The 72,089-nt window shown below is 43.5% G+C and overlaps 3 protein-coding genes and 1 pseudogene across 3 annotated transcripts; all 4 read right to left on the reverse strand.

Moving 5' to 3' along the window:
• Positions 1–11,503: 11,503 nt before the first annotated feature.
• LOC123167314 (putative disease resistance protein RGA1) lies at positions 11,504–17,737 on the reverse strand (annotated as a pseudogene).
• Positions 17,738–25,303: 7,566 nt separating this feature from the next.
• LOC123171475 (putative disease resistance protein RGA3) lies at positions 25,304–30,883 on the reverse strand. The gene is made up of 3 exons (XM_044588962.1): positions 30,599–30,883; positions 29,697–29,828; positions 25,304–29,503 (listed from the first exon to the last, which is right to left on the reverse strand). Exons 1-3 carry the CDS (start codon positions 30,881–30,883, stop codon positions 25,304–25,306), a joined length of 4,617 nt encoding a protein of 1,538 aa, XP_044444897.1.
• A 10,758-nt stretch (positions 30,884–41,641) lies between these two features.
• On the reverse strand, positions 41,642–43,081 carry LOC123166909 (BTB/POZ and MATH domain-containing protein 2-like). The gene is made up of 3 exons (XM_044584728.1): positions 42,854–43,081; positions 42,333–42,697; positions 41,642–42,248 (listed from the first exon to the last, which is right to left on the reverse strand). The coding sequence occupies exons 1-3, from the start codon at positions 43,079–43,081 to the stop codon at positions 41,642–41,644; spliced, it is 1,200 nt and encodes a 399-aa protein (XP_044440663.1).
• Positions 43,082–48,374: 5,293 nt separating this feature from the next.
• On the reverse strand, positions 48,375–49,802 carry LOC123165632 (BTB/POZ and MATH domain-containing protein 2). Its single transcript, XM_044583324.1, has 2 exons — positions 48,733–49,802; positions 48,375–48,573 (listed from the first exon to the last, which is right to left on the reverse strand). The coding sequence occupies exons 1-2, from the start codon at positions 49,800–49,802 to the stop codon at positions 48,375–48,377; spliced, it is 1,269 nt and encodes a 422-aa protein (XP_044439259.1).
• Between the last annotated feature and the right edge of the window lie 22,287 nt (positions 49,803–72,089).

Genomic DNA, 72,089 nt, shown 5'->3' on the forward strand with positions numbered 1-72,089 from the left:
TATTGATCGTTGCGCTAAGGAAATGTGGATGTTTTTCCAGGAAATAGTTTAGGCACTTCATTCCGTTTGTTGTGGTGGTGTCCGGGAAGTATCTGAAAGATGAACTAGGGCCTGGGGGTGAGGTAACGGTGATCGGTTGGAGGTGCATCCATCGGATTCTGGTTGAGAAGGAATGTAAGATCTCTGCCAATGGCTAGCAAGATGGAGGGGTTTTCGATCCGCGCTGTACGGTAACTGTCTTTTTGAAGGAAAAGTAGATCATGATAAAATATGTACTGATTCTTCTGAAATTTGAGCATAAGATGCAGGAAGATCTTTGCAAGCCTGGTGATGAAGATGATGAACTCTAAGTTGATGGGATACATGATTGACTGGCTAATGAAGGTAACAATGTCAGATCCATGCAGCTGATTTTGTTGGTATCTCATAAGTAATGTGTGTCATTATCAGTGACTTGGTATGGCATTGCAGTTCATGTTCCCAGTGCGTACCTTCATGGTGATGGACCCGGAGCACTGTTTTTGAGTCGCGCGACTAGTCTACAAGTCGCACTGCCAGGGTTGACTCAAAGCCCTCGACTAGTCGCGACTAGTCAATCGGCCAGGCTCGACTCGTCACGAGTCGCTACCCCAGAACAACTCATAGACTCATCGGCTAATCACAAATGACTCTGTTCCGATCCTGAGGTTCTTTTGGTTTGAAGAATAGCTAATCACAAATGACTCTGTCCCGATCCTGAGGTTCAGCCTTCAGACAGTGTTGTATGTTAGGCATTGTAACTTGGCAGAGGGTGAGCCGACAGGGACGAGTGTGGTGATGCATGTCGGTTCAAAATTCGAGCTGGCTGCACACATTCGAATTTTGAACCAGGATGGAGGGAACCCCATGCCGCAGCAGTATATACAGCATTGAGGCAGGGAGGAACAAGACATCAGAGTTGAAGGTCAAAGTTGCCGGTAAGAGATGGCACCGATAGCCACCATGGGAAAAAGCATCCGGTAAGAGGTGGCGGTTTATGCATCGGTTGCTCGATGACAGCTCTGAAAGGCTCAGGATGTTGTCTGGGTGCGAAGCGCCGTCGCGCATTAATATGGTCCGTCGGGATGGAGACGGCACCTACCAGTCATAAAGGCTGTGAGGAAGGGTTTCAATAATAGCTCAAATACGGTGGATATAGAGCCATCAATACAGCAGAGATCCCTGATCCCAACAAGTCTAGATGTTGGAGATATAGGGTGTAGACTAACATAGAGAGGAACTGTAGAAAGAAAATATTGAAGAAATGTAGCATACAACTGTAATGCTAAGACGGATACAGCGACACGCATACAGCAACACGGGATACGGAATTTTCCAAAAACAGCCAATCGGGGACACGGCAAGTATATATAAAAATATGGCATGTAATATAGAGTTAAAGACAAAAAGAAAAGAGAGAAAGAGATCAGAATACTGCCCCATTTGTTGTCCCCTTTTTCAAGTGCTTGATTGATCATCCAAACCAGACCCATGTCATTGCAAGTTTGCAACTTGCAAAACACATCAAATGATAGTCTAGTATTATTCTATTAGACGTAATAATCTGAAGTGGTACTTGAAAAACAGCAAAGAAGTTTGCTTACACATCAAGCGATAGTCTAGTATTAGTCTGCTGCAAACAAATTTGGTGTTTCCACCATGGCTACCGGTCGAAGCAGTAGGGGTCTAGGGGATGCAGTAGTAACTTTCTGAACATAAGCCAATCTCAGATGCCATGTTCCCTAACATCAAGCACCAATCAATAGTTCAACACAAGCAGGCAGCAGCAGCATGGGGAAGCAACAAGCAAGCAGCAGCAGCAAAGGCATGAGGAACAGGGGAAGCAAGCAGCGGCAGCTCAACAAAAAGATCAATTCAAATAGATGAAAGAGGTCGAAGTTACCTACTCCAGCGTGGTTGTCATCGGGAGGAGAGGCTGCTGCACTTGGGAGACGGCGGCGGTTGAGTCCAGGCGCCGGTGGCGACTCCATACATTCTGGATTCTGCTGTGCCCGTGCTTTTTAGATGTAATATACAGATCAAAATAAGTTAGACAGGAAACTGCGGTCTAATATAGTGTAAACAGCAAAACCAAATGAGAAGTGAAATCAGACGTTCAATTAAATAAGTAGCTACATATCCACTTGCAACTGACCTTTTATGTTTATTTACATAGGTTAGTCTATGCAATAAGAAAAATGAAAAGTGTCCTATTTCTTTCTGTAATTTACTACTTAAACCATAGCTGCTGAGTGTCTCATTGAACTGCATTGCGCAACTGAGGCAGTGTTACTTAAATTGACATAAATTTGCTCAACGGTGGTATTCTTTTGTGTCATTGGTCACCACAGAAAACTGAAACCACCTAAAATGCAACCATAATTGCAAAGGGAACGATGAGGAAGAGGAAGAATCACCTAACAAACTCACCTTGGATGAAGCACAGATTAAGAAGGCCTTCTAAACCACACCACTACCTCCAACAGCATCATGCCACCTCCTAAACCAAACCACTGAGTATCCCTAAACCAAAAGGTCAGGTGAAGCAAATGAACAGGTCAGGCTACGAAGAGTTTGATAAACAACAGAATGACACTGAGATTGACAAGGATGCAAGATATAAACTAATCTGAGAGCACCATAACAATCAGCATTTTCCGCATGTAAAAACATAGCAGTCAGGCAGGTATGGGTCAATAGTGACATGAAGAACAAATATAGTAGTCAGCCCGCAAGTAGCTGAAAATAAATCAATCACAACGGCCTGACCCAAACGGGGTAGGTAGCGCCGTGCACGTACTCTGCTTCCTGTCCTGTAGAGGTTCAGCGGTTGACGGCAACGGCATGACGAAGCACAGTGACAGTTGGAGAGGAGAGCCGTTGATCGTCACTTGCTGTCTTCAATCCTGGCCCTCCATTTCCCAGGCAAGAAACGCTTCGTCCTCGCTGTTCATTTCTTCAGTTAAGCTGTTCATTTCTTCAGAGGTTTGTGTTTGCACTGCAGGAAGAGTTTCCCAGCTTTTGTAAAATTCGAAAAGGAGCATAAAACTTTGTGGCAAGCTTCAATCCAGTTCTGATTCCGAAGGCAGCTAATCTGTACGGCTGCATTTTGAGATATACCATCTCTCCCTCTGTGAAATGCCTGTCAGTTCTGTTTGCATCAGCATATTTCTTCATGCGTTGTTGTGCTACTAGTAAGTTTTGTTTGAGTTGCTGTTGCATAATCTCTCTTTGTTGCAAAAAGGATTCTGCTTCAGAATCACCAGGTCCAGGGATGGAGACTTCTCCAATGAGTGGAGGAGGAAACCCATATAAGCACTGGAATGGAGTAAACTTAGTAGCTGTGTGATAGGAGGTACTGAACCACCACTCTGCCAGTGATAACCAAGAACACCACTTCTTAGGTTCTTGAAATGCCATCACTCTGAGATAAGCCTCTAGGCATTGATTGACCCTTTCAGTTTGGCCATCAGTTTGGGGATGATGTGCTGTGCTCATGTTGAGTTTTACTCCCAGTGATTTGAACAGGGCCTGCCAAAAGTTGCTTGTGAATATAGTATCTCTATCAGTGACCATAGATACTGGTATACCATGCAGTTTGAACACATTGTCAATGAATGCTTGCAGCACGTGAGAGACAGTGAATGGATGTGATAATGCAATGAAGTGGGAGTATTTAGTAAATCTGTCTACTACCACTAGTATCACATCTTTGCCCTGAGACTTTGGTAGTCCTTCTACAAAATCCATTGAAATGTGTCTCCAAGCCATATCTGGAATTGGCAATGGGTCCAACAATCCAGGATAATGACAGTGCTCTCCTTTTGCTCTCTGACAAACTGGACATTGCTGGATGAATTTCTCCACTTGTTGTTTTAAACTTGGCCAATAGAAAATCCTTTTGATTCTATGATAAGTTGCTCTTACTCCTGAGTGTCCTCCCATAGGAGAGGAGTGAAATGTGGAAAGCAACTGTTGTTGGAACTCAGGATCAGATCCTATGTAAATTCTGCTTTTGTATCTCAACACACCTGCCATGTAAGTATAGTGGGGCAGAGTATTTGTGCCAACTCTGAGTTGTTCTATAAGGTTTCAGCATTTATCATCTGCCTTATAGGAGTCCTCAATTTTCTCTGTCCAACTGGGAATTGCCATGGAGATAGAAATTACTTGAGGCCTTCTAGATAGAGCATCAGCAGCTTTGTTTTCTTTACCTCTCTTGTACTCAATTGTATAAGTGAATTCCAGCAGCTTCAGCATGAGTTTGTGCTGAATTCCCTCAGATATCCTCTGTTCAGTTATATATTTCAGGCTTTGGTGGTCTGTCTTAATAATCAGAGATGACCCAAGAAAGTAGTGTCTCCATTTCCTTAAAGATTCCAATATAGCTATTGCCTCTTTTTCATAAGTTGATAGTGCAGCTGCCCTAGGTCCCAAAGATTTGCTATAATAAGCAATTGGCCTGTGTTTCTGCATGAGCACAGCTCCAATACCTGCTCCAGAAGCATCACACTCTAGTTCAAAGGGAGTGGAGAAATCAGGTAATGCCAGGACAGGGGCATGAATTAAATTGTATTTTAGTTTGTTGAAAGCTTCTGTTTGAATTTCAGTCCAAAGGAATGAATCTTTCTTCAACAAATCATGAAGTGGCCTGCAAATCATCCCATAGTCTTTGATGAACCTTCTATAGTATCCAGCTAGGCCCAGAAAACTTCTTAATTCAGTGATATTGGCAGGCAAGGCCCATTGTTGCACAACAGTTATTTTCTCAGGATCAGTTGCAACACCTTGAGCAGATATGACATGACCCAGGTATTCCACTGTAGATGTACCAAAGGTACACTTGGATTTGTTGAGGAGCAAGTTATTTTCCTTTAAGATGTCCATAACAATCTTCAAATGTTTCTTATGTTCCTCTGGAGTTCTACTGAATATCAAAATATCATCAAAGAAAACCAAAACAAATTTCCTCAGATAAGGGCCAAAGAGTTTGTTCATAATTTCTTGAAAGGTTGCAGGTGCATTGGTCAACCCAAAGGGCATCACCAAGAATTCATAGTGCCCTGAGTAAGTTCTGAATGTTGTTTTATGCACATCTTCAGCTTTCATTCTGATCTGATGGTAACCAGATTTTAAGTCCAGCTTACTGAAAACTGCTGCTCCCTGAACAATTCCTCATACTGTCAATGACTGGTATAGGGAACTTGTTTTTGATTGTTTGTGCATTTAACTTTCTGTAATCTATACACAATCTCCAAGTTCCTCCTTTTTTTCTGACCAAAATTGCTGGTGATGCATAAGGGCTCAGGCTATGCTGAATTATATGCCTGGAGAGCAATAGCTTGATCTGCTGTTCCATTTCATCTTTTTGTAAATGACGCACTCTGTAAGGTCTCACATTTGGAGGTGTGGAATTCTCCTTGAGGGGTATGGAGTGATCACAATCTCTTGGAGGAGGTAAAACAGTGGGCTCTTTGAACAATTCCTCATACTGTTCCAGTACTTGTAGTATATCTTCTGGTGCTTGTTGTGCAGCAATGAAATCACTGCCTGCAGTTGACATGAACTGAAGACTCATAGTAAAACCCACTGCACCTTTAGAACACATATGTTCCAATTTCTCTGCTGATATAATTTTTGGGACAGCAGTAGTTGTATAGTCAGGGAATGTGACTGGTGTTAACTTGTCCTTATTCATAGTGACTGTCCTAGCTTCAAAGTCCATTGCTATGGGGTTATGTTACTTGAGCATGTCACAACCTAGCACCACATCATAACCTTGCAGTTCCAACACTGTGAAATCATTTGAAAATGTCTCATTGCAGATCTTGAAACTGGTGTTGGGAGCATAAGCACCTGAAGTCAATGATCCCCCACCTGCTACTGTCACTTTCTTTGTTGGTGTATTTATCATATGACAGTTAGTTTTGAGAGCAAACTTCAGGTCAATGATTGTGTTAGTACTGCCAGTATTCACAAGGGCTACACCTTGTCTTCCTCCCACAATTATATGCACTGCTAGAGTAGAAGGGGAAGTATTTCCTGATATTGCTTGGGCAAATATGTGCATACACTAATTATCAGATTCAGTCCATTGACCTTCAGCTCTGAGTACTGCAAGTTGGGCCTCTTCTTCAGGTGTAACTTCTTCAGCACTGCCAGGGCCAACTATAGCATGTACTGAAGGTGCTTGTTTGCACTTATGGCCTGGCACCCATGGTCCATTACATCTCCAACATATACCTGGCTTTTTGGTGGCTGGAGCTGCAGGTGGAACTTGTAAATTTGGAGTTGGTGGTATAGTGTGCTTTTGCTGGCTTGAGTGAGCATGTAATCTTTCTTGCTGGTTCATATATGATTGGTATTTTGCCTGTAGTCCACTTTAGTAATCCCTTGCTAACCAATAAGCCTGGCTAAGAGTTTTAGGTCTCTTTGGTCTTAAGTTGCATCTTATGCTGGGCTTTAATCCATTGACAAAACTGACAACATAGTATTGCTCCTGAAAATAGGGATGTTCAGCTTTACAATGGCCATGATTTCCTCAAACTTGTCAGTATAAGCAGCAACTGACAGTGTGTTTTGTTTGAGGCTATGGAACTTTTCCAGTATCTCATAAATGCTATGATCAGCAAATCTGTCACAAATCATTCTGTAAAAGTCATCCCAGGGTGTTTTTGCATTATCCAGTTGAGCACTCCTAACCCAATTGTCTGCTCTTCCTGTGAAGTAAGTAAGGGCCAGATCCACCTTACATTCGTCAGGAGTTTGAGCAAGTTAGAAGTATTTGGTGACCTGTCTGATCCAACCCAGAGGGTTTTCTCCATTGAAGCAGGGAAAATCCAATTTAGGCCCCTTGGATATACTCCTCATAAACTGGGTAGCACAGTCAGACTGATACTGTGTCATGTGGCTTGCCTGCAACTACACTGTTGGATTAGTACTGCTGTTCTGAATTGGTGGTTGCTGTAGACGTTGTTCAACTCGTGGCTCCCCTTGATCTTGCTGTTGCTGTTGATTTTGGTTCTACAGAGTTGTCACAGATGCTAAAACAGAGGACTCAGGGGTGGGTGGGTTGGGGTTTTCAGACCGCATGGTGCGCAAGATGGCGAAAATTTCTTGCTGAACTTCTGCGTTCTTCTCCACTAGTAACTCGACCTTTCCCAACTGCTTCTCCAGGGACTCGACAGAGAGCAACCTGGTGTTGACCTGATCGATCTGATCTTGGATCTGGTCTTGCTTGTGACTCAAAACGCCCACTTCCTCGCGAAGTGTGTCGATTTCTTCAGCAATCTCGTCCATGTGCTTAGTTCGGGTAGGCATGGTCTCACTCACGGCTCCGAAATTTTACAGCGGAACGAGTCCGAAACCCTCGCCGGTGACCTCGCCCTTCCGCCGAAGAATTCGCCTCCGAAGAACACCGCCGCCGCAATCGGCAATAGGCTGTGGAATTTTACCAAGCCGAAACCCAACCACAGCGTGTTCCGACCGAGCCACCTCTGAGGAACGCCTGGCTCTCTGATACCAATTGTCAAGACCAGATATCAATGAAACACACAAAATCACTCGAACTAGCCCCGATTCGATTAATACTCAGAACAAGTGACAAGATACAGGTACAGATCGAGGATCGATCCCGAATTCTACAAAGTAATTTAGGGTTCTAGAGCTACGCTAGGGAGTACAAGTTGTAGAATGGGGAAAGATGAGGCTAGATTGCTTGGCGGAGGAGATAAGTAGTTGGCGGGGTAGGTAGCGCCGTGCACGTGCTCTGCTTCCCGTCCTGTAGAGGTTCAGCGGTTGACGGCAACGGCGTGACGAAGCACAGTGACCGTTGGAGAGGAGAGCCGTTGATCGTCACTTGCGGTCTTCAATCCTGGCCCTCCATTTCAGGCAAGAAACGCTTCGTCCTCGCTGTTCATTTCTTCAGTTAAGCTGTTCGTTTCTTCAGAGGTTTGTGTTTGCACTGCAGGGTCCTGACAGAGAGGCGGGAATGCGGCAGCGGCACGCGCCCCTTCTTTTGGGCGCCGATGAGGGAAATGCAAGTGCGGCGGCAGCCTACGCTTCCTGTTCATCGCGGAGGAAGGAGAGGGAGCGGCCAAGGACAGGAGCAGCACGAGCTCGGTGAGTGGAGAGGAGGCGAGAAGGGGCGCGGGAGGTGGCGGCGGCCGGCGGTGAGAGGGAAGGCGCGAGGACGAGAGGAGCGAGAACGTGCGGCGGCTAGGGTTTTTTACCGGTGGAATTTACCGCCGGCCGCTCGGTGAGGGGGTGGGGGTCGGCCTCTCCAGCTGTGGGATCCCCAGTCCCCGCACCCTCACACACCGACGAAAGGTGGCCAAATGGGCCGCACCTCCGGGCTGGCCCACTAGCCCGCATGCCTGGCCTAAGAGGGCGATGCCTGGGTCTAGGGACCAGGCACGCGTGCCGCGTGCCGGCCCGAATGTACAGTTGCGTGCCGCGTGTCGTGCCTGACCAGCATAGCCCAGGTCAGGTCGTGTCGTGCCGGCCCATCCGACCATGTTTGTGCAGAATCATGTGGTGGTTTGACCCTATCATCAAAATCTCTTCGTGACTACATCCTTTCTAGGAAATGTTGTTCAGCTGACGTCAGTTCGCTCGGGTGAGCCCTTCGCGCGAACGATCTCAGCAACAACCCACCCACCCACTCCACCCACCTTCCTTCCATATCTCTCTCGCCTCCTCACTCTCCCTCTCCGTCTTAATCCCCTCTCACTCTTCCTTCCCTGGCCACCCGATGGATCAAGCATCGGCCGACAGCGATGACAAGAGGCCGCCGGATCCAAAAATAGGGGTAACACACCCTAAAGCCACAAGTCCAGGACAAGTGTGGTGGCTCAAGGACGAATGTGGTGGTCCCCTGCTTCGTCGACCTCCAAGGTCACTTGTCGGTGCTAAAACAGGCATATCTCGAGGTAGGGCTCCTAAGTTAGGCATCTTGGAATGATGGTAACATGGACACATGATTTTATAAAGGTTCAAGAACTCTCGAAGAGATCCCAACATCCTACTTTTGATTGTATTGATATGGGTGTAGTACAGAGTACAAGTATCTACCACAAGATTGTTGTATGAGATTCTAATGAATATGATCCCCTCTATTGACTAGCCTAGCCTCAGTTATATAATGCACCGGAGGCATAGGGTTTAGAGGATTCCTCGTCTCATGCGCCAAGTCTTGTGGAATCCTCCTTGTATACATCATGGGCTGCCTGAAGTGGCCCATTAGTGAACAACCATGGGTGTACTCGGCCTGGCCCTCCTGGTCCGGAGGCGATGTGGTGAGTACTCCCTAGTCCAGGACTCCATTAGTAGCCCCTTGAACCAGTCTTCAAGTTGGGGATGCTCCTTGGTTCTTCCGAACTATTCTTCGTCTTCGGCCGACGGTCTTGAAAGTTGGTTCAACAAATATTGTCATCTCCGATCCCGAGGATAGCCAAGGTGTATCTGAAGAGTTCACACATCGAGCATTCGATGAGCCCCTTTAAGTTCTCGACTTTTAACAATGCCTTGTTATTTTTTTACGCCACACCTCGGGTTCGAAGTTTTCCCTGTGCGCCGGTGTCCTCTTGCATCCAGGCTCCAATGTCGGACCACATCCGAGGTGTCTTTTGCAGCTGAGCCCCAACGTCGGTCTGCATCTGAGGTGTCATAGATTATCTTGGTCTTGAAAAAGTTGAAGGAGTTCAACCGAGCTTAATTAATGCTGGAAATTCCTTTGTGGAGCCAACCACTCGTATCCGAGCTTTTATGGTTGACTGCTTCCGAGGTGGTGCACCACCTCGGCCTTGGGCTGATTTTTTGCGGAATTTTTTTTCGATTGGTGCAATTTATTCTCTGCCGAGATGTATAGCTAGTAGCCCTCAAGGTGTGTGCCGGCCTAAAATCCGAGATGCACTCGAAGGATAGCATAAAACCATTGATCCCAGTGGCCCTTGAGACTCAGGTCGATTCGCGAATTCGGCTTGAGGATCAAGTCCTTACTCAGCAACATACTTTTAGGAACAGAAACGTAGTGCGTAGTAGCTTCCGAGACTCAAGTTGGATACGGCCGACCAACCTGAGAATCGTAATATCCTCGGAAACTATTTTGCACTTTGGATTTTCTGCATTGAATAATCAATGCATTAGACCCCGAGACTTGGGTTGGGCCACATGACCGACCGTAGGATCATATCTCCTCGGGAACTAGTTCAATTTTCGTGTGTATTTTATCAACGTTGAAGTACAGCTCGGCAGGGAAGATGCCGAAGTGCGGGGCAGAAAAGATTTCCCGAACAGAACCACCACGCAGGACAGCTCAATCAAGAGGATGTTCTGCCACCTAAAAGAAAACACAAAAAAGTTAAAGGTGTAGCTTGGAAAACCAAAAAACTTACATAAAGACTTTACATCTAAATTAAACCAAGTTTCTTGGTGCCAATCAAAATTGGGCTTAAAATTAATTTGTGCTTCCATCGTGCTTTAACATGACATATCCGATCTCTAAACTTCAAGTGGGTCAGCCTTCAGCTTCAACCTCGTTTTCCCGAAGGCAGAGTGCTTCTCAGGCTAGTTTAGCGAACTAAAATGAGTGGTTTTAGAGAGAAACCAGGTTATCCAGCTATTGACCATACACTCAAGTCAAGAAAGAAGTGGTAGAAAAAGACTTTGCAACGACTAAGAAGAAAACGGTTATTATAAAATGGCTCATATAAATTTAAGAGCACTAGTTAACTTGGGTAAAGAATGTTATTTTTAACAAACATCTTTTTGTTTTAACACAAATATAATGCTTGGTTAAACCGAACATTTTTTTAAATTGAGTATAAAGCGACTTAGCTGGTTAATGTGCTCGGTGTTGATAATGTGGTCCGGGCTTGTGGCGGGACGAAGACACCCGTTGATCTCTGACAGATCCGACATGGTGTGTAGTCCTTGGCCTAGCCGAGGTACCGGCCCCAAGCCGGTTCCAAGGTGTCCGAGCGAGGATCTCGTCTTGACGGGGTGGCGAGGCAAAACACCTGGTCCAACAGTCGTGACGAAGCTGGCCGATTGGTGATGATGAAGCCCCAAGAGTATGTCGATGACGCGGTGGCGAAGCCCCTGGTCTAGCCAAGGGTGACAGAGCCCTCGGAGTATGTCGATGAAGCGGTGGCGAAGCCCCTGGTCTAGCCAAGGGTGACGGAGCAGGTCAGTAAGGTGACGTTGTAGCCCCATGTCAGCCGAGGTGTCACATCCATTCATTTTCACTATAAATCACAACCGTTCTTTTTCACTATTTTTCTACTGTCGCATCTGAGCCATTCATTTTTTATTGTTTTAATTATTTAATAGATAGATGCAGATGCAGATGCTTCATAATCTTAGCCATCCTTTGCGTGTCATGACGGATGATAGTCGACTTGGCAATGTGTATTTGTTTTTCACCCGAAACTCTCTATCATTTCTTCACACGATAAATTTTTATAATTTTCTCAAAGAGCAAGGATATGTACAAAAGAGAAGAAAAGGCAAACTAAAGCAAATTAACAATCTAAGACTGAAAAAAGAGATAACAACAACAGAAAGCCGCAAAAGCAACTAAATCGCTTATCTGAAAGTTTTCGAAAGGGAACCATAGGATTTTCGTTTTGCCCTTTGCACCAGCCATTGCATCTCTTCCTTGAAGCGTCTTCTGCAAGTATAAAGATCGTCTTGGAGTAATTGATGTAAAGGTGAAAGCACTCATAGTATTCCAAATGGCCCGGGCAATCAGAATGATGATATCCATTGCAAACGGAAGTTGAGAGTGTGTATCCTCCAGTTAAAACGGCTTGTAGGGGTTACTTGGTTCTAGCCACACCGAGGCAATAATTTTTTCTCTTAGAAAAAGGCTGACATGTCATACACACAAAAGGTTTGACAAGGTTGGCAAAAATAGTGTGGAAACCTATGACCAAGCTAGCCACCAACCAAACAGGCTCGGGCTCGTATGCTATGCCTCTTGGGGAAGATGTTGGTCCTTGAAGTGGATGATTCCTGCAGGGAAAATATAGCGGTTACTGGCAGAGCTTGTCCACAGATACACGTATTTAATACAGAGGCACAATTGGAGGATATAAAATCCCTCGTCGCTGATAAGCACCATGTGTGGTTGAAACAACTAAACTGGAAAGATAAATTAAGCAGAGAAAGGCTAAAGAAAGAGTTACAGGGATTTGCAACATGTTGGGTTTCTTGTGCCGGGAGAGGTACATAGTTTGCAGGAAACTAGTACTTACAGTTGGTCGAATTCTCACCTCCATGAATCATCAGATATAAGAGATATTAGATGTTTATTATTCCCTGGAACTGATTTCCCAAACTTTGAGCAGATGGAAAACAAGGGCATTCTTTGATGTCGCAGTACTTCAGTTGGTCAAGTGACTGCAGGCCATCTACAGAAGCTAGCAGCAGACAGTCTACGATGCTCAACTTTTCCAATGCCCTGCAGGAAAGAAGCCTCACCGATGTTAAAGATGAACACTTGGACAGTTCGAGTTCCACAAGGGAAGACTCATGCGAATCTGTCATGACACCCTCAGAGGATTGAGTACTTCTGCCTGCATTACTAAACGTGACCTCCTTTAGTGAAGACATGCCAACCAAGGATAGCTTCTCTAAAAATGGCAATTCATCGAAGGGCGGCAGTGTCTCCATTCCAGTACAATCCTGAAGGTATAGACTTTCTAAATTGCTGAGGGAGAAACTCTGACCCAACCAGGATGGAGTGGCACCTATGTAATTTATGATATGAAGATGCTCGAGACGATCATGTGGTTCAAGACCCTCCAGTACTTCCTTCGAAATCGAAGGATCAACACTTATTATTTCCCATGACAGCCAAAGAGTCCTCAGATGCTTTTTATCTTTAATCCTTGCACGGCAAGCCTCGTCCTTTTTATTGACCTTTTCAAGATTGAAGATTCTAAGCGATCCTCTGATGTCATTCAGGTTCTCCAGCTGTGAAATCTCAAAGCCACTCTCTATTTGGACACGGTATTCTTTCAGTTCTTGCAGAAACTTCAGTTCACCAACTCTTGCTATCTTTGAGTGCAAGTGCAATGGCACCGACGACTCCGGAACAAGAAGGTATCGCAGATTTACAAGATTACTCATGCGTCTTGGCAAACCATCTAGACCACTCCAATGACTTACGTCGAGTACCTGCAGGTGGTAAAGTCCACACAGAGCCTCAGACAAAGGTTTGGGAGTGTCGCTTGTGAACCACAGCTCTAGATAGCGAAGATGGATGAGCTTTGAAATACTGGGTTGCCAAATGTCAGCACCAGAGAGTGTTGTTGATACCCGAAGCACTCGAACATACTGTAGTTGCCTGAGAATCTGCGTAAAAATTGCAGAAACATTCTCATCATATGGACCAACTAGCATTACACTGTCCAAGCTTCTTAAGATATCATATTTTTGAATGGCGGTTAACCCTTTCTCAAAGGTTTCGTTACGTTCCATGTCACCGTTTTGTTGCGTCTTGTATGCTGACTCGGTCCAGATGCTGACATGACTAACATATGGGGAGACTGCTAGTGGACCTGAGCCGTCCATGGTGAGACATTCATCTACCAAGACACTCCGTGCTACATGATGAATTAAATCATGCATGAGATAGTATTCCTGTGCCTCCTCCAGCTTTTCAAAGAAGCTTCTGTCTACCAGCTCGTCAAAATAGTCACTTCCAGTATCTTCTAATCTCTTTCTATCATCGACAACAAAGCCAAGAGCAATCCAAATACGTACCAACTGTTCCTTGTGAAACTTATAGCCCTTCGGAAATACAGCACAGTAAGAGAACACTCTCTGAAGGTGGTAGGGAAGGTGATTGTAACTTAACCTGAGTGCTGGCAAGATGCCACCATTGCCTCCTTGTAGTTTCCATTCATCACCATCTGAAATTCTCTGCCAGTATTTCTCTTCAAGCCTTCTTTTCAACAGTGTGCCAACACTTTTTGCTGCCAATGGGTTTCCGCTTAACCTAGTGACTATCTCCTTTCCAATTTTCTGAAGCTTTTTTCGGCCTTGATAGTTTTCATCACCAAATATGCATCTTTTGAAGAAAAGCCAAAACACATCTTCTTTTAAACCACCCAACTTAATGTACTGCTCCAATGTGCTTGTCATTTTGGCGACTGATAGTTCTCGGGTAGTCACCAAAACCACATTACCTGTTATTTCAGTACATCTTAGTGGGGCCAATAGCTTGTCCCAGCGTCTCTCGTCATCTTCCCACATATCATCCAAAACAAGTAGGAATCTTTTTGTCAAACATTTTTTGATACCATCTTGGAGCGTACTGAAATTCTTAGCTGAGTTTTTATGCCTGCCGTCTGAAAGGCAGTCCAGAATCTCTTCTGTGAGCTTGACTTCATCAAAGTTAACAGATACATAAATCCACATCCTGATGCCAAAGTTAGCTTCAACATCTGGGTCATTATACACTGTTCGAGCAAGTGTCGTCTTTCCAACACCTCCAGTACCAATAATAGGAAGAACCAAAAGCTTTTCTTTACTTGATGCGCTATCCGTGATACATTTTTCAATCTGGTTCTTCTCGTGTTCCCTTGCAAAGACTTTAGTTTCAACAAAGCAGGCCCCTTCTTCACGCGAGTCTGAACTTTTGTTCTGAGACACTCGGGAAATTTCGTCAAGTTTCTCTTGCTTGAGAGCCTTACGAACATCCTCACAGATGTCATGTAGCTGGACCACAATATTTGATATTCGCCGTGATATGTCATCTTTGCTGAGTTTCCACTCTGGTATTTCTTCTGGAACTGTGTCCCCTTGAATCTTCCTCTCTGGAGTCATTTGGTTATCTGGATCACCAAGCTTCATTCTTTTCATTCCAGTCATGATATCATGACGCTCAACTTTTCTTTTGTTTGTCAAAGGACCATCCTCTTTATGCATGCCAGGACCTTTTGTATTGAGTTTTACCGTGGACGATATGCATCTACTCGCCTCATTAGCAAAACCATATGCAAATCGAATAAAAGATTGTGTCTTCGATGAACATGCGGTGTGCTCCTTATCTTTGATCTGTTAGATATAGACTGAAACCATTAGTGTACAGCTGCATATCCTCCTACCATTTTGCCGTAGCATAAGCGAATTAAAAGCATATGAAATTAAAGTAACTGAAACTAGGAAGTAGGGTACAACCAAATTATCTGTATTTATTCACATTAGCATCAGGCACAGGGCGGGTACCGTGCTTGCAAAGTGGTATAACCGTATAAGAGGAAAAAGATCCAACGTGAGCAGATTTTTTTTGACAAGGGGAATATATTAATGTCAAGCAGATACCAATTACACCTGGCCTCTGCACCAACAAGATGTATAAAAACACCGAGGATCCACACAGCCCAAAAAATAAAAATAAGAATAAGACAAAAAAGACCCTGCCGCGGTGATCATTCACCCGCAATAGTAGCACTCTAACCACCATGAGAGATAACACCCGAACTACAAAGAAGGTTCTCCAACAACAATGTCTTCAGAAAGGAAACAATGCACAAGCATTGTCGTTCCCCGATCAAAGATCGTAGGTTTTCACCCTGGAGAAAGGCCGCGTTCCCAAAAAACAATGCCCTCAACTAGGCGACTGCCAGTCAGGACCAATAAAGGCCAGACCTTGGGTTTTCACCAAGGAAATCACGACTCGATACTCAAAGGAGCATCACCAACAAAGAAGTCCTCCAATGTTGCCGTCAGCACTTGTGGAGGCTACTACTACAAGTCACGTACCACCAGGCTCACAGAACTCGTGGCCGATCTGGACGGGACCATATCCCGCAAGCCAATTCTGAACAACTGCCTGTGAAGCAAAGTCTTCATCGCATATAAGACCCCGCCTTCGCCACTTGCAGATCCTCCAATCATGCCATGGCATTTTTCGCATGTGTTGATTCCATGAAAATCTTGGTGTAGACATGTCCCAAGGGGCCAAAAAAAAGAGCTTCACGATACCCCATGGAGTTGGTTATGCTGATCTTGCATGTGTACGCGACCGGCCCCAATCCAAACAAGGTGTCCAAAGAGCACCATATACGCAAGTCTTTGTTTTCCTTCGAAGGAGAAGTCCGGAACCTTCCAATGGATAGATCAAAGAGGGCTGATCACAGGTACAACAATGACTTCGCGCGAAGACAACTAGGGCCACCGCCTAGCTGGTTATTTTTGTGAGACATGAGATCCCAAGATCAACCATATCTCAATGCCCACCTCCGGCGGAAGGAGATGGCCGGCACCGCCAAGTCCGGGATCGCCGCCATGATGCTCAAGTGATGCGGGCAAAGCCGCCGACCTTTACCAAAACAGTGCAGATCTAGCCCTCCTGGCCAAAACGTGTCCAGATCGAGCCAATCCGTCCTGCCGTCACAGTCGTGTGCCTACTGCCGGCTGCTGTCGTCGAGCTTCGTCAAAACATGCATATCGAACCTTCCTGGCGAAAACGCCCAGACCGAGCCAATCTACCCCACCACCACTGTCGACTGCTCATCGGTCGTCTGTCGCCGACGGGCCTCCGACACCATCGCCGTGGATCACCCCGGCTGTAGGGGCGTGGGCGGGCGCCGCAAGCACACCCCTAGCCTTACCCGTCGGGAGCCCCGCCGCCACGCCATGCTGGCTTTGCCCGGCGACGCCTCCGGCGGTGGCGGAGGGAGGGGAGGGGGCGTGGGGAGGAGGGCTTGAGGGAGCTGGCGGACTCCCCGGTACGGCGTGCCGCCGCCGCATGGAGGAGGTCGTGGGATGGATTAGGTCGTGTTGGATGTGGGTTAGAGCGGCGAATGTTAGATGGTCTCTCTTAGTACTCTTGGCTACAAATAGTATGTAGGATCTTCTGATATCTCTGCAAGTTAATCTAAATCATAGTTTTAAATAGCCGGCTATAGCTCCGCTATAGCCCGCTATAGCCTTTTCAGCAGGGTGCCGCTAAATGACCGCCTTCACAAATAGCCCGCTATAACCTGCTATAGCCCGCTATAGCTGATTTTGAGGCCCGCCGCTATTTTCCATAGCCCGCTATTTAAAACATTCATAACAGAGTCTATGGTTTTCATCTCCATATGTGTATTCAGCAATTTAAGTGAGCCTCTTTTAAATTTGATATGGAGATACAAATCCATCAACAAAGGGCAAAAATCAGAGCCGCCGCCGCTAGATCCAAAGAAATCCGTCCGCCGCACCCTCCCCTCCCGAGTGCCCAATATGGCGTTCTAAAATTGATTAAGGATGTAGAAGCAAGATGTCGAGTGCCGCAGAAGCACATCGGCCGGCAGCGCGCGGCGTACCTTGTCGTGTATCTCCACGTAGTCGAGCTCGTCGAGGAGGTTGCGCGCGTCCGCAGCCAGGCGCCGCACGGCCGCAATCGGCTCTGCCAGCTGCTCGTTCCCGATCTTCTTGCCGCCCGCCCGCGCCGCGCCGAGGACAAGGTTGGCGCGCCGCAGCTCGGCCCGGAGGCGGGAGGCTTCCTCTTCAAGGCCGTAGCGGGCGGCCCACGCACCGACGCCGTCGCCGACGAGCCTCTCGGCCACGACGCCGACCAGCCATGTCGTCGCGCCGACGGCCTGAGCGACGGGGTCGAACGGGAGCGGCATTGACGCCGGTCTCAACTTCTACCTCTCCCTCTCCGCCGGACGGAGCTTACAAGCTTGTTTCTTTGTTTCCTCCGTCCGAGCAGAAAGGAGCCAAAGGGCTACTCTCGATTTATCTGAATCTCTCTGTGGGCTACTTAAAAAAGTATTGTCCAGACTGGGTTCCACAATAAGCTGACAAAAGGATGAGATGTGTTTCGGTTGAATCTCACTGTCTCTGCCGACCTGATGTATCGTGCGCTTACACACTATGAAATTTAATAACAAAAAAATATGGAGATCTAAGATTTCATTAAAAGTGAAAATCTTTATGCCGTATCTTCGGAGAGGAGTGATTCTTACCAGAGGCAATCTCGCTCAGCGTACTTGGCAAGAAAATAAGGAGTGTAGTTTCTTTCGGGATGAAACAATCAAACACCTCCTCTTTCAGTTCAGGGTGGACACGGTCCGGGCCGGTCCGGTCCCTGACCGAGCCGCCGTTTTAACCGGCCGGCGGCGGTCTGGACCGGACCAGACCGGACCGACCAGCCTGGCGGTCCTGTTTCCAGGGACCGGACCGGTGGCGGTAAAGCTCGGGCCGGACCAAGCGGACCGGCCAACCCACCACCGGCGGCAACGTGCGAGGGTGCAGCGACGAGGTGGGAGATGTGCGCGAGTGCTGTGGCGTGGTGGACGACGTGCGCTAGGGCCGGCGGCGAGGTGGACGACGTGCGCGAGAAAGTGCTCTGGGCGGCGGCAAAGGCGTGGTGTTAGCCATGATCATGCGCGCATGTTTGTTCTTAGCAGTTATTCTGTTCCATGCAAGTAATTTAGCGCGTGCATGGGACCATGATTTTCTGTGTATGGGCCTTCCGTGATTGACGGATCAATTCTGACGTGAAGTTTGTTGTAGAATGACACCGTGATTATCGGATCGAACCATGTTTCTCTCGTTCCTTCTATTTTCTTCGTGTTCGACTCAGTAAAAAGGAACGGTTGCATGGGATAGCGCATGATTATCGGATCGAAACCATTTCTTTCTTAGAGGGTGCTTGATCCAAGGGACTTTTTTTAGTCTGACTAAAAATAGTCTCTTTAAGAGGCTAAAGTTCCAAACACCCCTGACTAAAGAGGGGCTAAACTAGTCTTGAAACTAATTTTTTTTAGTCAGGGATACCCCTACTAAAATGTGGATTAGTCATCTCTCTCCTCATTTAACTTCTCTCCTTTAACACATGCGAGTTCTGGATTGGAGGGTTTGAAGGATAATAAATGCTCATTAACTTGATTTTAGTCTCTTTAGTATTTGGATCCAAGCATGGGTGATGCTAGCAAGTTTTAGGTGGTGTTTGGTTCTCTAGTCCTAGGACTTTTTCTAGTCCCAACTAAAAAGTCCCTAGTCCCTAAAAAGTCCCTCCCTGTTTGTTTCCAGAGACTAAAAAGTCCCTAGTCCCTTCCTAGAGGTTATTAAATGACCATGTTGCCCCTAGTATATAGAAAAATAACAATAAAACAACACCATGGGGTGGCGGGCCAATGGGTGCATGGAGGGGCATTATTAGAAAAGTCCCAAAAAGTTCCAAAAGACTCTCCTTGAGAGTCTTCTTCATTTAGTCCCAAATGACTAGTTTAGTCCCTAAAAAGTCCCTCCCGTTTGGTAAAAAAGTCTCTAAGAGGGACTTTTTCTAGTCCCTACACAAAAAAGTCCCCGGAAACAAACACCCCCTTAGTCCCACTACTTTTAGTCATGAGACTAAAACGTATCCAAGCACCCTCTTAGTCGTAAATAAAAGGAACGGCAGCGAGGAGTTGTCGTGGGAAGGCGCCTTAATTATCGGATCGAATTGAATCTCGTTTATCTTGTTCTCAGTATTTCTCTCGATTAATTAAAAGGAAAACAAAGCAGCAGGGCGCGTGACTTCCACTTGCCCCTTTTCCTCTCGATAATCACGGGTGTGACAGCGTGTTATTTCTATTTTCTGTTCTCTTCTGCTTGATGCGCGCGACATAAGTTTTCTTCTCCTGCTCGACTAAATAAAAGGAAACAAATCGAGGAGGAGCACGGCCATGCTGGAGAAGGACGTCGGGGCGTGGCCGTCGGACTCGCAGCGCGCGGATCTTACCGGCCGGAGCATGGTGTCGCCGCTGGCCGCGATGACGATGAACAGCCTCCAGCACACTTCGGTCCGCTCGGTCGGACTGGTCAAAGACCGGACCGGACCGAGTAAAGTTCGGGCCGAAATTCTGTAACCGGACCAGCCAATTTCTTGAACGGGCCAGGCCCGTACGGTCCAGTCCTGAACGGGCCACGAGCGGGCCAAAAAGCTCGCTCGCTCCGTCCAGCCTGACTTTCAGTGCAAGTTTGTGCATTTTACATGGACAGTCATCCAAGTTGTGTCGAGCTTGAATAAGCCCACAAGTTTTGCCAATACTTTTGATCATTATTTATTAGATGGTATTTTAAATAGGTTTATATCGCTAATAAAGATGGAAGCATATGCCTTATTGTGGTCGCTTTAGCTTTATAAAATTGACTTGCTTTTTAATGGCATAAACTCTTACCTTTTGCAGGTCACTTTTCGCGATGCACTCGCTTGTATGTGGTCTATGCTTCACCATACGGAGTACCAACCGCTGTTTAGAGAGATGTGCACACGGTTGGAGCAAGTGGCCTTGAAGGTTTTTACTCAACATGTATGGCAACATAACCTATGGATTGGTCCATCACCTCTTTCGACTTAGGTATAGTGTCGGTCCTATTTGACTATACTAGTGCCGTTAAGTCATTTTATATTTTATTGTCCTTTTGTCCGATCTTTCATTTGGGGTTGGGTGCATCCTCATTCGTTTGATGATACATTTTGAGTAAATAGAAAACCACCCTTTATAAAAAAAAGTACTAAAAGGCAACTTCAACGCGGATGGATTGCACAGGTCATTTATTCATAGACATCAAATGTTCACCTTTAGTCACGACCATCATAGTTGGGGCTAAGGTAACCGATTGACACCACAATTCAAACAACTCATATTAAACCATCATCTTTGTGCCTAATGAATAGCAGATTGCACTGATGCCCAATAAGCTCACGAAGACAACGTTTTCCGTAGGTTGGCCCCACCCTTGATACTGATGTGGCGAAACTAGTATGAACCATTATTTGACTTACTCAGATGGATGAGGGTCCCACCTGTCAGCTTCACATCTTATTTGCCCCTTTCTTTTTTGGGTACCTTTCTTTTTTCTTCCTCCTCTTTAATCTCGTTTTCTCCTTCCCACCCACTACCGCCACTTCTAATAGGTTCTCGCAAGCGGCTGCCTGATCCAGCAAAGAATTCACAGTTGCCTCCGGTCGTCGGATCCCGTTGGCCGCCTTCTTCCCCTCTTCCTTGTCTGCCAGATTCCCGCCTCCCTCTACCGGACACCGGTTCCCGAGTAGTCGGTCGCCGTGTCGTTCTTCCTCAACTCTGGCATTCACATACATCGCGTTCCTGAATTGTTGGGAGTGCTCAACCTCAGCAGCGACCGCCACTCGCTGGCCTCAAAAGTCATTTAGTCTTCAGACACACTTGCCTTCTCCTATTGCCTACTGAGGGGCGCCGAGTCCTAGGGCTTCCTCTTCTTTAGCACCACCCGATCGGAGCACGCTGGCCACATCGTGAGATGTCACCGTACCCCGCATAGCAGAGCCCCCCCCCCACCGCCTGAGATTGTTGCGGGGCATCAGTCACCCTGGGCATTCCACTTTTTTGGGTTTTTCAGTTTTGGTAATTAAGTTTCGGGTAATTTGGATACTAAAAAATAAGAGCAGAATTCATGTCTGCCAAGAAAATAACTAAACCCAAATTAGTCGAACAGTTTGGTGTAGGTAATTCGGGCACCCATAAAAACCAAAAATATGGGTGGAGGAGCCCCTAGACCGCCTGCATCATGCGGCCATGTGTGCAAGGGATCCACATGGGGGAGGCCTCGGTCACTGTCTTCCTCATATTTGGGCCTTGCCGTCGGAGCAGATGAGGCGACGAGCAGCGGGGGATGTGAGGAGGTGTTCCTCAACCCAACTGTCGACGGATCTAGGGCGACGGTGATAGGCGTGGCGGGGTGGAGCTCTAGGGGGAGGAGGGGACGATGGTGGCTAGAGAAAAGTGGTGGGAGGAGGCGGTGAGGTCGAGGCCGGGAAGAGGAGGAGTCTCATCGGAGGGGCAAGGGTAAGAGGAGCACTGAGGTCGGGAAGGAGGTGGCCTCTATTGCCCATGGTGTGTCAAGGAGAGAGGAGCTCCATTCGATCTATATTTGTGGGAGACGGGGAGGGAGTGAGGTGGTGGGGTCATGGGGTGAGGAGAGAGAGAGTGGCGGGTTCATGTCTGAGATGAGACGGGGGGGGGGGAGGGAGTCCTGGATTAGGGGGTCCCGGGGCGTCCGGGTTATGTAACATGGGACAGACTGATGGGCCGTGAAGGTACAAGATAGAAGGCTTCCCCCCGTGTCCGGAGGGGACTCTCCTTGACGTGGAAGGCAAGCTTGGCGTTCGGATATGAAGATTCCTTTCTCTGTAAACCGACTCTGTACAACCCTAGCCCCATCCGGTGTCTATATAAACCGGAGGGTTTAGTCCGTAGAGGCAACCATAATCATACATGCTAGACATCTCGGGTTTAGCCATTACGGTCTCGAGGTAGACCAACTCTTGTAACCCCTATATTCATCAAAGTCAATCAAGCAGGAAGTAGGGTATTACCTCCATTAAGAGGGTCCGAACCTGGATAAACATCGTGTCCCTGCCTCCTGTTACCATCGATCCTTAAACGCACACAGTTCGGGACCCCCTACCCGAGATCTGCCGGTTTTGACACCGACAGGGGGCTTAATCAGTAAGTATGAGTAATTCAATATCGATTCAGTTAAGGTTCGGTTACCCATATGCCCAGGGATAGGCATCAGGGCATTGACCAGGGTGGTGTTCGGCAAGCGGGGGAACTATGTAGTGACATGTTCATGTACAACATGTTGACCCGGTCTTTGATCGTGTGTCTACATGTTGGATCCTTTCGATCTAAGCTTCTCTTCAACGGCGCTGTTGTTGTTGTAGTACGCTGGTCCTATAGGCCCTTAGCACAACGATTTCCCGTTTGTCTACTGCAGCAAGTTTTTACCGGCTCCACAAAAGGAGGGGCAACGTTGGTGGCGCGCCTTCGGCTCGCTTTAGTGCTTGTACTCGTCGCTAGGTGGGTTACGGATCTGGATGCGATTTTTATTATTTCTGGTATTCGTTGTATTATCATGATTGATAATGAATAGACTGAAAATTTTCTCGCAAAAAAAAGGAGGTCCTTCCTCGTGAACTACAATTCTTCGAAACTCCAGCAGAACTCAATACACAGCCAGTAAAAACAAACCATGCATGTTACTAGTGGTTTGTATGCCAAAGTTAATGTTCAGCATGAGAAATAGATAAAATCATTATGACCCAAGTCTCGGAAACTACAACTATAATCCTTGAAACCTCCGGCAATACAACATATACTAACTCCTCGTGAACTACAACCGTTGGAAACTCCGGCAATACAACAAACCATGCACATTAATTTGTACGCTAACGAACTGCCAAAGCTTAGTTCGGGTCAATAATGTTTTGCGTACGAAAAAGAGAACATATACTAACTCCGTCCTAAATTACTTCTACTTGTCACTTAAATGGATGTATCATATAAATTTTGTCGGAAGTCAAAGCATCTCTACTTTGACCAAACTTATAGAAAAAAGTATCAACATTTTTAATACCAAATTAATATTGTTAGATTGATGACGAAATGTAGTTTCATGGGATATATATTTGGTATGGTAGATGTTGATATTTTTGAATATATATTTGGTCAAACTTTGCAAAGTTTGACTTGATCCAAATCTAATACGCGGAGTAAAAAGGACCGGAGGGAGTACTTGTCAGTTAATTGGATGTATCTACTTCCTCCGTCTAGATGTATAAGGGGGTATTTGGTTCCAGAGACTTTTTGTGTTGGGACTAAAAAAAGTCCCTAAAAGTCCCTAGCAAACCAAACAAGGGGACTTTTTTCGGACTTTTTGCTAAAAGTCCTTAGAAGCACCTCCTTGAGAGTCTTTTTTCCAAAAAGTCCTAGGACTAGAGAACCAAACACCACCTAAGTCATCTTAGGTTGTGCACCGCGACCAAGACGGAGGGGAAAACGAGAGAACTTAATGTTTTTTTGCTAATTAATAGCATTGCATGCAATGAACTAACCACTGCATGTCATGTTTGATAGTCTCAAGTCATTGAAAGCATGCACGGCCACAACTCTTATTGGTTGATATGTCACGAAACAAGAACGAGGAGGGAGTTAATGTACCGTGCCTAAGTGTTTTGGGATTATTTGATTTTCATAAGGTGACTTACACATCTAGACGGAGGGAGTAGTAGCAATCAACCCTTTGAAACTCTCGCTAAAGTCCTTCCTTGTGAATTACAATTCTTTGAAACTCCGGCTAAACTCCTTCCTCGTGAATTACAATTCTTGGAAACTCCGGCTAAACCCCTTCCTCGTGAACTATGAATCCTTGGAAACTCCGACTAAACTCAAGACACAACGACACGAACAGACTTTGCATGTTTGTTTGTGTGCCAACATTAATGTTCTGCATAAAAAAATAGGTGAAACTAAAATAAAGCTCCCATTCCACATCTCAGTAGCAGAAGAAAAAATGCCCCCCCCCCCCCCCCCCCCCACAAAAAAAATGAAATAATGCAGATTTACAATGAAACAATGCAGAAGGCTTCATTTTGAACAACAGGCCAAAACAATTGCGTGGCCAGACACAATGCCGCGTTAACATATTTCTGTCTTCGGAAAGGAAGATGATCACAGGCCTTGTTGTGACATCCCGGCTTAATATGAATGATTTACTCATATCAAAAGCTGCATCAAGCTCATCTAAGATGAGCCAGTCTAGATCTCTGGTGGTAATTAGACGTTACAGCTGGAAACCGGTGGTTGTGGCTGGGGCATTACACTTGCACACAATGAACTATGCGAATGTCTACATGGAAAGCAACGGAGAACTTACTTCATTTTACACATGTTTTCAAGTGAAACCATCTAGGCTACAACTTAGGGCCCATAAAGCAATGGCGTGGCCAAAGAGATCAATCACCTGTTGTATGCCTCCTGTTAGTGAGGTGTAAAAATAGCAAGGCATGACGTACCACCACCATCATCACCAACTGATATCCTCCTGTTAAGAAGAGGCACTCAGTTATTCAGAAGATTCTACAATATTAATGTATCACCATTCCGACATCGAGTCCTTGTTGCCATGCCAACTACTCCCTCCGTCTCAAAATGTAAGACGTTTTACCATACTACCAGAGTGTGAAAAAATGTCTTACATTTTGAGACGGAGGGAGTAATATCTTCTATATCATGTTAGCAGATGAAACTATGGAGATTCCAGTCTTGCACGCACAAGGAACTAGAAGTCTATCCTTTGTTTATTTGTTATTCTTTGTAATTACTCAAGTTGCCTATGAAACAATTGTTTATTGCAGTTAACTGCCGTACAGATAACTAGAATGGAAAACATGGTTTTAGCTGGAGAGAACTGCATACTGACGTGTAATATAAAGATCTAAATAAGAAAAAATATTGCATACCTTCAGATAAACAAGCTAGCACTTTTCGTGTTCGCGTCCATGGATGCACAACCATTTGAGTCCTCTTACTTGCTTGCATTGTTCATACAGTTCAGAGCTACACTTATCGGCATCGAGAAGCTTGAGCGAAGCTGGAAGACCTTTTTCTGGTAGCGACATGATGCTCTCACATTTGTTTATGATCAAATACTGTAACGACGGAAGCAGATGCAACTCTGAGGGCAGCATCTGAAGATTCATCAAGGACGACAGCTCAAAACGATGGAGTGAGTGCAGAAGTTGTAGCGCTTCCTGCTGCCCATCAGTGAATCTCGTAATCTGGCAGCCCACATCGTGAGAATTCCGAGCAAGACCAATGCGGAGTTCCTTAAGAGATGCCAGGAGCCTACACACGGCTACTGTGAGAAAACTGGGTTCATCGATATGAAGTGTCTCAAGTGGTAAGCACACATGTTGGTCGGCAATTTCAGCCTCTTGAGCCATACGGTTCCATGCTGACACGAAGTTAGGAGCATCTCGAATTTCCAGACGTTTAAGGTTTCGAAGGGAGTTCAACTGTTCCCATGAAGACAATATAGAGCATTCTCTAATGTTCAAGCTCTCCAATGCAGCATGAGGATGCAACTTGAGAGAAACCAATTTTTGATTCTTGACCAGATGCAATTCAATGAGTAGTGGAAGGCACACTAAGCTGTCAAGTGTCGATAACGCGTCGCAACCTTCCACATGCAGGTGTCGCAGTGCCACGCAAGACTGCAGTCCCAAATACTTCATGCTTGGGCAATACTTTAGAATCAATGTGCTGAGTCGAATAAGGGCCTGAAAACCTTCACATAAAGATAGCAAATGGCATTCTTTGATTACCAATGTGTGTAACGCTGTACATGAATGCAGGTAAACCGATGTTAAACTAGGACTGTGCTCCAAGTCTAGCTGAACAAGGGAGGTGAGGCTTGAGTGCTGCAATAGCATGTCGGGCAAATTATCAATCATTAAATTTACCAATGAAGAGGGAAGAATTATACAGTTGTCTGACTCTAATCCTGCTTGGAAAACCATGGATGTAAGAAGCTCGGCACAACCTTTTATAACCAGTTTTTCAAGGGAACCGAATTCTGCTAGGCCCTTCCTGCTCGAAAAAGCCATGTCAGAAGAGATGTGCAACTGTCGTATGCTCGTCAAACAGTGGACTGGGATGCAACATATTCCTTCTAGCATTGAATCTATGTCATTCGACGATAAGCCTACAGCCAGCGATGTTATCTTATGACAGTATGCTATCTTCAAGGTTGACAGATTGGGAAGATTAGCCAGCACCCTGGATAGTTGATTCCCGGTAATGTTGCACCTTGACAAGTTGAGATCTTCAAGTGAAGATGGGAGCATGTCTCCAGTTGTCAATGAAGAGAATACCTTGGGGCAAGAAGATAATGTGAACCTTCTTAGGGATATCAACTGCTGCAAGCTATTCCATGCAAGATAAGATAGATCTGGAGAGCTTGTAATCTCTATTTCTACTAAAGCAGTAAGATTATGGAATGCCAACACTTTCTCATCCAAACTGCTTAGGTTGGTATGGCCACTAATTGTTAGGGTCAACCCATCTGATCCAACTGCGTGCTTGAGACGGAACGACATGGGTCGAACTGAGCCAGGATTTGAAATGTCCAAATCAGTTAATATTTTGCTGACAGGGAGTGCTGGTAAGTCTCGGGATCCTAGCCAATCATGTATATGAACTCGGTGGAGATTTGATAGTCGATGCTCATTCTCCAGGCTACCGGAGTTCTGCAAAAATGGTAGTTTCTTCAAGTGATAACATGAAATAATTTCAAGAACTCGTATACTTTTGGATGAGCACTCTTCAGCTAAGATAGTGCAATTTGTCAATTGAGGCAGCTCACGTAGCTCCAACACCTCCAGGGTACCAATTACCAATTTTTTGATTTTAAACATGCGAACCAAGTGCAACTCTTTAAGGAATGGCATCTTTGCAATAGGTGGAAGGTCTTTCCAGTCCAGGCAATGCTCCAAATGAAGAGATTGCAACGATGTAAGTGTAAAATCTGTGGCTAACCATTTGGGAGTAGCACCTCTATGTCCGTCAATTCTGAGACATCTGAGGCTTCTGGGTGGTTGAAATCCTTCAAGTACTGCTGTGTGAGAAGCAGCATTGCCTTGCATTTTATCCCATGACAAATGTAAGCCGGTCAAGTATACCTTGTCCTCAAGTCTAGCCATCATAGCTTCCGTTTTGCTCCCAACATTTCCAAGGTCATATATTTTCAGTGATCCTCTGAGCTCCGATAGAGTGCTTAATTGATCAATAGTAAATTCTTTTTTCTTGCTTACTTTGAAAGCCTTGAGCTCCTGAAGAAATTTCAGTTTCCCAACAGCAGCAATTTTCTCATGTAAATTCTCAAAGGCAAGAAAGTGGCGCAGGTTTACAAGATCGCTGAACCCTCTTGGTAACTCCATATGAGATCCAAAATTATGTATTATATTAATGTCAATGACCTCTAGATGGTACAGTCTACATATGGACTCTGGCAACTGCAAATTTGAAGTTGCATAAGCAGCACGCAGCTCCAGATAACGAAGATGAATAAATGCTGCAGGGTTACATATCAAAGAACTCAAATCATCAAACATCATTTCCAGCTTTAATACACGAATGGCTCTGAACTCATTGAATTTGTCTCGAAATGATTCAGAAAAGTTTGAGTCATATCTACCAATCAACATAATTGTGCTCACGTTCTTAGGTTGGAATGCACCAATTGCTTGAACAAATTCCTGTCTGAAAGATTCATTAGGTGCCATACTGCCATCTCCTTTTGGACGATACGCTGATTCTGTAACAACACTAACATGGCGAACAAACTTTGGTGTTTCTCTAGATCCTAGAGCATCTATAGTAAAACATTCATCAGAAGAAACCATCTGTGCTAGATCGTGAATCAGATCATGCATGATGTAAGAAAGCCCTGTTGGTTCGTATTGAATAAACCCACAGTCGACGAGCTCATTGAAGTAATCACGTCCTACATCTTCTATTCTTTTGCTTTCTTTGGGACGCACAAAACCGTGTGCAATCCATATGTTCACCAGTTGTTCAGCGTTGAAATGGTAATTCTTAGGGAACAGTGAACAATATGAGAAGCACGGTTGAAGAAGGAAGGGCAGATGGTTGTAGCTAATCCTCAATGCCGGTATGATGTCTTCGTTGCTTTCTTGATATTTCCATTCAGTGCTGTCTAGAATTTTCCTCCAATGCTCAACATCAAGCTTTTTTCTTAGTAGTGTTCCAACAGTTTTAGCAGCCAAAGGATATCCATTCAATTTCTCTGCTATCTGACGCCCAATATACACTAGCTTCAGTTGCTCTTTCCTGTTCCCAAATGCACATTCCTTGAATAAAGCCCAAAAATTCTCTTCCGTTAGACCGTCCAGCTTAATTTCATCCTTTGCGCCCGTCATTGCCGCAACAGAAAATTTCCTTGTGGTTACCAAAACCTTATTTCCCTTTACTTCAGCGCATCGAAGTGGAGCTAGGAATGTGTCCCATCGACTCAGGTCATGGTCTTCCCATATGTCATCCATAACAAGTAGTAACCTCTTCGACTTCACGCCATCCTCGACAAACTTTTGGAGCTTGGTCAAGTCCTCAATCCCCTCAAATCTATCACCATATAGGCATTCAAGCAAATCATGTGTAAGCTTAATCTCATCAAAAGTAACAGACACATAGATCCATAGACGCAGGATAAAATGTTGTGCAATGCTAGCATCGTTATACACCAAACGGGCTAAGGTGGTCTTGCCAACACCACCGTTTCCGACAATGGCGAAAACTGATATACCTTCATCCTTTGTTTCACTACACACAAGTGTGTTGACTATATGACTCTGCTCCTTGTCCCTCCCATAAATTCTGGGTTCAATAACAGCAGGAGTTGTCTCCCTGAAGTCTGTGTCTGGAGAGCCCATTCTGAGAGCAAGGGAGTCCAGCTCCTCGAGTTTAAGCGCCTTGCGTGCGTCACGTTGCATCTCATTGAGCTGATTGACACTGTCCGATATCCTATATAAGATCTCATTCTTATCTAGCTTTATCCATGGCGGAACAGAATCTGTGTTGTCGGGGCTGTACACAACAAGCTGAAGTTTAGATGGATCCAAGGCTGATGATCGATCAACAATACTAGTGTGGTTTTTCTGAAATGAATTATCAGAATTGCTGTCATGAGATTCTCCATGGTCCATTTGGTCCATAAGACTGTTCACAGTCTATCAGGTTCAGGAGAAATAAAAATATCAGAAACAAATCAGCTTAGAAGGAGCCTCTAGCTCCACTAAGGCTAAATGAATGAATGAATAAATAGAAATGGGAATTGGAAGCGTGGACAACCTTGTCGATAAGCTGAAGGTTAGATGGATCCAAGGATAATGATGGATCGACAATACTAGTGTGTTTCTGCTGAAATGAATCATCAGAATTGCTGCCATGGGATTTTGCTTGGTCCATAAGGTTGCTCATATACTAACAGATGAAACAAAAATGTCAGAAACATATGTACTGAAGAAGACTAAGCGATATACTAAGGCTAAATGAATGAGTGAGAAAAAAGGGGAATCAGAAGCGTGGACAACCTCGTCGATGGCGCCGGCAGCCTCCGCCCGTCCTTCTTCCCGGATGCGGTGGTAGTCCAGTTCGTCCAGCAGCGTGTCGGCCCGGAACACCTCGCGGCGGACCTCCTTGAGGAGGAAACCCTGGAGAGACCTGTTCTGCAGCTCGCCGCCCGCCGCCGCGGCGTCGAGCGTCCGCCTGGCGCCATCGAGGGCCGCCGTGAGCGCCTCCACCTCAGGGGCGATGCCGGCGCGGGCCGACCAAGCCTGCAGCGCGCAGGCGGCCGGGACGATGGCCTGCGCCGCCGTATCCATGTCCGCCACCGTGGGCTCGTGCGGTTGTTCAACAAGGAGAGGAGAAGACAGAGAACAAGGCGAAAATTAGTCCGTGATATCTGACCTAGATACTTCCGCCGTTTTGGCAGGATTGCTTTCGACGCATGCTGTTGTCCGTCTCTCTCTTCAGTTGTTAACTAATCTCACCCCGGCAAAACCAAGGGCTGCCATGTATGTACTGACCGAATCAAGTATCCAGGAGTGGATCTACTTGTGACATGGACTTTGAGGATAGATTCAACTGTAAATTGTACTCTTACCTCTTCCGTTCACAAATGTAAAACGTTTCCCAAATGATAAGTGCCACACGTTTGGCACGAAAACGTCCGGTCCAAACGCTTTTCACACCGTCCGATTTACACAAAACGAATCTTGATATGATCTGGTGCCAGTCATCGTTTCAGAATAGTTCGGGCAGCGACCAAACCCAGCGAACGAAAAACCCTTATCCTCGCACTTGTCAATGCTCATCCAACCCACACAACCACACTCTGTCCTGTTCCCCTCACCTTTCATCCTCTCGCACACGGCAGTCCCCTTGCACCCCGGCGAGATCCCCGTCCTCCGGTCACCCAGCTCCACTGTCCCAGCTGTTTCCCAGGGTGGCCCGCACCTCGGAGAACTCCGCGACATGAGGGCATTCAGCACCCGCCCCGCCGGGGCGACCTCTTCCTCTAGGCGGCCCGACCTCTCCGGGGCGGCGTGATCTCTCCGAAATGAGAGGGCTAGAGACCGCCGGGCTCCCATCCCCATGCCGCGGCGACCACATCTACCCCCACGCCGGGGAGCTCGTCCCCTTCGTGGATGCGCGGATCCACGAGCTCGCCGCTCTCGAGTGCATCCACACCGCCTCGGTCCTTCCCCACCTCGCCGGACGTGCCATCATCCCTGCCGAGGTGAGTCACTTCCTCCCCCCCTTTGCTTACATGCTCGGACGTAGACGCTCACGTCACTCGAGACCATGTCTTTCTGCCATGGACAACATTGGCCTACAACACTCGCACACACAGGCAGCAGACCCCACGCGCGTTGGCTTAGTGTGCGATGCCCGCACCCCTCGCACGCCTTGCCGGTGGCCCCCGTGGTTCTGTTGTGCGTCAACGAAGATATGAATTGTGCATTAGAACTGCCATTAACTTGCTGTAAAAGTTGCCATGTGATTTCAGTTTACAAGGCAAGACAAGGAAAAAGTTCCCATGTGGTTTATTTTCTAATTGCCATGCCTATATGGCAGAAACTGCCATCGCCCATTTTTTTTTTGAAAAATGGAAGTTGCCATGACAAGGTGCTTAACTATACAAAACTTGCCATGAGCAAACTGGACAAAAAAATGCCGTGTTGTTTTAACTTGCAAGGATTGCATGGAAAAAAGCTTGCTCACAGTTTTTTTTGTTGGTTCAGTAGATGCATCACATTGTATGGGGAAGTAGCTGATTATTTTTCTAAATTTATCGTGAATTACGTGCCGTTTAATTGGATATACCATGGGGAATCCACTATGAATTGCATATTTGTGTATAGGTTCCATCTTTTTGTGTTTACTGAATAGTTGCCATGGCAATTTCTTTTCATACGTTTTTGGCTACTAATTTCCTATACCATGGCAAATTGCTATTCAATTGTCAGAGATTGTTATTCGCCATGTCAAACTGGATTGTGTGTAAACATAAATTTGAAGCATAAATTTTTTGTTTTATTAAAAGTTGCCACTGATAGAACCCATTTGCTATGTTTTCTGATACACCATGGCATTTTGGTTTTTTTATCAAAAGTTGCCATGATAGCTTCTAATCTACATCAATTGACATGACAAATTTACAATCCTTTTATAGCTACCATATTTTTGTTTAGTAAATATCTACCATGACATTTTTTCAATAATGAATTTGCCATGTTTCTCCATAGACCATGGCAAATTTATATTTATTTTCAGAGATCATTTTTACCATGTCAATGTACCATGGCAAATATACCACATGAACCATGGCAACTTTTTCATAACAACCCATGGCAAAATTGTGCTCCACATAGACTGGAATTTTGTTTTTATACACACAATTGCCACGACCTGCATAGCTACTTCGGCCATTCTTTTCACATGGCATGGCAATTTTTTCTTTTTAACGTTCCGAAAAATGCCATCAGATGGTATTGGAATTTTTTTTCTTTTATGGTATGTTTTTGCCATGGCAAATTATGATGACAAAGCAAGTAATTATATTGAAAAACACTGTGAGAGTTGCCATGGGCAAATTATTGTTTTAAGGATAAGTTGCCATGACATTTTATCCATTTTTATAATTTGCCATGGAAAATTATAAAATCAAGAAAATATGGCAATTTTTACTTTTCATTAGCCATGGCAATTTTTCCTATATTGACAAGGCAAATTTGCATATAACACCCTGACAAATTCCTTGAACCTCTTCTTTTTCTTTTGTAAATATTAAATTTTATGTTTTCCATGTCAATTTTATCTATTTTTCCACATGGAAAATTTACCAATATGGACCATGGCAACATGGCAAATCTTCTATTGAACGGGACCATGGCAAACTTAGTGTATCTTTCATGGCAACGGTATTTTATGGAGCATGGCAAATTTTCATCCTTCTTTGCAACATGGCGAAATTTATTTGTGAACAAGACCATGGCAAACTTAGTGTACATATCATGGCAAATGTAGGTTACGGCGCATGGCAATTTCTAATTTAATGGAGCATTGCAAATTTTCTTCCTTCTTTTGCAACATGGCAAGTTTTCTTTTTTGAACGTGACTATGGCAAAATTAGTGTGTGTATCATGGAAAATGTAATTTACGGAGCATGGCAATTTCCAATTATATGGACCATGGCAAATTTTCTTTCCCTTTTTTGCAACATTCAGGACCGTTGAAAATTTAATGTATGTATCATGGGAATTATATTGTATGGATCATGGGATTTTGTAGTCCGTGGATCATTATATATAGAAGATTTTCGAACAAAGTTGCCATGGCCCCATGGCAACATTTGTTTTACTCACGTTTCTCGTATAATATCATCGCAATTTTATTTGCACCATGGAAAATTAAGTTCAAGCATGGAAAATGTAGTTTATGGATTATGGAAATTTTCTAGTTCTTTTGCAACATGGCCAAAGTTACTTTTATTTTTTACCATGGCAATGTAGCTCCTCCCCAGCCTAGACACGAATAAGATGCCGAGCAGGAGGTCATCCTCCATGACGATGACAACACCGCTCAGGCTGGAGGCCGAGGCATCCGTGACGCTGCTGGTCGGCAACGACGAGGTCGTGCGGTGTTGCCTCAGGAGACCGATTTGCCCTGTGTCATGCTCCGCTGACACTCGGCACAATTGTCCTGCAGCTAAGATCCCATTTCCCCAACATCATTGTGTACATTTTTTAATCTGTAATTTTAGTTTTTTGTCTTAGAATTGGTAGTGGAAATCTATAGTTGCCATGGGCATTTCCAGTATCCATCGATTTTTGCAAGTTATGATCTGTGCCCCCCATTTTTGCATTTTTGCAATGTTCTATGCGTAGGAAGAACATTTTTTTCCGAGACAAATTCTCACAGATTATCATCTCTGCAACATAATCATTTCGTTTATCAATCTTCATACATTTGAGAGGTGTCATGGCAATTTTGATCCCACTTTTACCATGTTAAATTTTGGTCTATAGATTTGGGCTAGCATTTGTAGTTATAATCAGTTCTTGCCATGGAGCAAATCCATTTTATGCACCGATGGCTAGTTGATATGTGTCCCAAATGCAATTGTGCCATGTTCGTTGCTTAGGGGGAGTCAACCGTTGTTTGCCATGGCAAATTTAGGCAAAAATACCACTTTTCTTTGCCGTAAGGCAAAAATACCACTTTTGTATGGGCGCATGGCATTTTTTTGTTTTATGGACCAGGGCAAATGTAGTCACAACAAGGCAATTTTCTCTTTTTTTGACCACAATTTTCATTTGTTTTTTCCGCCATGGCAAAAATTACTTCTTTTCCTCATGGCAAATTTACCTCTATTTCTATCATGGGTAATCTACCTATATTGCAATGGCAATTTTACTATAACTTGCACGCCAAATTCTATTTTTAAATGCTCATGGCAAATGTCTACTTTCTATTTTTTCCGCCATATCAAATTAACTTTTCTTAACAATGGAAATGTAGTTTCTTGTCATGGAAAACATGAGAAACGTAGTTTATCAAGCCCATATTTGGTTTTTTTTGCTGTGACTAATACAACCTAGTTTGTGATTTTTTATGAACATTGGCAAATTAGTTAAAATCTGAGCTTTTCTTTTACTCGGCTTCATTTTTCCTTTTCGGTTTTCACAGGGGAAAGGAGCGATGGAAGCGTACGGGCTGTGGGGCTCCTCTACGGAACGAAGACGTTCATTCTGGTCGATCTCTCCTACAGAACGTTCGGTCTGGGTGGTCCCAGACCACACGTGTGGTGAATATTGGCGTCAAAATGTTTTAGGTATTTCAATATGGTCGACTGAAATCAGAAAACAAACACACTAAAACATGTCCATAAACATCTGATTCGGAAAAAAAGTTAGAACATCTTATATTTATGAAGGGAGAGGTAAATAGCAGCAGAATAAATCTTTATCTTTACCAAATTATCAAGTCATTAGTGCTTCTGGCGGTACGTCATTGTTAATTTTGCAGAAAAGTCCCTATATTTTGGGATATTTCAACCGTCAATCCTTTTTTAAGTGGCTAATCTGAGATAACATTTCGTTTTTGCAGAAAAAATACCATGTAGTTTGGTATATTCATCCAATAGTGCTGCTGCCGGTGTCGCGGCGTCGCGTGGTTGAGGACGAAGGGCATGGCCTAGCCAAGGGACGACCATGGCGGACGGCAGGCGGCCATATTCGTGCGTTCTACCGGCAAGGACATGACCTGAGGGCGAGGAGCGGTGCCGGAGCAGAGCCATGGCAGCAGCTGGTGCTGTGAGGAGACCAGCGTGACGAGTTGGTGGAGAGGAACGTAGGCAGCCGGATCCAGGCGTTTTATCGGCGAGGACACGAGTTGGGCGAGGAGTGGTGACCGAGCGGAACCATGACAGTAGCGGGCGTTGGGAGGAGACCAGCGTGACGAGTTGGAGGAGAGGTGGCTGTCGTAGAATAGCGAGAGGCGCTTGGGTAGGAGGCCGCAAAGCGCTGCGGGAGGCTGCACTCGCTGGTGGAAGCGGCGAAGGTCAGAGTAGATGGCCGGCGCAGCAGTTGGGGATCAAGAGAGACGGAAGACGAAGGAGAGGGTGAGGGGATCGCGTGGGGGTTGGGCACCGCTCGTATGAGCTTCTCCTGGGTGGCGGTGCGAGTGGAAGAGAGGAGCGGATCGGGAGGCTGCGTGTGCGTGGGTGCTACACTGCTAGGTTAGATAGCTATGCGGCTGAGCCTACGGGTAGATGGCCCGACGCATTTGGGCTGTGTTGGCTCCCTCTCCTAACTTTTCCTGTTCTTTTTTCTTTTCTCATTTACGGAAATTAGAGAGAAGGAAAAGGGAAGAAAAGAAAAAGGTAGATGTTTTAGAAAATGCTGAAACTTTTTACGTGGCGCCCAAGGTCTATACTTAGGCCCAAAAAAGATGTGAGGTCAAGTATAGAGCTGGGTATTGAGGCATGGTGGGGTTGCCAAACAGAGCTTCCAAACTTCCTTTTGCTTTCTTATTAAGATGTGACACTTGCACCATCGATACACTGTGTCTGCCAGCGTGTTCTTAGGTAAAACCCGTCACCCGAGATCCCAACGGGAGAACACATGACTATATCCGAAACAACAACTTTTGAAGCTTTCAACTAGTTTATCTCTATGCAACATCCCTCCTAGCAGTATGCTCTCGAAATGGTTGTTAACCCCACCAAGCAAGCTAAAAGGCATGTCGTATGTGTGGTATCGAACGTCACAACATCACAAAAACTTCAACCTACTAGCCCCTGTTGTCCACATCAAATTTCATATCCTACTGGAAGCATCTGCCCCCACCCTAAACAAAGAATTGAGGGTCCTTCGCACCAATTCCATCAAAAACTTCCAAAAAAACGAAGTCCTGACTTTGGAGACCTTGTTTCGTGAAGGGCACATTCTCAACTGTCCCGAAGACCCCTCTAATTATGTTGTACACTTTGCTTATGTTGATGATGTTCTTCAGTAGGTTCCGGAGCAGGACCTTTATGTACACGTCAATGTGTTTGTGTGATGGCCAGTGCATGATCTCCCCACAGTTTGGATCAATATTCAAAAATACCATTCGATTAACTGATTTGATTGATCACTTATCGGTGTGTGACCACTAAGATTACAACTTATCTTTGCTATTTAACATTTGTGCCAATTTATCGCCCTGACAAGAGATTAATCGGCCTGGCCCCGTGGCAAGAACCCCAAAATAGGGCCTCCTGTCACTAATTCCAGCCGACCGATAAGTGATATCCAGCCGACCGACACACTAATGATGAATGAAGTCTGATTAATCTCTAATCTCCAGCCGACCGACACACTAACGGTAAGTGATATCCTCAACATTGGTTTGGAGTCATGACTTGATTATGCTTCACCCGATGCTTCGTTATGTATCACCCATTATCTGAAGTCCTCAGCAGCCTAATCATCGCGGGGAACTCGCAACGACAAGACCTTGTATTCTCGCGCAAGGGCTTCCCCTGGTCCACATCATTTCCAAGAACAATTTTAGCATCACAAAAATCTGGAGCAAATTAAAAAGAAGAAGCAAGGCAAGCAGATCTGCCTTTTACCGAGCAGCCGCAAACAATCACCTGCATGGTCTTCTGTTTTCGTGGTGATTCAACCGGCTCTTCCTGTACCTTATGCCGAACCCGTGTTCCTAGGAATACAAATTGTAAAAGTCGTATGCCTCAGTCATGAATCAAACATTGTGCCCAATTCCTGTTTTTTTAAACGAGGGCTTAATTAAGAAGAAAAGAATTGCCCTGTTAATTAACGAAAAACTGGGCAAAATCCGGAAATTCCAGATTAACTACTTCGTATCCATCTCTTTTTGGGAAACCTTGTCTGGACTTCTCGAGAGCCCCCATCCTCGCAGGCATGACGTGCACTCGCTTGGATTCGCTCCCATGCGAACCCTGCAATAAAAGCAGACCCATCAAAAGTCCCAAAATGCCTTTTTTCAGGGAAACGTCAACAAAGGAGGTGCACAAGACAGAGCATCACTTTGTAGTTTAATATTGGCCTGGATTTGTGACACTACACCATCAGAGCGAACACTGATTTATTTGCAGCCAAGCCGATGCACGGGCACGAGCTAGAGTTTTCTTTGCCTCAGAAGAGCGCACACCAAGGGAAAAATATGCCCCAAATCAACAGCATTATTGATCGTGATTTTTTTTGGAGAAATCCAGAATGGAGAGCACTTACAAACTCTCTAACTCTCATCGGCGACATCCGTCCCATCGTCACACACATGGTTTTCCCAACAGATTATGCTGGACTACACTTTCAGGGGGAAACTACATTTTATTTTCTTGGTAGTTATGCAGATGAAGGGAATTTCTAGCTACTCATGGTTAACCTGATAAAACGACCAGTCGCAACAAATCGATCCGCTACTTAATTGCTGTAGCCCACATGAACCACTCATCCAGCGCCTCGGTCAGCAAAAGAACCTACTGCTATTGCCACCCCCAGCCCAGGCCACCACCCCAAACGAACAATTTTTCATCCATATACAGAACTAAACGCAATTTCTGATAGTCAGCAGCAAATGCCAGACCATGTAAAACAGACACGCAAAATACCTTTTAATCCACCGAGGCGTTTTTGGATCTCCGCAGAGCGCCGTCTCTACTGTCCTCGGCCCCACTATTGACGATCGGCAACCTGCATGCGAAAGCAAACACCGAAAAAAGCACATCCGGCTCACGAACGGGGGTGTATGTTCATGCCCGGCGCATAAAACCTAGTCCCTCCGCCGCCAACGCACGATGGCTGCTGGGTGGCAAAGGACGGGGGCGCCGGCGGAAGTAATGTTTTGAGGACAGCGAGGGACAAACCTGCAATCGCCGGGGCACGCCCATGGCGGTTGCCATCGCCGATCCAATCGCCTCCCCTCCATCCCCTAGGGTCCGGAGAAATTTCAGGTGATACCAAATTTCAGGTGCTACCATGATACAACTTTCTGGGTCATTGGATCTTAGATACGACGGCATCTAAAGAGCTATTATACCTATGCGTAGTGTTGAAACTTTGAATGAATTTTTTGTTAAGTGTTCAAGAACTCCCAGAAGCCGTCGGATCTCAGATCCAACGGCTCCCTGAACCCCGTATCATGGTAGCACCTAAGCCTTTGTATCACTAGATATCTTCCCGGCCCTAGGGTCCCTCCCTGGATTTTACACACACATCGCCCTTTTGTTTTTAATCAATGTTTCCTGTTTAGGCGGTCTCGCAGGGAAAATCCTCGAACATGGTCCAGCTAGACTTACGATCCTGGACTAGCGGCTGACCCACTGTTGTCGGCTGTACGGGTATTTGTATGTATTGACCGCTTCCTACGTCCTTCGCGTACGTCGCCAGTGGGAATACTTTGTTTTTCACAGCTCGCACACTACCCCATTCAATGCTCAAGCACCTACCGATCAAGCCAATTCAACAGCCCAGATATAGTAATATATGCATGTATGAGCCATATCGCATCATTTTCATGCCAATTTCAGCTCAGTTGGCCAACCTTTGCCATACACTATGTTCGTTGCCCAAAACTACTCTCCGTTCCATGGCAACCGAGGTACACAAGGATGTATACAGGTCAGGCCCTCTGCGGTTGAGGTCATACCCTACTTCCTGTCTGTGATGTTGTTCTCTTGCGTAAGGTGTGATTCAGATTGTAGCAAACCCTCGACCAGGTGCTCCAGGACGCTTATATAGAGTGCGCCAACCTTAAAGCTACAACGGCTGGTCATAAATGTTTTGTGTAACGGCATGTTAAAAACCGACAATTTCTTGCCATTACTGATAGTAACTGAAATATTAACCAACTAGTGGAGGCGGCTTATAATGTCTGTGTTTAATGCCTAGTGGAACATCTACACGCAATGCCTCCTTCATTGCTCCTGACCGTTGGCCTGCTGTAAAACCGACGGCTGATAAACCTACTGACGAGAGTCCTGATTGACGGGCAATCAGGCTAGCGATTGTTTTCGGACTGGTGTCCACTTCGACTAGGACGCCACCCCCCTGTTGTTGTTCTTGACTTGGCCCTTAGCATACATGGGTTGATCGTACATTGGCCTTTAGTTTGGCCTCCCCAATGGTGAATTACCTCATCAGGTTGATTGTCACAATCCTAACTAATTACTCATAACTTATATTATAATATTGGAGACTAAGAATTCAGTTTTAGATTTCTTTTTGTTGTGCTGCATGGAACTTTTTTTTATAATCCACAGCCGAAAACATCAACAATAATAGAACAATTTGTTGTGGATATGAATTATCATATTAAATCCACTGAAATGCAATCAAGCCTACAACTTACATGCTTTTATTAAATTATTTATCTAGTTAGAGCTGTGGTTGTTGAACTCAATAAACTCTCCACTACACCCACTACTTTTGTTAGCAATGATATGCCATAATAATGACATACTTGTATATATACATAATTACTTAATTATTTCTCACACAATATTTCTCAAGTTTGTAGAATATATTGTACTTCCCTTTTTATGAAGAAATTTACGCAATGATATCCCCTTGGAACAAAATAGTATCTCACCATATAATTGTGATGGAGATACACTTATTTGCAAAAAAATGTGACATGAGTTGTTCAGATTGCTCCACAAAAGGAATAAGAATAAGATGGCCAAGAGAACAAGGCTGGTCAGTGTTGAGGGGCCAATGCTAAAACTATTTCTAGTAGTGATTCAGATATGTATGGTTGGGCAATACAAGCACCTATTCCCTATCTGGGCAGGGCCGGCCCTGTGTTTCAGGAGGCCCTAGGCGAACTCGAGGACATGGGCCCTTATGTCCTAATACCATATATATGTATCCGTGTACGTGCTACATAAACTATATATAACTTAGTAAGAGTAACTTTCAACCACACATCTTTAGTTTAAAATTTGACTATAATAATTCGATTGACTCCATCGACTACAATAATAACCAAATTCAAACTAACTCCATCGACAACAATAATACGAAAAGGATAATTAAACTTTAAACTCATTGGACAATGCCGATAACTTTACACCCATGAACTTTTCTGGAACACATATTACCGCTGAAAGCTAGTAGCAAGGCTAACTATTATATAAGCAAGACACTAGTTCGGCCGCCCTCTATCCTTGTGTTGGAAGCCTTGCGTGTATATATTATATATCGCATCGCCATCACCATGTGATGTTATTTTTATGTTGTTTCAGCAAGATGCTTTATGGAAATCATGTGTAGGCCTGTTCTATACTGGGCGATCATATAGATTTTTAATCTATTGTTTAGCTAAATAAGAATCAATGGAATATTGTATATATCATTGTTCACATTCACCAACAACATACCTACGTATCTCATCTTGGATGTAATTTTTTTCCGAGAATCTCTTGGCTGTATTGTATGCCCTGACATATACTATATCAATTGTACGATTATTAACGGCAGCTCTCCCCGGCCCAAAAATCCTCATCGACGGCAAATTCTATGGTTAGCTTCTCCTCTCTGAAACAATCAGAGTTGAAATCTGTTCGGCAGGATAGCCTCTGGCTGGGGTCGCTCGAGTCGGCCACAAAGACATATAGCACTGGTGGCACATTCAGCTGGTCAGACATTTAGTCCCAGTTAAGCAAGTCTTGCCGTCGCAGCCGAGCTTGGGAGACAAGCGCTGCGCACTGGTACACACGATATCACTTGGCGGTGACAGTTTTGCTGTAAAACACTCAAACTGCAACTCTACAGCTTCTGCGAGTTCCTCCAGGGCAGCTTCCCCAACTCCTGAAATTTTACACTCCGTCCATCATGGCAGCCAGGAGTTCAACTTCAAGAGTTTTCGTGTTTGGCGTGGCTCCGGGCACAGAGTTGGCGGAGCTCGGAGCCAGAGCGTTGCCAAATGCACCTTAAGATACGTGTGCCTAAATATTAGTTTGCAGAAAAAGGGAAGATAGGGGTGTCGTGTTAGTTTAACCACATGTCATTCTTGCAGTTTATTGTAAAGTAAGAAATGATATGCACTTGCATAACACGAATTGATACATTATTTCTTGGAATAGAGTAAGTCAAATTCAACAGAAATGATGAACATAACATATGACTAAGAAAACCAGTAGAAAAATAATGGAAAGGTGTGATGTATCAGTCGCCACACTACGACGAGCTAGACCCCACATACTAGATCTTTGGGAACTTACAAACGCTCTCTAAAATCTCCAATGCTGTACTAGAACTCTTTCTCTTGAGGTTTTCATAGTCTTGGCTCGCCATCAATTCACCAAGTATTGTTGGAGATGCCATCAATTTGAGGCAAGCCTGTTTGAGATCATTACACTGATGTTGATCAGCTAGCGCATATGTAGTTGCCACTGTTTGTACATCAAGACAGCTGCAAAGAGTGGCCTCACATATGAGCTTCAACTTTTCAATTGCGTAGCGATCGGCAGCCTGGAGTAAGTGGCGTACAATCTCTTTTCTGTCCTCGTCATCAAAACCGTCGAAAGGAAGCACCAAGCAGTCTGTGTACACAAAATGTATGAGAGCCCTAAAAACGCCAGGTAACATATCTTCCACGATTACATATGACCCGTCTTTCTCCATCATTGGTCCACAGAGCTGCACCCTAAACACCGGTGACCTTGCCGCGAGCACTACCCTATGTGCAGGAAATGTTTCACCTTGGACGCAGAAGGTCACGTCCGCCCCTTCTTTTGACTCTAGAAGATCTGCAAAATCATTTGACAGTTCTGGTGGTGGCAGCTTCACTTGGGGTGATAATAAGTCACTGCAAGTCACCAGTGGATCTTTCATAACAGTGATGGAAAATTCAATCAAGAAGCGGTCAAATTCCACATATTCTGCTTCAAGCAAAGTTTTCCCCATGACCTTCTCCCACCCTCCCATCCTATATTTTCCTTCTGCACTAGATAAGTATAACACTCCGGTTTGAGTCCACTCTGTGCATTGTCCTCCTGGGGAGATCAATCGATAACAAAATATTGCACTGACTTCTGCATTTTCGCTCATAAGCTCACCAACAATAGAGATGTGCTTTTGGCTTTCAGCATTGATTCCTTGTGGGTAGAATCTAACTGACCAGTCATACCCACCAACTTGGAAGGCATGGGACCTTAGAAAATTGCCCAATCCAGTTTCCTTGATGAAACTATAGTTAGTAACCGCGAAGATGCAGGTCGAGTCTGCAGTTGCGAAGTCCATGTGCAATACAAGTGCCTGCAATTCCACACAAGATCTAATTAGCACACAGATATGCTTCATTATTTAAAATAACAGAAATGTATGTACCAGTCCAAAGTTGTGACTCAATTATTGTAGGATGAACTGCCAATACACTACTCGGCCTACACACAAGTTATGGACCAAACTCACCTTCCCGCGGCAAACAAGAGTTGCATCACAGGGTAGCATTATCGCTCTTTTCCTCTGGCTTTCACACAAAAAAGAGCTCCACCAGAATGTTTTGACTGCTAACATCAGTGGAAACGAACGTTGTTCCTCTGGTCTGCTATGACGCTCCTCTGAATTAATTACTACAAACAAAGTGGCACCGCAAGAAGACCAATTCCAACTGAATGGCCATTCGTACAATTTTTCCATTGGTAAAACTCCATGCATCTTTTTATTTTGGTGGAAAACTCCATGAATGTCCTTATAAACTGTACTTATACTACTTCTCACATAAAAACAACAAATCTATACGAACCATGCAGGCATCTACCTTTGTACTACTACTACTACTACTACTACTACTACTACTACTAGTCTCTACTGTCTACTGCTAGTACCAGCTATGGATTGAATAACGGACCTTGGAGTTCAAGAGCGCAGTGGAATGACGACCAACGGTAGAAGAGATCCCAAAGCAAAATCCTGGCCGGCAGGCTTTCGAAGATTGGTAGAGATAAATGGAATCTCGTTGCTCACAAGGTAGCCAACTTAGCGAGATGGATCAGTATTTCTCGATCTGGGTAGTTTGTTCCTGCTAATGTGTGTGGTTGGGTTATAATGGATTGAAAACTTGCCTTCTCGTGATAATAATTGCGCGCTATCTATTGCAATCGGCAAATATTTAGATAATTTTAATGCCAGACCAAACAATCCCATTACAATTAATACAATAAATGACCACTTATCTGTACACAAATGTTCTCACAAAATTAACTGGCGACTATATATCTCCTGCGATATGTTCCGTAAATGCTCCAAATCCTGACCAGTTTCTAGCAACTACTTCCTCCGTCTGAATTTATTAGCCTCCCATGTATTACAGGTCAAACTTTGACCAACATTGTAACTAGGGAGTGGTTTTTATAAACATAGACGCATTGCACCCACTTATATATACCCTCCAACATCTATCTATCTATCTATTATATATAAAAAGTGCTTGACGGGTTAATCAGAAAAAAGATAAATAAACTAGAAATTACCACAATAATTAGAAAGATCTGATTGTTGATTTGGTGGACCCATAACTTAAAAGACGTAATGAATGGATTAGATCTAAGGGCGCTCCATCTAAAAAAAAATACAGCTATCATTAGCCTGTACGTGTAAAAAAGGGTACACGCCTTATATCTTTCTACCCATCTAAAAAAAACTACAGCTATCCTTAGCCTGTACATGTTGTTGAAAAAAACGTGCACACCTTATATCTTTCTACACGTCCCTTTAAATAAAAGTGCTTGACGGGTTAATCAGAAAAAAAACTAGAAATTACCACAATAATTAAAAAGATCTGATCTCCTTGATTTGGTGGACCCATAACTTAAAAGACGTAATGAATGGATTAGATCTAAGGGTGCTCCATCTAAAAAAACAACAACTATCATTAGCCTGTACGTGTAAAAAAGGGTACACGCCCTATATCTTTCTACATGTCCATTTAAATTAACCTTAGCATGTACGTGCTATTCAAAAAAAATAGCGCTCCATCTAAAAAAAAACTACAGCTATCCTTAGCATGTACGTGTTGTTGAAAAAAACGTACACACCTCATATCTTTCTACACGTCCCTTTAAATAAAGCAAAAACTAGAAGATCTCACATAACTACATGTAAACCCAGTGGATCCGATTTATCCTATGTACATATCTTATATCTATCTTCAAGTCCTTTAAGAAAAACTAAAAATGTACACATCTTATATCTATCTCCAAGTCCTTTAAAAAAAACTACTAGATCTCACGTTCTAAAAAAGTAAAAAACTACCACATCTCATGTTCTTGATCTAAGTCCATCAAAACAAAACAAAAAACAAAAAAGCTACTACATCTCACGTACAAAAAAAAAATACTACTAGATCTCACGTCCTAAAAAAGGAAATAACTACCACATCTCATGCTCTAGATCTCAGTCCCTAAAAAAAAGCTACTACTCCCCTATGTCCTCGACCTCACGTAGCAGCCGTTGCAATGGGCATCTGCACCAGCACTGTCGGTCTTATTATACAACTCTCGAAGTAACAATTGGTGGAAATAGTTCATTGGTTTCAAACATTCACAAATCTATATTATGTGATATCTGAGTCCTCAAGGTTTTTTAATACTGCAACCAATAGTGAGAGCATCTGGCCATTTTTAAATTTTGTATGTAGAATGCAATCTAACGATTTGGTGGACCCATAACATAAAAGATGTAATGAATGGATTAGATCTAAGGGCGCTCCATGCATCTAAAAAAACAGCTATCATTAGCCTGTACGTGTAAAAAAGGGTACACGCCTTATATCTTTCTACATGTCCATTTAAATTAACCTTAGCATGTACGTGCTATTCAGAAAAAAATGAGCGCTCCATCTAAAAAAAACTACAGATATCCTTAGCCTGTACGTGTTGTTGAAAAAACGTACACACCTTATGTCTTTCTACACGTCCCTTTAAAAAAACCTTAGCATCTACGTGCTGTTAAAAAAAATGTATGTAAAGAAATACACACCTTATGTCTTTCGACATGTCCCTTTAAATAAACCTTAGCATCTACGTGCTGTTAAAAAAAACGTACATACACACCTTGTGTATTTCTACATATCCCTTTAAATAATATAAATAAAACAAAAACTACAAGATCTCACGTAACTACATGTAAACCTGGTGGTTCCGATTTATCCTATGTACACATCTTATATTTATCTCCAAGTCCTTTAAGAAAAACTAAAAATGTACGCATCTTCTATCTATCTCCAAGTCCTTTTAAAAAAACTACTAGATCTCACATCCTAAAAAGGAAAAAACTACCACATCTCATGTTCTTGATCTAAGTCCATCAAAACAAAACAAAAAACAAAAAAGCTACTACATCTCACGTACAGAAAAAATACTACTAGATCTCACGTTCTAAAAAAGGAAATAACTACCACATCTCATGTTCTAGATCTCAGTCCCTAAAAAAGCTACTACTCCCCTATGTCCCTCGACCTCACGTAGCAGCCGTCGCAATGGGTATCTGCACCAGCATTGTCGGTCTTATTATACAACTCTCGAAGTAACAATTGGTGGAAATAGTTCATTGGTTTCAAACATTCATAAATCTATATTATGTGATATCTGAGTCCTCAAGCTTTTTTAATACTTGAACCAATAGTGAGAGCATCTGGCCATTTTTAAATTTTATATGTAGAATGCAATCAAACATGTTTTCTTATTCAGTTATCTTAATATGTCTTTGGAAGTTTGTTGAAAATTAATAGGTGTAAGGGAGCCTAACACTGCCAATGACGGTCGCAAGACTAGAAAAATGGTGGGAGCATAAAAAAGAATTAACATTACGCTTACTGTCATCTTTTTGTATCTTGGCTATAAGTCAATCGAGTGAACATCAACAGCAGCCAGCATACAGGGCTGTACAAAAACGTAAACTGGATGGTTAGTCACTAAAAAACTACCATAAATAATTTATTAGTTCAATCGTACGGCGACTAAAAATAGAAAAGGGGAGGTGAGACCTGCAGATTAAAAAAATAGACATATGTCTGCCTAAACATGTGTTTGCACATGAAGAACTATATGTAGCATTCTCAAGAGTGGCAATTAAGGGATTGACAAAGGGTAATAGTATATAAATAAATATTCTAAAGGCATGGAAACCAATTTTAGTATAGTTCTTCTTCAATATGATGTTGATACTGACCTTTTATTAGGCGATAATAAATACATGAAAAAAATTATACTCCCCCGTACCGGTGTATTAGTCATCTCAGGTTGTGCACCGCAACCAAGGTGGCGGGAAAATGAGAGAACTTGATGTTTATTTGCTAATTAATACCTTTGCTTGCGGAGAATTGACCACTGCATGTTATGCTAAGTAGTCTCAAGTCATTGAATGCATACATGTCACATGTCTCCTATTGGCCGATTTCTTTTTTCAAGGCAAGAACTAGGGAACGAGGTGGGTAGTTAATGCACCGCGCCTAAGTGTTTGAGATTATTTGGTTTCGTAATGTGACCTATGCATCGGTTGGAAAGAATGGTTGGATTGTTTTTTGGGTCCATTCTAAATATACAAAATGAGATTTTTTTTGTAAAGAAATACTACCTCCGTAACAACATATAAGTCATTTTTGTAAAAAACATCTTATATTTTGATATGGAGGGAGTATTATATTAACTATTTATGTTGCACGAAACAATCTGATTTTTGGTCACACATTGTAGTTTGAATGCATTGTTGACCTGTGAAGAGTGAAGTCCGTGTGCCCCTTTATTTTGGACATATAAAAGTGACAACATGCACAGGTCGCGAAGCAGGAAAATGGTTAGATAAGGGGGTGTACAACCACAAATTTTCCTTTTAGCTAATAAAATATGAACTATATGTCCAAAAATAATACCGTCGAAAACTATCTTTTGAATATGAATCCGGTAGTATTCTTTCTGTAACATATACCTCATATTCTGTCAGTCATATGTATGGTCAAAAATTGACATGAAACACGAGTGGGAGGGGGCAATAAACCCAGATGGAGGGAGTACATACACTCATCTTATAATGTCTTGTGGTGCTTGGAAAAAGCTTGATAACATGAAATAGTTTCAAGAACTTATATACTTTTCGATGAGTATTCTTCATCTAAGACAGTGCAATCTGTCAATCGAGGCATCTAATGTAGCTCCAACACTTCCAGGGTACCAATTAGCAATCTTTTCGATGAGAGGTATTTACTACTAATTGGAAGTACTAATCAGGTTTCCTTCTTGGAGGGATCACCAAGGTGAAGTTCCTGCCTCCTTCCGCTACCGCGGGGCTAAACCTTTGATTAGTCGATCAGATGATGGCGGCACTCAGGTGTCGTTCTGTCCGTGGGGGCGTCATTCTTGGAGGTGTGCATTGGCTAGAAGGACTACTGGATGGTTTCAGCAATGGAGCGGCATTCCATGTGACACATCCACGACATGGAGTCTAGGCGGCGTGGCGCGACAGGTTCTCAGTGACGTATGTGTGATGATGGACAGGCGTAGGGAGGTGGCGTAGTCTGGCGTTGTGGTGGCGTCGACGGCATGCTTGGCAAGGTCAATGCGGCAGTACCTGCTCCGGCAATGCATAAGTGGAAGACGGCGCGGCAGCTTGTGAGAGTGCGCCGGACCAGTGTGTGCCCAGATCCGGTAATGCGGCTTGGTTGGGGTCTCCAGCTTTAGATGTTAGGCTTTGGTGCGAGGTCTGTTTGATATTCGGCTCAGACTATCGACACCTCTTCTTCAAGTGGATAGAAGTAGCTACAAATAGTTGTAAATATGATGGCTTCAAATGTATGATGTATTATTTTGTAAGGTCTTTATGAATAATTAATAACATAAATGCATGCACCGTTCAAATGCAGAAACCGGGCGTCATCCTCCTTTAGAAAAAGCTACTAGAAAGTGTGAAGGCTGAGTCATCAGTTGTCCTAAGGCCGTTATCTTGAGGATATAGCGGACTTGCCCACGAAATCCACGGCTTGTCGTCCACCTGCTGCTGTTGCTGGCGAAGACTGCTGGTCCGAGTTCCACCTCCAGGACTCACCCTTCTCTTTCCCCGGTTGTGCAGGTGCGAAACTTCTCGGAATGGTGCGCTCGTCAGCGTCATACTGCCCTGCAGGTTTGGCTTGTTTTGCACTGTAATTGGTCAGAAGTTGTATTTTGGTTTGCACTGTAATTAGCTACTGGGAAAGTTGATATGCACTTGCATAACATATGACTAAGAAAACCATTGGAAAAGCAATGGAAAGGTGCGATGTATCAGTCGCAAGACTAGGATGAACTAGACCTGCATACTAGATCTTTGGGAACTTATAAATGCTCTCTAAAATCTCCAATGTTGTACTAGGGCTCTTTCTCTTGAGGTTGTTATAGTCTTGGCTTGCCAACACTTTACCAAATATTGTTGGAGATGCCATAAATTTGAGGCATGCCTGTTTAAGATCGTTACACTGATGTTGATCAGCTAGAGCGTATGTAGTTGCCACTGTCTGTGCATCAAGACACCTGGAAAGAGCAGCCTCACATATGAGCTTTAGCCTTTCAATGCGGTAGCGATCGGCAGCCACCAGTAAGTGGCGTACAATCTCTCTTCTGTCCTCGTCATCGAAATCATCGAAAGGAAGCACCAAGCAGTCTGTGTAGATAAATTGCAGAAGTGTCCTAAAAACGTCAGGTAACATATCTTCCAAGATTAGAGATGACCCTTCTTTCTCCATCATTGGGCCACAGAGCTGCGCCCTAAACACAGGGGACCTCGCAGCAAGCACTACCCTGTGTGCAAGAAATGGCTCACCTTGTACGCAGAAGGTCACGTCCGCCCCTTCTTTTGACTCTAGAATATTTGCGAAATCACTTGATAGCTGTGATGGCGGCAGCTTCACTTGGGGTGAAAGTAGTAAGTCACTGCTAGTCACCACTGGATCTTTTATAACACTGACTGAAAACTCGATTGAGAAGTGGTCAAATTTCACATACTCTGCTTCAAGTAATGTTTTCTCCATGACCTTCTCCCACCCTCCCATCCTACATTTGCCCTCTGCACTAGATAGGTTTAACACTCTCATCTGTTTCCACTCAGTACACTGTCCTCCTGGGGAGATCAATCGATAATAAAATATGGCCCTCACTTCTACATCTTCGTTCATAAGCTCACCAACAATAGAGATGTGGTCTTGGCATCCATCATTGATTCCTTGTGGATAGAATCTAACTGACCAGTCATAGCCACCAACTTGGAAGGCATCTGACCTTACAAATTTGCCTATATCAGTTTCCTTGATGACACTGTAGTCATCAACCACGAAGATGTGGTTACCGCGAACCAACGTTGCATTGCAGGTCGAGACTGTAGTTCCGAACTCCATGTGCAATTCAAGTGCCTGCAATTCATCACAATATCACATTAGCACCCCAATATGCTTCATTATTTTACAGTAACAGAAATAAGATGAAATCATATATTGTGTTTGTGTCACTATATGTACTAGGGAATTTCTTGAACACATAAATGTATGTACCAGTGAACCAGCTAGACTTATCCAAAGGTGGGACACAATTATTGTAGAAGGACACGTCAATACACTACTTTGCCCAGACACTATTTTATACGCTAAACTCACCTAGGCCTGTTTCCTGGACCAACACATGGCAAACAGGAGTTGCATGACAGACTTCCCCCCAAAAGGAACTCCAACCCAATGTTTTGCTTCCCATAAACTCAGAGGAAACAAACAGTGTTCCTCTGGATCTAGAAACTAGATGGCGCGGCAGGATCGATTCCTACGGAATGACCATTCATACATTTTTTTATTTGGGAAAACTACAGGCATCTTTTTTATTTTCAGGGAAAACTCCATGGATCTCCTTGCGTACTGTACTTCTACTACTTCTCATATAAAAAAAATGAATATGTACGAACCGTGCATCTACCTATCTAGTACTACTACATCTAGTATCAGCTACAGTGGCGAAGCCAGGAGTTCAAAGTTGTGATGTCAATTCAAAATTGTGATGTCAAGTAGTTGTATTTAGATTAATTCTATATTATTTTTCAGACGTTTTCTACTGATTTGGCCTTAATCCTGTGTAGTCAATTGACTACACAAAACACCCCTGGCACCGCCACTGATCAGCTATGGTTGAATATATAACGGACCTTGGAATTGAATAGTGCTGTGGAATGAAGACCAATGGTAAAAGAGATCCAAAGCAAAATCCTGGCTTTCGAAGATTTGAAGAGATCAATGGAACTCACAAGGTAGCCAACATATCGACAGAGATATGTATTTCTCGATCTGGGTAGTGTGTTCCTGCTGATGTGTGTGGTTGGGTTTTATAGGATTGTAAACGTGCCTTCTCTTGATAATAATTCATCGCTATCTATTACTTGGTTGGCGAATATTTGGAGATATTTAATACCAGGCCAAACAATCCCAATACAATTAATACAATAAATGACTACTTATCTGTACATAAATGTTCACACAAAATTAATTGGCTACCCGCCCATAAGTAGATAAACCCTCACCAGTTTCTAGAAGCGACTTCCTCCACCTCAGTTTATTAGCACACCCCTCATATTTTGGGTCAAACTTTGACCAAAATTTTAACTAGGGAGTGGCTTTTCTAAAACCAGGCACGGAACCCCTCCGTATTTTTTCTCAAATAGTTTGGATTGCTTACTACATGTGTTCCTTATCTATACCCTCCACCATTGCCTTAAGATATGTGCTATCCAACTACTACCATATTTCGGGTCATATTTTGTCCATAACTTTAAATAATAAAATATAAATATATTTAGCAAAAATAATATCATTGAAAACTACATTCAAATATGAATCCAACAATATAGTTTATTATGATATGCATTAACATTTTGCTAGTTAAATATGTGTTCGAACTTCCAAAATATTATGGGGACTAATAAACCTAGACGGAGGTAGTAACTTAGTATAGGCAAATTTATTTATTTTGTTCCTCTCAAATGATAAAACCTATGGACTTTAAACTTTACAGGTCGACAAAATTTTGAACTAAAATGTTGGAAAACATGTTTGGATTTTTTGGCCTAATATAAATTTACGAAATGAGATTTTGCTATTAAGTATTTATGTTGCACAAAAGAACACGACTTTTTTGTGTCACATTGAAGTTCAAATAGGTTGTTGACCGGAAAAGTTTGATGTCCATATGCTACTCTATTTTGGAGAATGGAGATACAAAACTGAGAGAATTTCATGGATGGATCCTGAAGCAGAAAATGGATGGTTAGATAAGGGGGTATACAACCCCAACTTTCACTTTTAACTTATAAAATATGAACCATATGTCCAAATATTATACTCTGGGAGAACATATGTCGAATACAAATCCACTAGTATTACTTTTGTAACATATACCTCATATTTTGTTAGTCATATATATAGATTGTCAAAATTTGACATCAAAATACGATGGGCGATTAATAAACCTGGGATGAAAGAAGTACATACACTGATCTTATGGTGTCTTGCGGATCCTGGAAACAGGGGCAACGGTAGTATAACTATTCGCCAAAAGGTCAATCCCAATAAAAAAGACTACTATGTCTACAAGTCTACTCATGCGCGCAAACATAGTAACTTGAAGAAGTATTATTGATTAGACAACCTGCTAGCTAGACTCCTCATATAAACTTAGTCCAAAAAGCAACATTAAGCTCCAGTATTCTTTTATCTCGCAGCACCATCTAGATGAGTATGGAACGAAATTTGGCTTTGCATCCGCCCTGATGTTGATGACTTCCCATTGTTGAACATGGAATTGTTGAGTCGTTACTAGAATCCAGAATTCTTTTGAAACTTCTTCTCTTTAGCGCAGGGGCTTCACAGATGAGTAGATTGTTGTCATGTGCTCTTTTTTTTGCCCAACATTGGGCATTATTGAAAATATGCAGGAAAACTAACATTGAGGGTGGGACGACCAGTCACCCTACTAATATTATGTTCAACATGTGCATTTTCATGCATTGTTCGAAGCCATTGGTGCAAACCAAGGAGAAATGACATGATGAGACTTTAGGCCTAAATTAGGGCATCGAATGAATAACTCGTTTCATAGCCAAGTTGTAGCTAGCTGGTCCAGCTCTATTGTGCCTATGTGTTTGGGATTTGCTTTTCTTGGATCTATATAACTTAAAATTGGATCCCATTGAGTGTATCCGTGGAGTTTATAGAACTTTGTGCTGGTTAGTTGCTTTATTAATCTAAAACAAGGATATATTCCTTCCATCTAGCAAAGGTTCTTACCGCATATTTCATGTTTTATACTCCCTCTGTTTTTGTATACAAAGATAATGAACAATTCCCAAAAACACCATTATAAATAGGTTGAGGCTTCTTTCCCTCCTCTCAGCACCACTTCTGGATTAAATACGATTGTAGCACACACTGCCATTCCAGGGGAGTAGAATCGATGAATAATTAAGATGGGTGCTTTCCTATTAATTAATTTTTACATGGTGCACCTTCCTCCGTTTGCGGAATGACACTTCATTGAAGTCTATTGCTCAAAGGCACACATGCTACATGATTAGCCACGCATCTATGAGTTGGCTGTCTGACAAAGGAGCACGTGCACACACACATAGTGTTGATATGAGAAAACCGAGCATGCTGTTAAAGAGAAGTAGGTAGAAATGATTGCAACATTAATAAGCTATGGAGAATAATATTATCGTGGAATCCCAACAACATTAATGTGATGCAAATAGCAGGCTTCTTTATGCCGATAACTAAACAAACATTCCACAAAATTTTCATGTGCTCTTCCTTTGTTAATGGGGCTTTGTCGAGGGCGTATAATGAAAAAGAGGGAATAGTGCTAGGCTGGGATGCTTGATGTGTTGTTCGCTATGGGATGTGGTGCATAAGAGATTTTGTGGAACAAAAAGGTACTAGTCAACGTTATCAGAAACCCTAGGTGGGAATGGGTCGGGGGCATAACTATCCTTGATGGTGCATATTTTATATTTCCAATTAACAAAGATTTGAGTATCTACAATACAAATTCTAATGCCTTGGCTTATACACTGGGTTTATACTCCCTCTAAGGTACAAATACAATACACAAACTATAACACCAACACTTATATATAAGTAGATATTGTTCTTGAAGACCTTCATGGTTTTCTAAACCTTTCCGTCATTTGTTTTCCCAAGTGCACAAACAAAAATTCTAGCAATTTAATTTCTAATAAATATCTTAAAAATCCACTTAAATATGCTTCGTACTTGCGTGAAGTATTGGGTTGACAGACAAATAAGTCACTCCAAATCATCACACCACAAACTATCATTTTAGGTTGAGATGTGACTAGTCGAGGATTATAGTCAATGGTAGTTTCTACTTGTGAGTTGTGTTGGGATTTCCTCGGAGAGGAGAGGATCATGTAGTATAGTAGAGATAAGTATTTCCCTCAGTTAAGAACCAAGGTTATCAATCCAGTAGGAGAACCACACAATACCTTGTGAACAACACCTATACAAAAAATAACAAATACTTGCACCCAACGCAAACAAGGGGTTGTCAATCCCTTGGCGGTTAATTGCAAGGATCAAATCTCGTAGTGATAGATAGATAAACAAAAACACAAAATAAAAATAAAGGTAAATAAATTTCAGCAAGGTATTTTTGGATTTTAATATATGATAAAGATGGACCCGGGGGTCATAGTTTTCACTAGAGGCTTCTTTCTTGAAAATAGCATACGGTGTGTAAACAATTTACTATTGTGCAATTGGTAGAATATCACATAATTATGAAGATATTCAAGGAAATGCTCATGTATATAAGGATCACGTCCAAAACAAGTACACCGACTTCTGCCTGCATCTACTACTATTACATCACACATCGACCGCTATCTAGGATGCATCTAGAGTATTAAGTTCATAAAGAACAGAGTAACGCCTTAAGCAAGATGACATGATGTAGACAAAGGAAACTTAATTAATATGAATAAACCCATCTTTCTATCCTTAATGGCAACGACAAAAATATGTGTCTTGTCCCTTTCTATCATTGGGATTGAGCAATGCAAGATCGAACCCATCACAAAGCACCTCTCCAATTGCAAGATAAATCAGTCTAGTTGGCCAGTAGATCAGAGAGAAATACAAAGCTATAACAATCATGCATAAAAGAGTTCAGAGAAGACTCAAATAATATTCATGAATAATCTGATCATAAACTCACATTTCATTGGATTCCAACAAACACACCGCAAAAAAGGATTAGATCGAATAGATCTCCAAGAACATCGAGGAGAATATTGGATTAAAGATCAAAGAGAGAGAACAAACCATCTAGCTACTAGCTATAGACCCGTAGGTCTGTGGTAAACTACTCATAGATCATCGGAGGGGCAGCAAGGTTGATGTAGAAGCCCTCCGTGATCGAATCGCCCTCCGACAGAGTGCCAGAAAAGGCCTCCAGATGGGATCTCATAAGAACAGGAACTTGCGACAGTGGAGAAAGTATTTCGGGTGGCTCCCTGGCGTATGGGGAATATTTGGGAATTTATAGAGCTGGAATTAGGTCAAGAGGTGCCATGAGGGGCCCACAAGCCTTCCCTCCCATGGCGCGCCTGGCAGGCTTGTTGCTCCCTGGTGACTCTTTAGGTCTTCCCCGGAAGCTTCTAGGGTCCCTTCTGGTCTATAAAAACTAGTCAAAAACTTCCGTAACGTTTGGACTCCGTTTGGTATTCATTTACTAAAAGCCAAAAACAAGCAAAAAAACAATAACTGGCACTGGGCACTAGGTTAATAGGATAGTCCCAAAAAATGATATATAATTCCATATAATTGCATAGTAAATGTCCAAGATTGATACTATAATAGCATGGAACAATCAAAAATTATATATACCTTGGAGACATATCAAGCATCCGCAAGCTTAATTCCTGCTCATCCTCGGGTAGGTAAATGATAAAAACAGAATTTTAGATGTGGAATGCTACCTAACATGTCTATCATGTAATTTCTCTTTTAGGGTATGAATATTAAGATCCAATTGATTCAAAGCAATAGTCTGTAATTTGATATAAAGAAATCAATACTCAGGCATACCAACAAACAATCATGCCTTTCAAAATAAAAATGCTAAAGAACGTTATCCCTATATAATCATATAGTCTTGTCATGCTCCATCTTCTTAACACAAAATATAAATCATGTACAACCCCGATGACAAGCCGGCCAATTGGTTCATACTTTTTAACGCATTTCAGCTTTTTCAACCCCCATGCAATACATGAGCTTGAGCCATGGATATAGCACTATGGGGGGAATGGAATACGATGATAGAGATTAACAAGGGGAAGACAAAAAGGAAGATAGTCTCACATCGACGCGGCTAATCAACGGTCTATGGAGATGCCCATCAATTGATGTCAATGCAAGGAGTAGGGATTGCCATGCAACGGATGCACTAAGAGCTATAAGTGTATGAAAGCTCAAACTGAAAACTAAGTGGGTGCGCATCCAACTTTCTTGCTCATGAAGACCTCGGGCATTTAAGGAAGCCCATCATCGGAATACACAAGCCATGTTCTATAATGAAAAATTCCCACTAGCATATGGAAGGGACAACATAGGAGACTCTCTATATGATAAACATGGTCCTACTTTGAAGGCCTTTTCCGGTACGTCTTGACCTAATTCCGCCTCTATAAATTCCAAATCTCCCCAATATACCGGAAGGCCACCGCAAACACTTTTTCCGCTGCCGCAAGCTTCTGTTCTTCCGTGGTCCCATCTGGAGGCTTTCTCCGGTACTCTACCAAAGGGCTAATCGATCATGGAGGGCTTCTACATCATCTTTATTGTCTTTCGATGATGCGCGAGTAGTTCACCACAGACCTACGGGTCCATAGCTAGTAGCTAGATGGCTTCTTATCTATCTTTGATCTTCAATACAATGTTCTCCTCGATGTTCTTGGAGTTCTATCCGATGTAATCTTCTTTTGCGGTGTGTTTGTTGGGATCCGATGAATTATGGGTTTATAATCTGAATAATTATGATAAGTAGTAGAGTCTTTTCTAAACTTTATTATGCATGATTGTTATAGCTTTGTATTTCTCTCCGATCAATCCGTTTGGTTTCGCCAACTATTGATTTATCTTCAGTGGGAGAGGTGCTTTGTGATGGTTTCAATTTTGTGGTGCTCTATCCGAGTGACAGAAAGGGACAAGACACGTATTTGTATTTTTTTTCCATTAAGGGTAAAACGATGGGGTTTATTTGTATTGATTGGATTTACATTGTCTACATCATGTCATCTTGCTTAAGGCGTTACTCTATTTGTATCAACTGAACTAGCACAGTGGCCCTCCCAAATGCAAGGGTACCCTAGTGAGTGTGTCCGAATGATCAACTATATTTTTTTCTCATGTAGATACTTTGTTACTACTATTACTCCCTCCAGTGCATAACACGCGTTAATTTAGACATTGATACATTTTATATTTGTATCTCAACATCTGTATGACCTATTATTTCCATATTTCTAATCTTGTAAGGCAAATCAACCCTAGAGAATCCAATAAATTTAAGCGTAATGTGCTCAAATAACAAGACATAATATTTTTTTATAAGAGTTTATAGTAACCATCTTGCAATTAGGAAAGCTACAATTAGTTATTAGTATTGTGGTTGCTGATTGAATTTTTGAATATCTTGAAAAAAAATCAATGGGATCAAACTTTCACAAGAATTGATTGTTTGAAGATGAATTACCATTAAATGCACAATAGAAATTGTTTCGATTCATGAATAGCTAGATAAATATTTGCTTTTGACACTTCACGTGTATTCAGTTTGCTCTCTATCTGCCACTACTAGGGATAACCTTAGTAGTAGCGCTTATTTCATATCTATCAGTAGCGCTTGTACAAGCGCTACCAGTAAGGCGCTACAGCTAACTGGTAGCAGTGGCACTGGTTTTCCAGCGCTACCGCTTGGTAGGGAAAAACGCTACTGATAATAGTATGTAGCAGTAGCGTTTCTTTTAAAAAGCGCTACTCCTAAATTTTCCCGTACTTCTGAAAATGCAGCTTATTGTCGCTGTATTTTTATAGATTCTATATACAGTACTTTCATCATATGATTTTATGACCATGATTACTTATTATATATAACAGTGGGTGAAATGAACGTGGATTAGATTCAAGTGGAGGCAACATGTGGTGCATGTCGAAAGTACGATGTGCACCACATGTTGCCTCCACTTGATTCTAATCCATGTTCATTTGACCCACTGATATATATAATAACTCATCATTCTCATATAACAACTTAGCATCATGCATCATCATAATAATAAATAACTCATCATTGGTATCATATTAACAAGTCCTACTCATCATCATCATACAACTTCTACTCGTTATCATAATAACAAGTCATACTCATCATCATCATAGTCATCTATTCAACCCTACTTAATTGGTCTTAGCACATAATCATGAGTATTATCTAGGACCTAACTACCCTCTCCAAGGTAAAATAGCATAAAACAAGATAGGCCCTGACTCTCCATTATGGAGAATAGAGATTATCCTGTCTCCAATTCTTGCGCTTTGCACAATGTTGCTTCCAAGTAGCTCCCTGCGATTGTCCATAAAATTTTTCCAATCTTTGATTGTCATGTCTTCATCGGTTTACGAAACAGATATGAACAGTAGTGAAGCCTAGGATGACCTGGCCGTAATCTCATAACATCAAGGCGACCTTTCGAAAACATTAGATCAGGCACACGATCCTTCGGGATTTTCTGTTGAAAAACATAATAATAACATCATAGTTAGCAATGTATTTTAGCTTTAGAAGAATATATGCAAAAGATGCACGGATGTCATAATAGTAAAAAATCTTACCATGCCATCTCCATGGATGTTACCGTAGGTCAGCACGTGAACTAGTGGCACGTATTGACCATAATGTGCGGGAGTTTGATAATTGATATTGTAATTCTCAACATCAATTATAAATGAGATAAGATGATCTTTCTCCTGATAAGTTAATTCTGCGCCATCCGAGTAGTAGGTTCTGTCTACCATCTTCCGTACATTTATTGAAGAATGAAAATATGTTGTCAATGGAAATATGTTGTCAACTATTTTGAAATAAACAATATAAATTACTTAATAACTATGTTTGAGAAACTCACATAGCCGTAGAATTGGAAGCGTATCAACAAGGACCCAAATGTCCATATTCTCTTGGTCGATGTCAGGATCACCAAGATCCAAGGTGACAAGCATACCCTCATGAAAATCATACGTCTTGCAAATTGCTTCCCAATTCAGGCAACCAAAATGGGATGCACTCTTAGAATTGTATAGTTTTACAGCAAAATCATAACCATGATAGGTCCTTAGGTGAACTATCTTTGTTTCCATACTTTCATGATCTTCAAAATCCATTCTCTCCAAGACATAGTGTCTTGCATGGCATGGGATAAGCTAGTCGAATTGTAAAAGACAAAAATTACATGTTGAAGAAGTAGAAGTCGTGCTTAATTACGAAAAAACACTTGTCGTTGTTGTGTACCATTTCAACATCGAAGGTCTCCTGGAGCTTAATACTGAAGCGCGGACCTTCTACCAGGTGAGGCCTGTCGCACAGACCCCGGTCATCGCCGCACCAGTCACACTCCGGGAGCCTATCATCATCGTCAGACATTTTCTATGTTCACAACTCAAAGATTAAACTTGTACAATTCAATATATGCATTACACCAAAATATCTAGAACACGAGAACGAAGGAGAAGCGACCCCCACGACAACAGTCGGGATTCTTCGTCCTCTCATATATGATGGAGACTCTCCATCACTGATTCCTCTCCGACATTTGCGACCGTCGGTGATGGTCATTACTCCTCCTTCCCCTAGTGCATAACAAAGGTCTAGCACAAGGAGAAGAAGGATAAACGACCCCCACGACAACAGTCGGGATTCTTCGTCATCTCTCATATATGGTGGACACACTCCCTCACTGATTTTTCGACCGTCGATGACGGTCGTTACTCCTCCTTGCCCTAGTGCATAACAAAGGTCTAGCACAAGGAGAAGAAGGAGAAACGACCCCCACGACAACATTCGGGATTCTTCTTCTCTCATATATGGTGCAGACTTTCTCCCTCACTCATTTGTTGACTGCCATGTATGGAGCCTCGACGGACTTAAAGTCAACCTAAAATGCCGTTTAATTATCTTTCTAAAAAATCCAGGCGACTCGATATTTCCTACATATTCTAGCACAATTCATGCCAAAATTCACGAAAATATTCGGCATGACCTTTGCTAAAAAGGACATATATCGAGTGCCTGAAATTTGCCGGAATGGAAATTAATCAACACTCCAGCAAAACATAGGCAACTATGAGGTGTTCCCTACAAATATAGGCCACTCATGTAGCTACTACTCTACTACAACTATCAAAACATCTACATCATCATCGACATGGGGATTTGGCTGGTCTCACCATGAAGTCGGAGGTGGTTGGTGACGGGGACGACGGTGGGGATGATGCAGGGGCTCCTTGATTTCTACAAAAACAAAATATAAACAAAAAACATTATTATCCTCATCTTAGGACTTAGTGAAACCCTATGTCTAAAACATCCTAGTTCTAGCCCTACCATTTACTAAAAATACCTTGTTCTAACCCTAAAAATTGGAAAGACCTATACATTTACTAAAATACCCTAGTTCTAGCCCTAACATTTGTCCATCCATCCAACTATATATATATCCTCATAAACCCTAGAAAAATGCTCTGGTTTTTTAACTACTGTCTACTTCTTGAATCATACAAAAATGCCCTAATTTCACATAACTTAGAAAAATTCCTATTCTATTGAAAAGACCTACATTTACTTATTTTTTAAATTCTATTCAAAAATCCTACATTTACTAAAAAAATCTCATATGCCATAATACAATTATGTACCTAAAAATTTCTATTACTAAATTCTTTTCCGAAAAAATTCTATACCTAAATTTTTACAAAGAGAGGTGGGAGGAGGAGGAGGAGGAGGAGGGAGGAGTGAGGGCTTCGGGTGGCTGGGGGAGGGAGGAGAGAGGAGGGCAGTGGGTGGAGGGAGGAGGGAGCAGGGCGGTCGGAGGAGGGAGGAGGGAGGAGGGCCGCCGGCGCCGGGAGGAGGGAGGACAGAGGATGGCCGCCGGAGGGAGGAGAAAGGAGGGCGGCGAGAGGAGGAGGAAGGGAGGGAGGCAGATACCTTGGGGGCGACGGTGGGTGACGGTGGGTGATGGTGGGCGGCGGCGTGCGGCAGAGTGAGCGAGTGAGAGTGTGAGGGGGAGAGTGAGGACGTGCGTGGGCCGGGGTGTGGATAAGGTGCCCGTAGTAGTAGCTTTGGTTCGTAACCACCGCTACTGCTAAGCTCCATAGCAGTAGCGCGTTAAGGGAACCAATGCTACTACTATGATCATTAGGAGTAGCGGTTTTACATAACCGGCGCTACTACTAAGGCTAAGCATATAAAAAATAGCATCAAAAAAGCATTGGTCATAAAAAAAGCATTGCCACAGATCCTACACATAGAGTACAATGAAGACCAAGTGGCTGTGATAGTTTGACAAGCACCATATTTAAGGTGGTAAAAATTATGTTCGCTGAGCGAGGTGGGACTAAACTTTGGGCATGGGGGGGGGGGGGGGGGCTGAATTTAGCAGTAGCGCTGGTTGGAGGAAAGCGCTATTGCTAAGTAAAATAGCAGTAGCGCTTTTTAAGTATGAGCGCTACTAGTATACCTGGCCTGTCGGCACCGGTCTGGCAATTATAGTAGTAGCGTGTTTTATAACTACAGCGCTACTGCTATGTGCATAGTAGCAGCGCTCTTTCTGCACAAGCGCTACTGGTAATTAGTAGCAGGGCTGCCTTTTAAAAAGCGCTACTGGTAAGCCCTTGTGTATAATGTTTTCCCTATTAGTGTGCGGTCAACTATCTATGTTCGCACATATCCAACAACTATTGTTTATTATTTCTACTTCATCATTATATATTTAGTTACGATGCAAGATGAGAAATACCTATCCATATATCCTTAATTTTTGCTTGTGTAACTAACAATGGGCATTTGACTATATTTTGTTATAACTACAATAATCTTGCAAGGTGGAAGGTATATCTGAAATTGGTATATAAGTTTATTTTAACTATATTATGCCCTTTGATTAGAAAATCATAGTGGCACTTTAATTGATTGCGCACAATTCTGTAGTTACTCCAAATTTACATTGGTACCTTTGCTAATATTATTAATTGTATACACAATCTGATTGTTACTTCGGATGTACATATTCTATTTTAAGGTGCCTTTATTCAACTCACTCTATAGACTACATACACCTATATTCATATGAGGATTGTGTTTTGTGCTTTAATACTACATAAGTGATACTTATTTCTATTTTTTCCGGTTTGCACCCATGCATAATTCAACGTAGTGGCATAGCTACTATATGTCATTTTAGAAGAAAAAAATTAATTTCTAAAGAAAGTAGTTTTGGAGGTAATACCATACTTCCTGCATGTGGTGTTGTTCTCTTGCATAAGGTGTGATTACAAATGCTTCAAACCCTCAGCCACCTGCTCCAGGCCGCTTATATAGAGTGTGCCAATACTAAAGCTACAACACGCTGGTCACAAATGTTATGTGTAGCGGCATACTGAAAACAAACAATTCCTTGGCATTACAAATAGTAACTGACATATTAAACAACTAGTGGTGGCGGCTTATAATGCATTTGTTTAATGTATGTCCACGCGTAACGCCTCCTTAGTTGCTCCTGCCTGTTGGCCTGTTGTGAAACCGATTGATGATAAACGAACTCACGAGAGTCCTGACCGATGGGCAATCAGGCTGGCGATTGTTTCCCGGAAAGTGTCCACTCGGACTAGGACCACCCCTTGTTGTTGTTCTTGACTTGGTCCTTAGCATACATGGGCTTGATCCTACCTGGGCCTTCAGTTTAGCATATCAGATAGTGAATTAACTCGTCATACTATCCCCAAGAGGAAGGATGACCTAGGTGAGCGAAGTCTTTCTACCCTAGCCGCCCATGCTGACTAGGGTTTCCCTACTCCATCGGCATCCCATCGGCGTTGAGTTTTACGTATTGCCCTCCGCATCTACTCCTCGCATCCAAACGCTCCGCTGGATCCTCGGGCTGATGGGGACAGCTAGCCTGTCTTCCGGGCCTTGGGGTTGGTGGGTGGATGGCTACAGGGGAAGACCGACTGTGCTAGTCGGGGAGGCGGCAGTTGTTTCGACCAAGGCTGTATGGAGACCAGCGAAGGAAAGGAAGAAGTCAAGGAAAATAGGTGATGCTAGTGAACAGAAGGAAAGCTCGGCGGCACCTCGGGAGAGGAAGAAACCGAAGAACACTATGTCACCAAAGAAGAAAGAGGGTATGAGCAATGGCACAACCTCAGGATCGGCAGGCTCCGAGGGGGAGAACCGCCGGGAGCAATGAAAACTTTATGCTGGAAGTGCCGCGAGATTGGCAACCCGCTACAGTTAGTGAACTCCGCGATCTTGTGCGAATTTGTGCGCCGTCGATTCTATGTATAGTTGAAACCCAATTATCTAAGAGTCGAGTGGGAGGCTTGGCGGGCTCATTAGGATTTGATACTAGTTTCGGCGTTCCTAGTAGTGGTCGTAGTAGTGGTATTTGCTTGTACTGGAATAAGAGTTTGAATCTAGAAATAAACAATTTTTCCAAGTATCACGTAGATGCATGGATCTCTGAAGTGGGCAAAGAACAGTGGAGGCTTCCTTGCTTCTATGGAGAAGCCAATAGAAGTCTTCGTCATAAAACTAGGGAAATAATGAGGGTTCTTTGAGCTGAAAGTACTCTCCCGTGGGTGTGCTTGGGGGATTTTAATGAGATTTTGCGTAAGGAAGAACAACTTGAGCCAAATGAAAGGGATAGTTCACAAATGGAAGCATTCAGAGAGGCAGTGGATATACGTGGTTTGGCTGACTTGGGCTACAAAGGCCTAGATTGGACTTGGGAAAAGAGGGTTGCAGGAGGAGAGTTTTGTCGTGTCCGGCTGGACCGAGCTCTTGCTACGACTAGTTGGTCTTATCTCTTTCCATTTGCCTCAGTGGAGCATCTTACGGCAGCAAACAGTGACCACTGCCCAATTGTTCTGCACACAGAAGCTGATAGCTCTGGAGTTCGCGTGGGCAGTGCCCCGTTTGGTATGAATGCATGTGGGAAAGGGACGACCGGTTCTATGCTATGTTAGAGAAGGCGTGGAAGAACAATCCTTGCTCTGGATCGGTTGCTGAAATGTCTGCCAAACTGAGTTTGATGGCTGCGGCTTTGGGAAGATGGGGCCGGCAAACATTTGGTTCAGTGAGAGAAGAGCTTCGTTCTTTGCGGTCTCAGCTGGAACAACTACGAGCAGATCCCATGCGGACAGGACCTACAGCACAAGAAAAGGGAGTTGAAGCTCGCATCATTGAACTGTGTGTATGTGAGGAGATAATGTGGTGACACCATGCCTATATTCAGTGGTTAGCAGAAGGGGTAGCAATTCCAAAAAAATTCACAAGAAAGCCTCTCCTAGAAAGTCAAAAAACAGAATAGTTTCCCTTGGGCGGTCTGATGGAACAGTGTGCACTGATTTGAATGAGCTGGAATCCATGGCAACGTATTTTTATGAGAATCTCTATACATGAACACCATTAGGATGGAAGAAGTGTTGTCTAACATCACTACGCGAGTGCATGGAGATATGAACGTGAAGTTAAATGCTCCTTTTTCTGAGGAGGTGAAGTCAGCGTTGTTCCAAATGTTTCCAACCAAGGCCACCGGGCCAGATGGTTTTCCCACTCACTTTTTCAGCGCCACTGGGAGTTGTGTGGAGATGAGGTGACTGCGATGGTGTTGCGAGTGCTCAGTGGAGAGGATTCTCCGGAGGAGATCAACAAAACATTCATTGTGTTAATTCCCAAGATTACCAGTCCAAAAAATTTAGGACAATTTAGACCAATAAGTCTTTGTGACGTTATTTTCAAGATTGCGTCCAAAGTGCTTGCGAACCATCTAAAAGTAATTCTCCCCGAGGTAATTTCCGACGAGCAGTCCGCATTTGTTCCAGGTCGTCTTATTTAGGATAACTTTATATCGGCATATGAATGTCTACATTACATGAAGAAGAAGAGGACAAAGAGTAACATGTTTTGTGCTCTAAAGTTGGACATGATGAAGCTTATGACCGACTAGAGTGGTCATACCTGAAGGCAGTCATGCTGAAGTTGGGTATCAGTCCAAGTTTCACCGACATAGTGATGAGGTGCGTTTCATCAGTTTCTTTTGCGGTTATGTTTAATGGTGGTAAGCTCGATGATTTCAGGCCATCCAGGGGCATACGACAGGGGGACCCGATATCTCCGTATTTATTTCTACTTGCAGCAGAAGGTTTATCCTGTTTACTGAAAACCACTATATGAGAATAGACCATCCAGGGTATTCAAGTAGCTCCGGAGGCTCCCCATGTGAAACACCTGCTTTTTGCTGATGACAGCCTTTCGTTTTTTACTGCTACACCGGTGATGGCTACAAGGGTGTCATCTCTGTCGAAGAAATATTGTGATGCCTCGGGACAAAGGATAAACCATGAAAAATCATCCTTCTTTTTCAGCAAGGGCTGCCTTGAGGCGGTCAGATTTGAGCTCAAAGAAATATTGCACGTACCCAATGAAAAGTTGTCAGAGAAATATTTGGGCCTTCCTTCTGATGTGGGGAGATCTAAAGAGGGATGTTTTAAATATCTGAAAGACCGGATATGGAAACAAGTGCAGGGGTGGATGGAGCGTGCACTCTCAGCTGGAGGTAAAGAAGTGCTCATTAAGTCAGTGGCACAAGCTATCCCTACATACTCTATGGCATGCTTCAAACTGCCGAGAGGTCTGTGTCAGCATATTAATGGCCAGTACGCAAATTTTGGTGGGGCTCAAAGAATGGTGAGAGGAAGACGGCTTGGGTCTCCTGGGAGGTTATGACGCAACCGAAATTCATGGGAGGGATGGGCTTTAGAGACATCGAACTCTTCAATCTAGCTCTTCTGGTCCGGCAAGCATGGCGACTCCTACAGGAACCTAATTCCCTAAGTGCACGTATTTGAAAATCTGTTTATTACCCTTCTTGTTCCATCTTGGATGCAAAGATTGGCAGCAACCCCTCACAAGTATGGCGATCAAGCATAGAAGGCTGTGACACACTGAAACTCGGATTGATCAAGAGGACTGGCACAGCTGAAGCGACGGAAATTTGGAATGACAACTGGATCCCTAGGGATTTTAAATTGCGCCCGGTTTGTGCAAAATCTCCCCACCCACCTGTGTACGTCAGTGAACTAATTGATCAGGTGAGTGGCGGATGGAATGTTCATGCTTTGGATGAGCACTATTTTGAGATGGACAAACAAGCTATACTGAATATCCCTCTCAGTTCTAAACGACAAGAAGATTTCTGGTCATGGCACTAAGATCACAAGGGAGTGTCCTCTGTATGCTCGGCCTATAGGCTACTCACAGCAACAAAAATGCACAGGAAGGATTGGTTAGAAAAGGTTCCAGGGCACTCTAACCCTATCCTCAAAGGAAAATCTTGGACCAAACTGTGGGGTACTGATGTTCCAACTAAAGTTAAGGTTTTCGCATGGAGACTAGCCAGAACCTCCCTCCCTACTGATGGTGTCCGAGAAAACCGGAAGATGGCGACCACTCCAGAGTGTAGCATTTGTTCGGCAACGCATGATTCCTGGAGGCACTCGCTTTTCGATTGCAGAATGGCCCGCTGTGTTTGGGCACTCATGAACGAGGAGTTGGTGGAGGTAATTATTTCTAACCGAACCGAAGACCCAAGGCTATGGCTCTTCTTGTTGTTTGATACTCTCCAGCCGGGTGAGTTGGTGCGAGTGTTGGTCTCTATGTGGGCTATCTGGTGGGTGTGGCGGCGCGCGATACATGATCAGCAATTCCAAAACCCCCTTACCACTTTCACTTTTATTAACAAGTTTCTTGATGACATTCAGACATCCCATGCATGTGAGCTCAAGAACTCCAGGGGGTGCATGTACCAGCGCAAAGGAAAGCTGTTGGATGGCTGCCGCCGCCGGCAGACGAAGCAAAACTTAATCCTGATGGTGCCATCAGCCAGGATGGTCGACGCGGTGCAGTGGCAGCAATTTGCAGGGACAAAATGGCAAGTATATGGGAGCTTCTGCAGTAGTTTACGAAGACCTGGTAAACCCAGCGAGCTTGGGGGCCCAGGCATGCAATGAAGCTCTTTCGCTCACAGCAGATCATCAACAACATAAACTCTCCAACTGCCTGTCATTATGCTGCTGTTCTGCGGGAAATTGATCACCGGAGGATCTCGTTTCACAAGGCGATCTTCGGGCATGAGCATCGTAAACATAATGCGCAGGCTCATGCTCTTGCTAAAGCATCTATAACTCTAGCCACCGGCGCCATGTTTGGCTAATTTCTGTACCTGATATTACATGTATTCCTAAGAACATTACTATAATTCAATAAAGCCCTTTGGTTACTCAAAAAAACCGGTAATTCCAGTAATAGTATTGGAGACTACGAATTAGGTTTTATTTTTTGTATTGTTTTGCATGGAACTTGTTTTATAATCCACTTCAGAAAACATCCACAGAAGTAGAACAATTGGTTGCCCAAACCTTAAGACAAACAAAAGCTACTTCAGGAAATGAGATTATCATATACAATCCAACGAAATGCAATCTAGCCTACAACTTATGCGCTTTTGTCACGTCCGCCCCTTCTTTTGACTCTAGAAGATTGGCAAAGTCGGTTGATATGTGTGATGGTGGCAGCTTCTCTTGGGGTGATAATAAGTCACTGCAAGTGACCAGTGGATCGTTCATAACAGAGATGGAAAATTCAATCAAGAAGCGGTCAAATTCCACATATTCAGCTTCAAGCAAAGTTTTCCCCATGACCTTCTCCCACCCTCCCATCCTACATTTTCCTTCTGCACTAGATAAGTTCAACACTCGAATTTGTTTCCACTCTGTGCATTGTCCTCCTGGGGAGATCAATCGATAACAAAATATTGCACTGATTTCTGCATTTTCGCTCATAAGCTCACCAACAATAGAGATGTGCTTTTGGCTTTCAGCATTGATTCCTTGTGGGTAGAATCTAACTGACCAGTCATACCCACCAACTTGGAAGACATGGGACCTTATACAATTGCCCAGACGAATTTCCTTGATGAAACTATGGTCAGTAACCGCGAAAATGCAGGTCGAGTCTGCAGTTCCGAACTCCATGTGCAATACAAGTGCCTGCAATTCCACACAAGATCTCATTAGCACACAAATATGCTTCTCATTATTTTAAAATAACAGAAATGTATGTACCAGTGCAAATTTGTGACAGAATTATTGTAGGATGAACTGCCAATACACTACTCGGCCTAGACACAAGTTATGGACCAAACTCACCTTCCCGCGGCAAACAAGAGTTGCATCACATGGTAGCATTATCTCTCTTTTCCCCTGGCTTTCACACAAAAAAGAGCTCCAGCCGAATGTTTTGACTCCTTACATCAGAGGAAACGAACGTTGTTCCTCTGGTCTGCTATGGCGCTCCTCTGAATTAATTACTAAACAAAACGGCACCACAAGAAGACCAATTCCAACTGAACGGCCATTCCTACGATTTTTCCTTTGGTAAAACTCCATGCATCTTTTTATTTTCGTAGCCAATTGCATGGTGGTCCTGCTCTTTTGTGCCCGTGTATTTGGGGATTGTTTGTTTTGGATCTCTATAACTTAAACTCGGATGCCATTGAGTGCATGTGCAGAGTATTTAGAACTTCATGTTGGTTGGTTGGTAGCTTTATTAATGTAAAACTAGGACATATGCCTTCAATCTAACAAAGGTTCTTACCACATGTTTCATGTTTTATACTCCCTCTATTTTGTTATATAACGACAATGAACTATACCCAATAACTTCCCTATAATAGGTTGTGGCTTCCTTCCTCTCCGCACCACTTCCGGATTAAATACGATTGTAGAATGCATAGCTCTGTCCAATTCAAGGGGAGTAGAGTCCATGCATAACTAAGATGGATGCTTTCCTATTAATTAATTTTTACATGATGCACCTTCGTCCATTTGCGTGATGACACTTCAATATAATGGATTGCCCAAAGGCACAGATGCGACAAGATTGGGCAAGAACCTCTCAATCGGCAGATGGACAGAGCAGCCCATGCACACGGGCATAGTGTCGATATGAGAAAATCGAGCATGCAGTTAAGGAGAGGTAGGTAGAAAGGATTGCAACATAAATAGGGTGTAGAGAGTAAGATTTTCATGGAAACCCAACATCATTAATCAGATGCAAATATCGGGCTTTATCCCGACAATTAAACAAACATTCCACCAAATTTTCACTTGCTTAGCCTTGGTTAATGCGGTTTTGCCAAGGGGCTGTATAATGAAACAAAGGGAGTACATGCTGATGTGGGATGCTAGATGTGCCATTGCTCGTTATCAGATGTGCCGCAGAAGAGAATTGTTGGAACAAATGAAGGCACTAGTCAATGTTATTAGAAACCCTTGGTGGGAATGAGTAGGGAGTGTATCTACCCTTGAACATGAATGGTTTATATTTCCAATCAACAAAGATTTTGAGTACATACAATACAAATTCTAATTCCTTGAGATATGAAGTGCTGGGTTTTGTGTGAAGTGCTGGGTTTGCCAACAAATAAGTCACTCCCAAATTATCACACCACAAAATTGTCATTTTAGGTTGAGATATGACTAGTTTAGGATTATAGCCACGAGTAGACAATTTCATAGTATGCTTAGAATGAATAATTTGGAAGACATAATCTTTTTTCGCTAATATCAATGGTCTATGAGACTGGCCCTTCTACTCTACTGTAGAAGCATAATTGAAGACTATTGGCGATATGCAAATATTACTCGAGATATCAAATAATGGGTTGCAAAAAAATGATTCCCATCCCACAGGAAGAGTCACCATCTGGTTGAGAGTTCCATCTCCTTCATGCATTACTTTCCCATGAAGAACACCGCATGCTTGAAGAACCAGCGGATAAAGCCGCAAAGATTATGAATAAGATCAGTTTTCAGTACCTACACTCCCTCATGTATCGCCCTCCAGATTTGGGAAGGGTGGGATCCCAACTCAGCATCCAAAACGTTTGTGCTTGCAAAATAGACAGCCTTGAGGATCCTAGCACTCAACGAAATTGGTTGTTGTAACAGGCGCCAACCCTGTTTGGCTAGCATGGATAGGTTGAAGAGATAAGTGTCACGGAAACCCAAACCTCCCATGTATTTAGGCATGGTCAGATCATCCCATGAAACCCAAGCCATCTTCCTTTCACCATTCTTACTACCCAAAAGAACTTTCTAATCATACTGTCAATGTGTTGACATAATCCTCTTGGCAACAGGAAACACGACATGGAGTAGGTAGGAACCGCTTGAGCAACACTTTTTATGAGAACCACCTTGCTAGACGATGCCATACACTTCTCCACAAAGCCCCTCACTTTACCGCATAGTCGATCTTTCAAATATTTAAAAGAGCCGTTCTTGAACCTGCCAACATCAGAGGGAAGCCCCAAGTATCTTTCTGCAAGGGACTCATTTGGTACATCAAGAATGTGCTTTATAACTTCTCTCCGGTCATTTGGGCTTCCCTTACCGAAGAATATACTTGACTTTAAGAGATTGACCCGCTGACCAGAGGCTGTATTACTAAATTGTATCCATCATGGTTACTGCTGCCTCTCATTTGCCTTGAACATCAACAAATAGTCATCAGCGAAGAGAAGATGATTTACTGCAGGTGCCGTGGGTGCAAAAACAACTCCTGCAACATTTTCATCCGTGCTTAAAGCTCTAAATACACAAGACAATCATTCTGCTGGTAGCAAAAATAAATAAGGGGAGATGGGGTCTCCCTGCCGGATTCCTCTATTGGGTTTGAACTCATCTAATCTTTCTCCATTAAGCAAGACTGAGAAATAAACAGTTGTCACACACATCTGTAAAGGTGGATGATTTGTATAAATTCTCATAGAATTGAGTGGTCATCTCCCCTATTTCTCGCTCATCTTTACACATATTGCCATCTTGCCTCACTAGTTGTGTTATCCGATTTTTCCTCCTTCTGCTCATGGCTTTCTGGTGAATTTTTTTTTTGTATTGCCATCTCCTTCTGCGAACCATTGTATACGAGGTCGTTGCCTCCACATGATCTCTTCTCTGTAATTTAGCTCGATAATCCTTGCTTCAAATTTTTTTCTCCTCCAAAGAAGGACCAACCCTTCCCTGCTCAGCCCGCAATGTTTCCAGTCTCGCCTTAAGTTGTCCCAGTTCTTTACGGACGTGGCCGAAGGTTCCAGCGCTCCAGCTAGCCAACGACCCCAACAACCGATCAAGCTTTTCCTTTATCGATGCAACTGAGCCCTCGGCAATCTCCTCCTTCCACGCCCGCTCTAACATAGATATGAAGTCTGGGTGCGTGTGCCTCATGGCCTCGTATCTGAAAGGCCGGTCCACCGCCAGCCGTCTGTTCCCTGCGTCTTGCTCATTGCAAAGAACGATCGGACAATGGTCTGATTTGACAGCCACAAGGTGCCTGACAGTCGCATATATGGGAATAATGCACTCCAACTAGCCGTCGCTAGAGCTCTATCTAAGACATACACGACAATACTCTCCACCACTAACCCGCTTCTCAAACGTCCAGTCCACACTGATATAACCGAGATCGTCCAAACCACATAGGTCCACTGCCTCACGGAAGCCACCCCATCTGTGAAACATCTCGTTCATTTGCAACCATCTATTCTTCCCTTCTTAGGACCTCATTAAAATCACCAATGCACACCCAGGGCAAAGTGGATTCCCCTCTCAATCCGATCATGGTGTCCCAAGTGTTCTGTTGTTGACTCCTATTTGCCTCACCATAGAAGCATGTAAATCTCCAATCATGTTTCCCAGCCTCGGACACCACCGTATCTATGTGGTATCTAGAATAATTTTTAACCCTCACATCAAGACCATCCCGCCAAAACACTGCCAAGCCTCTGCTCCTTCCACTACTGGCCACTGCAAAACCTCCAGCAAAACCCAACGTAGTAGTTAGGACTTCCACCTGTTGTTTTGTAAATTGTGTCTCCACAATACAAACCACCGACGATGCACTTTCTTTGACGAGCTCCCGGAGCTCGCGTACCATCGTGGCATCTCCAATCCCACGGCAGTTCCAGCAAAGGTTCCTCATTGTTGCTGGCGACCCTCCAAGTCGGAGGACGCCAAATTCATTGTATTGCTATCTATCTCCTCACCCTCTTCCCCTTGCCTTCGTCTCTTCACCACCGGAGCTATTTCAGGTGTTGTTGATGCATCGGTACTAGTGGTAGCCCCACCACCCAGAAGAAGAAGCACTGTTCCGGCCATCTGCCCGCCAGGTTAGGGACAGGTTTCCCATGGACATAGACTGTCCCGGCTGGTGACACCAATCTCTTCTGGATGTTT

Source organism: Triticum aestivum, chromosome 7D (genome assembly GCF_018294505.1).
Source record: "Triticum aestivum cultivar Chinese Spring chromosome 7D, IWGSC CS RefSeq v2.1, whole genome shotgun sequence".
In the NCBI taxonomy this organism is placed as follows: domain Eukaryota; kingdom Viridiplantae; phylum Streptophyta; class Magnoliopsida; order Poales; family Poaceae; genus Triticum; species Triticum aestivum.

Bases quoted from the DNA above. Each gene is read 5' to 3' on its own strand.
- LOC123171475 (XM_044588962.1), bottom strand. From the start codon at position 30,883: ATGTCGCGGAGTTCTCCGAGGTGCGGGCCACCCTGGGAAACAGCTGGG. The intron at 29,829-30,598 runs GTGTGAAAAGCG...TTCATCTGTTAG, and splicing joins CGTTTTGTGTAAATCGGACG to TATATGAGCAACCTTATGGA. The intron at 29,504-29,696 runs GTTGTCCACGCT...AATTCATTTCAG, and splicing joins ACCTTCAGCTTATCGACAAG to AAAAACCACACTAGTATTGT.
- LOC123166909 (XM_044584728.1), bottom strand. From the start codon at position 43,081: ATGGAAAAATTGTACGAATGGCCATTCAGTTGGAATTGGTCTTCTTGC. The intron at 42,698-42,853 runs GTGAGTTTGGTC...GTGGAATTGCAG, and splicing joins CTCTTGTTTGCCGCGGGAAG to GCACTTGTATTGCACATGGA. The intron at 42,249-42,332 runs GCTTGAAGCAGA...GGTGACTTGCAG, and splicing joins AAGGTCATGGGGAAAACTTT to TGACTTATTATCACCCCAAG.
- LOC123165632 (XM_044583324.1), bottom strand. From the start codon at position 49,802: ATGGAGTTCGGAACTACAGTCTCGACCTGCAATGCAACGTTGGTTCGC. The intron at 48,574-48,732 runs GTATGCAGGTCT...GACCAATTACAG, and splicing joins TATAAGTTCCCAAAGATCTA to TGCAAAACAAGCCAAACCTG.